Source organism: Diospyros lotus, unplaced genomic scaffold (assembly GCF_014633365.1).
Source record: "Diospyros lotus cultivar Yz01 unplaced genomic scaffold, ASM1463336v1 superscaf2, whole genome shotgun sequence".
In the NCBI taxonomy this organism is placed as follows: Eukaryota; Viridiplantae; Streptophyta; class Magnoliopsida; order Ericales; family Ebenaceae; genus Diospyros; species Diospyros lotus.
Window position 1 is genome coordinate 529,920 of NW_026267105.1, and position 72,089 is coordinate 602,008.

General features: G+C 36.9%; 2 protein-coding genes across 2 annotated transcripts; one reads left to right on the forward strand and one right to left on the reverse strand.

Moving 5' to 3' along the window:
- Positions 1-10,360: 10,360 nt before the first annotated feature.
- LOC127793306 (uncharacterized) lies at positions 10,361-27,545 on the reverse strand. Its single transcript, XM_052324153.1, has 7 exons — positions 26,774-27,545; positions 25,573-25,759; positions 25,016-25,212; positions 24,759-24,958; positions 24,301-24,675; positions 22,998-23,247; positions 10,361-10,455 (listed from the first exon to the last, which is right to left on the reverse strand). Exons 1-7 carry the CDS (start codon positions 27,543-27,545, stop codon positions 10,361-10,363), a joined length of 2,076 nt encoding a protein of 691 aa, XP_052180113.1.
- A 31,012-nt stretch (positions 27,546-58,557) lies between these two features.
- Positions 58,558-61,551, forward strand: LOC127793292 (transcription factor JUNGBRUNNEN 1-like). Its single transcript, XM_052324141.1, has 3 exons — positions 58,558-58,851; positions 59,740-60,050; positions 60,669-61,551. Exons 1-3 carry the CDS (start codon positions 58,614-58,616, stop codon positions 61,062-61,064), a joined length of 945 nt encoding a protein of 314 aa, XP_052180101.1. The 5' UTR covers positions 58,558-58,613; the 3' UTR covers positions 61,065-61,551.
- Positions 61,552-72,089: the final 10,538 nt, after the last annotated feature.

The following is a 72,089-nucleotide window of genomic DNA, read 5'->3' on the forward strand; positions in this document are numbered from 1 at the left end:
TTCCAACATACATACCACATGAAATGGCTGTATGTTTCTTAGTGTCCTCTTGATATAGGAGAAAAAATGGAAGATGAAAATGAAAATATCTAGGAATCTCTTATCATTAATGCTCTAATATATAAAACAAGAAATTAGTCCAAAAATGTAACTAAACTACTTAGATAGGATCTATGAAACATCAAAGATGAACAAGATTGAATGAGTGTCCAATAGAACAATAGAACATGGGTGTGACAAATAGAGAATTCTTGAATTTTTTGATTTGCACTTGGTTAAATGGTTGATATTTATTGTGTGTCTTGAATAGAGAACATGGGTAAGACTATGGAACTAATGTCATGGCCTGATGAGAATGGACATGCTTTTATTGGGATACTTTATGACAATGTGAAAGCAGGAAAATTACAATGCTCTACATTCACGAATGACGATTGGGGCAAGATCAATCAAGACATGATTGGTCTCACAAAAATGATTATGGGATAGATAGATTGAAGGGTAAGTGGAACAGTTTACGTAAAGTGCATTGCTTGTTTACTGAACTAGTAGGGCATATAGGTGTTACATGGGATCCAAATATCAACAAAGTTAATGCTGTAGAGGAAGTTTGGCAACACTTTTTTACGGTATTGTCACCATTTTTTATTTGTGACATTATATTCTTTTGCTATATACAGTATATTAATGTGGCTTATTTTCATGAATGTAGATAAACAAGGTTGAGTACAAAATATTCAAGAAGGAAGGATGTAAGCATTATGCAGTTCTTGGAGAGATATTTGGTGGGACTACAGCCACTGGAGGTTTAGGCAATGATGTGAACCCCACAAAGGAAGGTGAGACCCGACGATCAAAAATGGTTCCTTTGCCAAGGATCATTCTAAACAGATTCGTAATAAACAAAACAAAGGACCTTGACCCGTTATCTATAAAGAGATAAGAACCAAAGGTATAAGAAGGTAGGGTTGACGCCACACTCAAGATAGATGAGAAGAGTTGTGAGTGATAAGTCAAGGATGAACGCCACAAGATAAAATCTTGATAAGTTCAAAGTAGTTCGTTAAAGAACCAAAGAGAAAACTCTCACTAATAATATTGTCCAAAAACTAAATTCCTCTCAGGTTACATTGGCTTATATAGTCAAACATAAATTCTAAATTAGAAGGAAGTAAATCAAATCCTAGGCATAGTAGGAATTGATTACAAGAAGGAATAATCTGATAAAGAAACAAGAATTATCTAAAATAGAAAAGATTTAAAACAAAGTAGGAAATAAGGGAAGTGGTCAAATATTCAACGATTCCTTTTTATGCGTTGGATCTTATCAATCAATCAGCCCCAAATCTTACAATCTTGTCAATCAATCAATCAACCCTAAATCTTGCAATCTTGCAAATCTTCTCAATCAATCAATCATTCCCAATTCTTACAATCTTGTCAATCAATCAACCCCAAATCTTCTCAATCAATCAATCAATCAGCCCAGATTACTTTCAGAGACTTGGATAACATTGATAAAGCATTGACTGTCTTGAATACTAAATTCCGGCATATTAGAATCTTGAACAATGCTTGAATTTGAGATGTGTTCAATTAGCCCATTTAATGCTCCCGTAATTTTCTTGGTTCTTGCCCTTGTCATTGGACCTCCATGAATGCTCAACAGATCTTGTGGGGTTTTAGCAACCTGATTCACATCAGGCAATCCTTCCACTCAGCTTCCTCCAACATCAGAGGAAGAAAGGCAGATAGAAGGTGATTTTCTGAATAGGAGAGTGCATGTACGTGTGCAACAAAATGATGATGAATATGACGAAGTTATAAGTAATCGTCATAAGAAATGATGACACAAGGAATCCAAGACCAGTAAAGGTGAAAAACATGAGGCTTGTATAGCTTAGTGGTCATCTACAATCAGTATGAGAAATGAAGAAATTGAACTTAGGATGCTTTACCTGAAAGAAAAGCTTGCACGTATGTAAGGAAAATTGTCTATTCAATCCAACAATTCTGAAGTCACTAGTCCAGATCTGTATTCAACTAAGGTTTGTTTAGACATCTTAAATAGTATGGAAGGAGTGTCTAATGAATATTATACGAAAGCAATAAAGGCTTTTAAGGATCCAGATTTTAGGATGTCATTTGTGGAGATGCCAAAAATTAGGAGATGACCTATCTTGAATCTTCTTTGATTTGCTTGATATTTTGGTTTGTTGCGTGTTTTCTACTAACTTGGACTACTGTGTTCTTTTAGTACTTTGATGTTATACTTTTAAACAAATGCTTGCTTATTTTATTTTAATCGATGTGTTGGCGTTTTCATAAATAATGTTGTTTGAGCAGTATATTAAGTGATGATTGATGTAGATAATGATGTTAATTAAAAATATATTTGTGCAAAGAGATGTCTACTGAATCAAGTTGGGTTCAAAATTCGACTGATGAAGATTTGAGTGATGATGATTTTTTATTTACAGAAGATGATTTGGATGCGTCTATTGGTGATATACTGATGCTTAGTTATTTTATTGCTAATAAATGAATATTTATCGACATGACACCTTCTAGAGCATCATTGCTTACTGGAAAAATGTACATGCTTCAAATTTTAAATGGACATCTAGACGTGTGTCATCATTTGGATGCAGAAACATGTTTTCATGAATTTTTGTGATACTTTGAAACATAAAGGGCTGTTGATAGATGGGAAAAAAGTTAGCGTCAAGGAAGTTGTTGCTATATTTCTGATGATTATAGGGCACACTACAAGATATAGTATTATTGGCGATAGATTTCAGCATTTCATTAGCACAATCCACAAATGGTTTAAGCACGTTTTACGGGTTATTTGTTCATTGAGCACAGAGATAATCTCCCCTACAAATCAAAATGGACCTCATGAGCGTCTCTTGTGCAAATATTCTTTCTTTAAGGATTGTATAGGTGCAATAAATGGAACGCATGTTACAGCTTGGGTACCTACATCACAAAAAACATCTTTTCATGGAATGAAGACTAATGTAACACAAAATGTGATGTTGGCATGTGATTTTGATATGAAATTTATATTTGTGCATGTTGGATAGGAAGGTACTGCTAATGATTCGCAAGTATTCATTGACGCAATTACAAGACCCTCGAACAACTTTTCAATGCCACGGGGAGGTATATTCTAATACTTCAAATGATGTATTAAATATTTTTATAGTATTACAATCTTAAATCATAGTTTTTTTGCAGATTAGTTTTATCTTGTTGATTCTGGCTATCCAAACATGCCAGGATTTCTTGCCCCTTATCGAGGTGGAAGATATCATCTGCGTGATTATGTTGGACGGGGAGGATCGTGTGGAAAGGAATAGCTGTTCGACTATAGACATTCCTCGTGTCAAAACATCATTGAACGTTGCATTAGAGTGTTGAAGACAAGATTTCTCATTTTGAAATTAATAACTAATTATCCACTTAGTAGGCAAAGACGAATCTCTATTGCATGTTGCACAATACATAAATTTATTCGTCAGCAGGACTTTTTAGATAGGTTATTCACTAAATATTCATTGGATAATATGATATTTGATGATATACCGGAGTCAAGTCAAGATCGGGAAGCTATACATTTTGATACTAGTCAAACAACTCAAATGGGACAAGTCAGGAATCAAATTGCTACACAAATGTGCATTGAGTATCAAAGGTCTCGTTCATGAGTCTGTAATTTTATTTTATTATTTTAATTTTTGAACTGTGTTTATGTCTAGTATTTGTATTAAAACTTGTAATCAGATCCCGCTTGTTATTGAATTGTTTGATGAAATCTTATCATTTATAATTACATTATGCAATACCAGTTGACGTCTTTAATTTTTATTTTAATGCTTCCTATTTATAATCATATTATGATCCCACTTGCTATTTTTTTCCAAGTCAATTTATTTATTTATTTAAATTTAAATAGTTTTAATTTTTTGAATAATTAAATTCATTTAATAAAATATTATTTTTAAATTATTTTCAAATTTTTAAAGAGAACGTGTTTTCTAGTTTTCTATTTTAAGAAATAATTTTTCAAAATGACAAAGAGAACGCATTTTTAATTTTTTGAAAATAGACTAACAAAATAGAAAATTAAAAATGAATTTAAAACTCAAAACTGAAAATTGAAAAGCAAAAAGAACGCAACCTAAAGTTTTACATTCGTATTCATCATCAAAACACATTCAAAATCAAACTCAAACATGTTTGTGTCTGTAATCATTTAGACTCCATGAGATAATATCATTAAGATAAGTCTTATAAAAGATCATTTGTACCCTTGAGACTAACATTCTCTCCCTTTTTTATGATGATAAAATATTTTGAAAATAACATTTTTTATGAAAGAATCAAAGGTACACTTTAATCACATATGGAAATTCAAAGTAATCCAATGACCAAGGTTAAAATTTAACAACCATTCAAAAGTGCACTATCCAAAATAACATCCAATCAAGATGTACCAAATATGTCATACTATATCATCTTCTAAAAAATATATCATCCTTTAACAAAATATATAATCCAATCAAAAAAACAAAAAAAATACAAAGTGTTCCATCTAATCAAATAAAATATGATCATATCACTAAATCACCCTTTTTTGTCAGTAGCCAAAAAGTCAACTAATTCTATGACTATGGAAGGAGTGGCAAGGATGGTAATGAAGAATGTGAAGGCAATGTCTCTTAAAGTACATCGACTTGGAAAGAAAGATTGAATTCAACTCGTTCAAGATCTTTAAAGTTATCAACCTTGTTTGAGATATTCTTGAAGTTAGTGGAAAGGGTTTGAAGGTTTTAACTTAACATTTTGGAGTGAAGGCTCTACTTGAGAAGACGATGAGGCACAACTAGTAGTGTGTGGATGTGAAAGGTAGTAGCCTCAATTGGATGAGGATGAGATAGGCTATGTGTCACTTCATGAGAGCTTAAGGAAGAACAATTGTTTATCCATATCTATTGATTACTCCATTTAACGCTTTTAATCCTTTCGAGAGTGGATTTATTTATTCAGTCAGTGAACTTGAGTTTGGCAAGTTCTTCATGTTAGCTTTGTGTAATCTAATAGCACCTTATGCCCAAGAGGGGGAGGGGGTGACTTCGGTATTTATAAATTTTAAAAATTTATGGAGATTTAAAAGAAAAATATCAAAACGAGAGAATATAAATCAAGATAAACAAAAGATACAAAAGATTTAGAGTGGTGCGCCTCAACTCAACCTACTTTACTACTCTAACTCTATACTAGAGATTTTAAAATTCACTATAACCTTCTACTTAACCAAGTAGACCTTCTAGCAAAATAATTAGGAAATTACAATTTCTTACTTATATCCAAGTAGGCCATCTAACACAACACAATTACAAATAAAATGATTTGAGAGTTTAACACTCTCAATTACAGAAATTTCCCTAAGAATTACAACAAGTCTTAAACTAGATTGTAACATTCCAGTAATTGAGGAAAAGTTAATAATTATTAATTATTGTATTTGAGATGATTATTTGATAAGACTTAATTGTATACATATTTTTATCTATTTTTCATCTTAACCTTGTGCTATTTTGTCTACATAAAATGTGTGTTTATATAGATTTTATATTATTTTAATATTTTTTTTGTAGGAATCTAGTAAAAGATATTATTTTGAAGATTTGGACGTAAAAGGAAAAAAAAATATTATGAAGTTAATTTTAAAAATAATATTATAATATAAATAAAAATAAATAAATATTTTATATAATTAATATTATAATATAATTAAAGTTAATATAATTAATAATATATTAAATATTATATATTATATTATATTATATTATATATTTTAAGTGACGTGAATGTGGATGTAGTGAGATTGTATTTTAAATATAATATTATTATATTATAATTTAAAGAGAGGCTTAGGGTTATACTGTCGATGCGTGAATATATATATATATATATATAGAATATTATTATAAAGGAGAGTGAGGAATTGGAGAGAAGGCTCTGGAGCGCGCACAGTGAAAAATGACTGAAAGGCAAAAAGGGCTATACGCATAGCATATATATACATATTATATGTTAAAGGAGACGCACAGTGAAGGAGGAGATTGGAAGGCATTGCAGTGCTGCGGAATTGAAGAGAAGAATTGGGAGATTGGAAGGAAAACAGGGGCACACAGCCACGTCACGCCCACACACGTTGATACAGATCTGTTTCAGATCTAGGTTGAAAGTTTTTCTTTTTTTCTATTTAATTTTTTATTTTTATTTTAATTTTAATTATGTCTAGCTAAATTATTTTAGTTAGGGTTAGATAGATTTTAATTTTAGAATTATGTGATTATTTGTTTAGTTTGATTCAAAATTTGATTATTATTTGCATTAGAAATTTATATTGTTGTGTTTAATGTTTTAAAAGTTTAGTCATATTTTAATGATTTAATGATTTATGCATGACTTACTAAAGGATTATTATAAATTAGATTCATAAATAATATAAATCACATGCTTGGCTATGATATCGAGAGATGATTAACTCATGTGTGAAAATCAAGAAAGCTTAGTGAGTCAAATGCCCTTTCGAGATTAGAGGTTTCTAAAGAACTTAATACTTATTTATTTTTCTTATATTTGTTCAGAAATTTGACAATGAAATTGAATTAATAAATGATTAATATAACTTGAGAAACCTTATTAATTAATTAAGAGAAATCCACTATCACATGCAAATAATTGTAAAATACTGTAAGTGTATTTTTGCTTTTGAATCGGATTGAATAGATAATTACATAACTCAGATTAAATGAAATCTGAACCCTAGTACATTCATTAATTAGTTTTTCTCATAAAGAACTCAAATTTTCATTTATTCATCCGATTAATTAATTAGTTCAACTTAAGTTAAATTAAAATTGTTTTAGTATTTTGATTTAGTTCTCGTGGGATTGACACTCTTTTCATCACTATATGCATATTTGATTAGGGTATTGTTGTGCCATGAAAAATTGGTAGGAAAAATGAGGGATTTTTTTAAAAAATAAAATAAAATCCTTTTGAAGAAAGTTGACGGCTAGAACTAGCCTCGTTGTAGGCTAGTCGCAAGGGCTAGCTGCGAGGGCCAGCCTCGCAGTAGCCTACTGTGAGCGGCTAAGTGACACCATTCGTTGTAATCAACCTCTCTTCTTTCGTTAAAATTGGCCCTATTTAGAAACTGCCACGTGTTAACACCAGCCAACCTTGAGAGTCATGCCTTATAAATACCCAGCTACAAGACAATGAACAGGACTTCCGATTTTGGTAAAATTTCAACACATTGATTGTATTTTCACTATTTTTGAGAATAGTTATCTACTTCCGGTATTGACTTAGGCATCAGAGGGTTGTTGTGGGCGAGGATTCCTGCAAGCCTTTTAACCCATTTTCTAAGCATCAATAGGGCCAAATCCTTGCGGTGAGATCCTGTGGCGAGACCAAATCCTTGCGGCAAGACCTAGTTGCCCGAATTAATTGTCCATAAATCACACATCATTATTGAATATTTGTATATTTAAGTAGAAATATTAATTTATTTTGTATTAAAGAAATGGATAAGTAATTGTTGAAAAACTTGGAGTATAAGAGTTATTATTAAGTGGGGTGTGTGCGTTAATTTCTGGAAGTTATGGGGTTTAAGTGTAAATTCTAAAAGTGGGCTGGAGGTTCTTTAAAATTAACGTGGTGCGTATATATGTTAAGGAAGGCAACTAGAGCGGATGGCACCTCGCGCAAGTTGGAGGGGCAGGTCGTAAGTTAGAGCTGGAGGTCGAGCGCACACAGGTGAGGAAAATTGATGATTTTTTAGCAAGGCCAGCCCCAAAAGGACTTCATTTTGGGGCAAGGTGGTGGTAGTAGTTGGGCTGCCACGCAACGTACGCTAGGTTGCCTTCTTTAGCCTTTTTAAACCCTCAATTTTAGCATGATTCAGGTTATTTTTTAACAAAAAGTAGTGAGGTAATTAGGGAAGAAGGAAGGCACATAGAAGCTGTAAAATTCAAGAGAAATTCAAGGAAAAACTTAGGTTAATCAAAGTTTAAATAGCTAGGTAAGTAGGAAAAAATGTATTAATAATTCCTTACGGTTAGAATTTAATTTTTAGTGCAATTTTATTAATTTTGGTGGAATTATACTATTTTGTAGCATATATTAATTTAACGATGTGTGGGAAGAAAAATACAAAAACTTCTAATTAAAGGTAATCTCCTAACTCCCTTTGCGAGTTTCCTTCGATTTACCGATTCCACTTCCTTCCTTATTCCAATTTGATTTCGAGTATTATTTAATTAAATTATGGATTCATCGGGTGTAATTTAAATTAAGTAAAATAAGAGACTTCTGAGGTCTAATTTGGTAAGTGCTTATGGGGTATTATACCACCTTACTACCTTGGGAATGATGTCGAACTAGTATGGGACTAGGTTCCTGGAGGGTTGAAGGGATTTGGTTGTGATCATGGTTTCTCATAGGTGTGAGTTATGGTAGAGGAGTGTAGAAGTTGTAGTCCGGTGAGGTGACGTGTTGACCATTTGGTGACACTGGAGTGAACCATTAACCGGGTCGAGGACAACTGTCGACTGGTTATCCCTAATCATGGGTTGTCAACCGGTGCCTGGTCATTGTTGACCGACTCTGCCATTATATGACATATTGCATGGCATTGCAGTGCATGGGATTGGGCTTGCATTCATTAGGGGTCATGCTTGTATGTGTTGAGAGTGTGAGCATTGACATGACACAGTCGATTAGTTCAGTGTTAACTTGTGTATGTTAGGCGAGCATAAGCATTTAGAGCATTCTCTCATGTGAATTCCTATGTGAGCGTAGCATGACCTGGTGATTGGCTTATGGGGGCCTTGCCATCACATTAATGCTGCAAAAGCCATTACATTTATTATTTGTAGCATGACTTGGTGATTGTGATATGGAGTTGACCCTCGATAGCTATTAGTGGAGTTGGGCTCTGGGTAGTTATAACGTGGGAACTCCAGCATGTGGATTATGCTATGAGAGCTTTGGGTTCATGTGGATTATGTTATGGGGGGACTCGGGCTCATGCATCTTATGCTAGCCAGTTTTGGCTATGGTAGGTTTGTATGTTAGGACTTGTGTGCCAGGTTGTGCATTTCTTATGTGGGCCCTAAGAACCATTACGTGCATTGATATATTTATGTTATGCACCGGATATCTTTGTGTATGGTATGGTGTGACATTATAATTTGCAGCATTGCAATGTGTGGGGCATATTCTGGGTGAGAGATTTATTCCCAGTCTTATCTTTATTCTTCTATTATGCTTGCTGACTCGTGTGGCTCACCTTGTCCTTAACATCATTCCAAGTGTGGGAGCTAATGTCACCATTGAATCATTTGGCATGTTGGCCTTTAGTGGCTATGTGTATAAGGCAATCCTGACCAAAAAAATCTTTGGGGTGTGAGTTGTGATCAGGGGCTCAGGCATTGTAATTGTTGTATTTGTTTGATTGATACTTTGTTATGTAAGGAAACGCCCTTGAAACATGTACTTATAATTAATTTGCTTTTGCTATTGTATAATTATGGGGTAAGATCTTAGCCCATGCATTTGAGTTATTAGCTGGTTGTGAATAGAAATTGAGAAAATTCTGGGTTGACACATAGATGATATAAAAAATACATAACCTTGGTGGAGAGAAAAATTGAAAGTATAAGCACTATTAAGAAGAATAAAAACACTTGTAAGCTCTTTTCTCTTGATCAACCTCTTTGGTGCATCCTTGAACTAGTATTGATAGGCTTCTCTCATACTTTGATTTAAAGAGTCATTATAAGAGCCATTGGAGTTATTTAATGACTGCAAAAACTAGCTATTTAAACATGTCAGAGAAAAAACAAATCGATAGTTTACCAAACTGGTTGAAAGTATGCTTCGAGAAATTTGAAACATACTCACAACTTTGGGCAAACATTCAGCAATATATAGAGATCGGTTGACATTTCTTAAAAATCGATCAAGGGTCAACAACATATAGAGATTGGTCGACATTTCCTAAAAAATGATCAATAGTATATAGAGACTAGCTGATAGTTCTTAAAACCTTTGACATGTTATAGTCACGATGGACACTTTTTGAACATATAAAAAATAGTACAAGGTGTAACATGCCAGATATTTCCTCAACCCATATTTAAAACATCGGTAACAAATTAGTTACAAATACATGCCCTGGGGTAATCTTATACACATAGGAATGCCTTAGATAGTCATGTCTAATCATTTACCACATCCGACATCTTGCCAACAACTCACCCCAAGAGATCTTTTAGAACCAACACATCACGAGCCCATTCTCGATGTCAGCTTCCATACCTGGAATAATGTCAAAACAAGGTAAGCCGCAAGGCTCAACAAGTATATCTGAAATAAAATGGCACAATATGAAAACAACACGGAGCAGGATCACACTACCTATCACATGTGAGATGGTTACACTATGACTTACGATCCCCACATACTCATGCTATACTCACCGAAGCCACACAATCAAGTACATCATGTAGAATCATGCTATATCATATCTCACAAATGCTATGATACAACCCTGATAGACACATGAAGGCTCATATCACGTGTAACTATGTGAATTTCCCAAGCCAAATGTCTATATATAAATATATATGTACCATGACATAATCTCGTGTTCACGCCCTACATGTTAAATATACATGGAGATGATAGGACACCATCCTTTTAATCACTTACTCACACAACATGCATCAATGTGCATTCAATATACCATGTTCATACATAATGATACCAGGTCAACAGAGTGGACCAACGTCCACACTCATCCTGGCTTCACCCAGGTGAGTCTGACGAGCCTTAGCTCCCTTGATTGCCCATCGAGTACCCCTTATCCCGTCTCCCACCCAGGTGAATCTAGTGAGTCGTAGCTCTCTCGATTATCCACCGAGTTTACCAAAAGTTGGATATCCCCATCTTGTGGTCACGCCACTGCACAACAATAATAATATAACATGCATGAGCCACATATATGTGACTACATTGTGGTATATTGGTTAGAGTTTTGATTTAGGCAAGATTTTTGGTATATCTTGCTATATTTGTGGTTCTTCCCTCGTTCACCTTCCAGGCCTTTGTTGGTCGACCATTTTCCTTAGTCGATTGACCCTTTCTACAAAAAGCCTCTATTGGTCGACAGATGCTTCCCCATCAGTTGATCATTTTTAGTTTGTGGCAGCCTGCGCATGCTCTACTATTTTGAGCATAACTTTTAGTAGAAATATCCGATTCAAGATCCGTTTATTGAGTTGTAAACTAAATTCAATAAGATTCAATTTGATTTATAATTTGAATTATTTGGCCAGGTTTTGAGTGGTTTCTTCTTGGTCCCAAAATATGTTTAGATGTTTTTAGAAATAATTATGTACTCATTGGTGAGATATTATGTGAGTTGGGATTCATGAGAGGCTTATATTTGAGAGGCTAAGTTTGGGGTGATTTATTCATGATCCCTAAGAATGTTTAGATGCTTTTGGGGGACTTCTTGGGCATTCTTGGGTATGGTTTGGTGCACAATTTGGGGTTACACGAGTTTGGTAATTTGGTGGAATATAATAAGCTTGTTTACATATATTAATTTCGGTATGCTATATGGGGGAGCCAAGGCATTGAGTGGAGCTGATTGGCCTTTAGGATTATGTGAGTATGGGAGCATGCCTCTAGGTGTTGAGCTATTTGGCCTTAATGACCTCGTGGCATAAGTGGTGCGCAAACCTTGGGTGGAGTTAGCTAACCTCAGGAGTTAACCTAGAGTTGAGTTGTCTGGCCCCAAGTGTCATTTGATATGTGTATAGACCTTGGGTGGAGCTGATTGGCCTTAGGCATCGCCTTAGCAGTAGAGTTGTCAGGCTCGAGTGTCCGATATTATTTGAGTATATAATGCCAGGATATGGATGTGTGCATGTATCATCCTTTGTTCTTGGGTTTGTGTGCATGGTATGGCTGGGCTAGTGTTTCACCTTCTGGTAGGTGTACCTTATATGGGGCATTATGGCTTACTCGTATTGGGTTTTATTTCTTTGGGGGATTAGACGTGTACAGAGCTCACCTAAAGACTAGGTCTTGGGATTCTTTTGTTTGTGTGTCCTGTTCTAGTTAGACTCTTGTATTTTGGGACTTGCATATATTTTGTGATCATGGCTTGATATTTTGTAATTAGTGGGAGCCTAACTCCTGTGTATCTTTTGTCTTGAATGGTTGTATATGTTGACAACAGAAATGGGGAATTATGTTGTTTGTTGAGTTGTGTTATCCCTATATGTGATCTTGTGACTCAAGGTTGGTTATCCTTGTTCAAGATGCTTCAGCGCCATTAATTATGATGACCTTTTCACGGATCCTCTATGCTAGTGGGGGCTCCTGGAGGTAGGTCATCACAATTTGGTATCAGAGCAATGGTTGAAGGATTAGGATGAGTCTCTATACATGTAGGTATGTCGGGTATGGTCTGATGTGAGCTTGAATGATGATATGTTTTATGGTTAGATACGGGTTTATAACGTGGATTTAAGTTTTAAATGTACTAGTTGTGTAGGAAGGATGAGTGCACGCCGAAAGAGGCCACCTACCCATGGTTGAGGTCATAGCCAATCACATTTGCACGCTCAACAACATTGAAATTATCAGGGGGAGTTTGGAGGAGATTGGCACTAGGAGATGGCAGAAGTATGGGGGACATCGGTAGGGATTATGAAATGAGTTGAAAGGCTTGGTGCTAAGAAGATGAGGTTGTAGCGAACTTGAGGAATGTCATTGTTGATCCTATTCCTCATCCGGTGGTCTAGGGCATAGATAGTGGTACAGGTGGTCAATTCCTTAAGGACTTTATGGTGTTTCGACCTCCTAAGTTCTATCGTGGTGTGGATGTTTTGGCGGTAGCTAAAAATTGGATGCTATCTATGGAAAAACATCTATGTTCAATGGGTTGTGATAATGGACAAAAGTTATGGTTGGCTTCTTTCTTTTTGAGGGGTGACATAGAGCAGTGGTGGGAAACTGTTAGGTAGTGGTATATTGGCAGGAAACCCACATGAGCGGAATTATAAGAGGTCTTTAATGGTAATTTCTTTCCTGAGATTTTAGAACATAAGGTTTATGAATTTATTAAATTGATGCAAGGTAACAAGATGGTGGCACACGAGTTGTGCAGGGCATTACCTGTGGTGTCGTGTAGTTTTATAAATGTGTTGAGTATGCTCGTCTATGAAGGACAAGGAAATTAAATATATTTTTAATTATGTTGAGTACTAGATTGAAAGGATCGAAGGGTGCTTGAGGTTATGAATGTCTCGGATGGTGTTATGTCATGGAAATAGATGTTCTTTTGGGATATTATTTTATGTGGCGAACTAGGTTCGGGGGACACTTTTAAATGCACCAAATTACATTGGGAAAGAATCACCACATACACTAGACATCACTAGGCAAGCATCTTGGTCTATTTTATGTGGCGAACTATATTATTTCCCAGTGTAATCTGGTGTATGTGAGATGTCAGCCCATGATGCCTGCCTAGAGAATTCTAATGCATGTGGAGCTATAACACATGATATTTTCCTAGTAGAAGCTAGGGCAAGGGGAGCTTCGACTTTAGATGCTTGCCAAGTGAGAATTCAAGGCATGGTGGGATATTTGTCCCTATGCTAATATGGCCTTGATGTTTAGATATATATATATATATATATGTATATATGTATAAGTATTTTGAGGGAGGTCATGGGTCCTCATGATGACATGAGGAAGGGATTTTGTAGGATATGGTAAGAAGTTATGTAAATGTTTTGGGTAGTTCTTATTTGTTACGTTTTCTTTATTTAATTTGCTTTTATGTTTTCTAATGCTCGCCTAGCTTAATGTAATGCCCCACTTTTCAAATATATAATGATGCTAAATACAAGCTATTCAAGTTATTTACAATACACAAGCGTTATTGTAAATTCTTTATTAACGGAAGTAAGGATCGAACCTGAGTATGCTAAATAGCTAAGATTTCCATGAGTTTAATAAAAATATGTCACGCACCAACATATCAGAAAAATATAATAGCCTCATGAATACATGAATTTACGATACAGTAGTAAAACCGCACACAAACACCATACATCCTTAAGTACCTTAGCTACTATTTACAATAAAATATTGGGAGTACAAGTACTATGCTTGGTTTACAAATATAAACGACGATTTCGTAAACTAAAAATCCAAAATTTAAAAGCTAGTCCAGCACCACCTCCTTGCCTTTACCCGAATTAGAACTTGGGATACTTGTCATATTTGACCTACCTGGAACGTCCAATGTTCCAGGGGTATGAAACATCCGAGTTAGGTTGTTACATTTAAGTGAGTGGTATAAGAAAGGAAATAATGCATGCAAGAGCAATATATAGTTATGACACGAAATATTCCCAACGGTAGCCATGCTAGGGTGTTGCCATGAACCTCATGGCCCCCTAACACGGGCACAAGATAAACATGTTAGAACGTAGCCATGGTCAACCCACTCGGCCCTCGTACACAAGCACGAGATAGTCTCCCATGATAGCAGATGCCAGGGTGTTGCCATGTCCGAACCTCTCGGCCCTCTTACACAAGCACGAGATAACCCCATTACACGGGCCTATGTGGTTAGCCTTCTTACACGGGTTTTCGTGGTAGTTCACATATGACAAACCACCAATAAGCCATAGTCATCAAACAACATGATGTAAGACAAAGCAGAAGGAATATGCATAAACCAAGGGAAAAATGATATGCATTCCACGACCCAATCTTATTGCACGAACACGATTTTCCACAATAACCCATCAACAGCCACTACCACAAACTCCGTGATGTGTGCAAAAATAGGAAAGATATGCTTGAAACAAAGGAAACATGAGATTTAAGCCACAAACCATCCACAAATGAAATCAAGGATGATCAAGAGGAAGCAAAAAGTATGTAGGAACCACTCACCTTGATTGTTTACTCTTCGGGTGTACTATTTGCACTTGTCGGGTTAGGTTTTCTACAGAAATCACGCATTTCAATGAACCAAACATCAAATGTTTTTATATAGGGTTGAAGAGCATTAAAAAAGGGTCAAAGCTATGAAATTACAGGTAAAAATAAGGTTTCGCACGCCCTAAGAAGCTAGCCCACGCATCTTCACGCACCACCCTTATATTTTGTGACAACTTTGCATAGTTTTCATATTTCGGTCATAACTCCCTCATTTTAACTCTGATTCAACCCTTGCTTGAACCTACGGGTACCTCTCTTCCCCCTCTATAGGAATATTAAATTAGATCAGACTTACCTCACAGTTTTTCTTACTTCTTGGAATGAATTTTGAGGTAGGCCTGAAAACTCCGACGAAGTTCGTTCTCCCTCGATTCTCCATCGATTTTTTTCCTTCTTTTTGTAGAACTCTCCCCTCTTTCTCAAGAACAAGACCCTTCCCTTTTCTTCCCTTAATTTGGCAGAGATACTCTTTAGAAATGTTTGAAATGATTTGTAAACAAACCCATGGCTTTATTTATAGACTTCTTGGGCCAATCACACGTCGCCACCTTGTGAGGTCATCATGAAGCTTCAAATCCTATCTCCAAGTGGCCATTGAATGCTTGTCACATGTCCTTAAGGATAAGGTTTGGAAACTTTAGCAAACTTGGAGGCTAAGTAAGCTTTTCTGGCCAATCACGCGATGCCACCTCAGGGGTTCATTATGAACCATCATATGACCTTATCTTATCTTCCAAGTGACCAATGATTGCTTTCCATGTGTCCTTCAGGATAAGGTTTGGAGACTTTGGAGGCTAAGTCTTGGATTTCAAAATGATCCAAAGGTGGATTTAAATGTTGTTTGAAATCCAAAGCTAAATTGAAATGTAAACTCACGTACACACCTTCTCAGCTATTCACGCCTTTGCCCCTGCCACCTTATGCTTTGATTTGTGTGCCTCATCATGACTTCTAATGGTTAGTTGGCCCAGTTCATTACTCCAATGATCTAGCTACAAGTTTCAAGAACTACACCTTGGCCCAAACTTTTCAGATAATTTGCACTTAGCCCCTTGCAACTTGGTCCTCGAGTCATTTTTAATTGTGCTTTTTGGCACCTAAAAAATAGATAAATTATGCTAATACCCCAAGGTTTTAGGTAAATTACATTTTTACCTGAACTTCAATATTCACGATTTTGCCATTGGCTCAAAAACTGAACCTTTGTCTCAAGCCTTCTATAATCCCTTGAAAAGACCTACTTCCTCAAGTATTAGAACCTAATAATCTCAGGTATTACATCATATTTGAGTTTGAAAATCTGGGATATTACACTTAATACTAGAGCGTAGGTGATTTAGTGGTATTTGATATTAAAAATCTTGACTTGATCTAGTCCTCAGTATGGATTGTCTGTCCCACTATTATGCTATGGTTAACTGTCGAAGGAAGGCAACTTATTTTTGTTGTATCATATTTTTTTTGGTATAGGAGAAAATGTGTTTGATGCAAAATCTATTCTTGTGAAAATCATATTTCGAAATAAGCTTTCATATTTCGAAACAATGCATAAAAAGTTTTAGGCGCGAATGCTTAAATGTTTGAAAAAATCAAAATGCATGTATGATTTTTCAAAACCAAGTGTTTATGTTTCAAAACACTGTTCTTATATGTTTCTCTAGATGTTTCGAAATGGTCTTGGTTTATGTTTAAATGTTTGCTAAATCTGCATATCATATTTCAAAACCTATCTTGAATTTAAGAAGTATGTTTCGAAACCTACCATATCATGTTTCAAAACCTATGTCTCTGTCTGTAGAGCATTCAAATGTTTTTGAGTTGCATATGTTTTGAAGAAGTTTTTTTTGAAGTATGTTTCAAAACCTCCTATCTATGTTTCGAAACCTTTAACACTCTGTCAGCAGAATATTTTCAAAACTAAGAAGCATGGGAGCTGAATATTTGTTTAATCTAAAAAGCTTTCAAAATCATTTTAAAAATGATTTCTCCATGCCCTACAAACTCATTTATTAAATGGTTGAGTGGAGACCTATTTTATATCCTAATGGCCATGAGATTCCTTAAGGATGTTGTCTCCCACTTGTCTGTGTCTCTAAGTGCTTTGTCCAGCTGGAAGCCTGGATGTTTCGAAACCTGATGTTCATGTTTCGAAACACAGTATGCATGTTTCGAAACCTATTTTTCTGATCTTATCTCTAACGATTATTTTTAGCCATATACTTGTTTCTTGATATATATAGCAGGTCTTTAAAGATAAAAAGACATACACAACACACAAGAATAAGAGAGAGCAAGCACTTACTCATATACGCTCTCAAGAGACACAAGTCACACTCACAAACACATGTGAAAGAAAACAGTTGACAAGCATCTAACGAAAATCCTTTGCATCTATCTTCAAGTGTGCTGTGTGGAGTGAAAAAGGAGAAGCAAGCTAAAGCATTCTTTCATCTAAGCTCTCATATTCTCAAACCAAGAAGGTTTGTACAACCATATTGGCAAGAAGGTTTCCTTACATTAAATCTACCGGGCTGTAAGAGATAAACTTTATTTATCTTGTTTAAATTGTAAGGTTCGAGTTTATCCCGAAAAAGCTCATTGTGGTAAATGTTTGAATTAAGTCATAAAAACTCACCGTGTAAGGTTTTAGGGTGAACCATGGTAAAACCCTTAGTGTGTTTGATCACTAGTGAAAATGATTGTGGTTGAAAATCCTTCAAATGGGTAAGTTTGAAGGTAGTGGAGTAAGCGGGTGCCGAACCACTATAAATCTTTTGTGCACTCATTTTAATTATTCTCTTTGTTTATTATTGTTGCCCATGCATTCAAAAGAAACATTTTTCAAAAGCTAAAGTAGTTTCGAAATAAGCAAACCAGAGAGCAAGGTTTCGAAACATACCTTCTAGTAATTTAGATTTTGAAACATACTCATTAGTGTTTCGAAACATACTTAACAGAGAGGTTAGTTTCAAAACATACTCCTTTAGGTTTCGAAACCTAGTATCCTGCAAGTTAAAGTTTTTCAAGTTATTGAAAATCTACCCGATTCCCAATTCACCCTCCTCTTGGGATATATTTTCCATTATATAAAACTAACAATTTTGAGTTTGCACAACAACTTGTGATGTTGGAAATCATGGGTTTGAGTCCTACTGCATTCTATATGTGCTCTTTAGCGCTGTTGTGGTGTTGATGAATGTGGTTCTAGTTTTATGAAAATGTGCATTCTATTTTGAGTACTGTTTTTATGAGAAAGTAGGATGGGGAACATATTGGGCAATGGCATGACATAGAGATATTATATTGAATGATATGTTGCCGATGTGCAAAATTGTTGCCTATAGATATGTGGCATATTTATACTCGTTTGTGGATTCACTAAGTATCTTGATGACATTTTGGTCCACTCCATGAGTAAAGAAGAACATGAGATGCATTTGAGGACTGTATTGCAGAGACTCAGAGAAGAATAGTTATATGTTAAACTTAGTAAGAGTGATTCTAACAGTCACAGATGGGGTCTATAGGCGTGTGGTCGCAGGGGATGGTATTTCTATTGACCCTGAGAGGATTAAAAAAGTGGTTGATTGGCCTAGACCCACGACAGTAAATGAGATTCACAGTTTCCTTGAGTTGGCAGGATACTACAAACGTTTATTAAGGGGTTTGCTCGTCTGTGTTCTCCATTGATGAAATTGACTTGGAAAGGGGTTGAAATTTTAATAGAACGAGACTTGTGAGAAATGTTTCCAGGAATTAAAGTTGAAACTAACTACCATTCTAGTGTTAGCTATTCCTAGAAGTGGAGAGAAATTTACTATGTATAGTGATGCATCTTATTCAGAGTTAGGTTGTGTTCTAATGCAGGATGGTTGTGTAATTGCTTATGCTTCTCGGTAATTGAAGAAACATGAATTGAATTATTCGACACATGATTTAAAGTTGGTAGTCGTGGTGTTTGCATTAAAGGTTTGGAGACATTATCTATATAGCGAGAATGTGGAAGTTTATATAGATCATAAGAATTTAAAGTATCGTTTCTCCCATAAATATTTGAGCGTATGACATCGTCGATGGATTGAGTTGTTTAAGGACTACATCTGTGGCATCTTGCATCAATCTAGAAAGGTTAATGTAATAGTTAATGCCTTGAGTCAGTGGGGGGTGTCCATTACAATCATGATCGCATAGGAGTGGTTATTGTTGAAGCAACTGAATGATTTATCTGTCTCTTCACTCAGAAGGAGACCTATTGTGTTATGTGGTTAGATAAGGAAACAGTTAGATTTGATTGACTGAATTTGGGTGTCCTAGCCTACTAATAAGAAATTAGCTATAATTTTATCTAATATGGAGAAATTTGGTGCCTTGGGATTCAATTAAAGGGACAACGAATTTTTATTATACTAGGACCGAATTTGTGTATTGAAGAATGAAGGAATAAGAGAAAAAATTGATAGAAGCTCATAAGACTCACTATACTATCCACCCAAACACGACTAAAATGTACTAGAATTTGTGGCGCCAGTTTTGGTGGATCGGACTAAAAAGAGGTGTGGTTAAATTTGTGTCCCAATATGTAATGTGTTAGCAAATAAAAGCAGAACATCAGAAGCCCGTTGGATTCTTACAATCATTATAGATCCCAAAGTGGAAAAGAGATCATATCTCCATGAATTTTGTTATGGGCTTGCCTAGGACTTATAGGTGATACAATGCAATGTAGGTAATAGGGGATTGATTAACGAAATCAACTCATTTCTTACTAGTAAGAAAAATTTCCCCTTGAGTCAATTGGCTAAGTTATATATTGAGGAAATTGTGATGCTACATGGGATCCCCATCAGTATTGTGTCAAATAGAGACAGTAGATTTACGTCTCATTTTTGGGAAACTTTGCATAAGGTATTGGGTACCCAGTTGAGATTTAATACTGCGTTCCACCCATAGACATATAGTTAGCCTGAGCGGTTGTATAGGTCCTAAATGACATATTGAGAGCTTGTGTACTTGATTTTTGTGGGAGTTGGGATAACCATTTACCTTTTTTGGAGTTCGCCTACAACAACAGTTTCCACTCTAGCATTGGGACGTCACTGGTGTGCTGTGGCAAGAAACCAAAAATAAAACCTATACTCCTAAAAATATATGTAATAGTGCTAGTAAGGATCGTTCTCATGGAGAGTATCTAGCCTAACTTTATGCTATGTGAACAAAGATAGGGGGTGGGGGGTTGAGTGTAAGTGTAACGAAAACAATTTTAAGAATAACAACTAATCAATTAAATTAAACTATCGAAATCAATTAAAAGAACAAACTTTGGTCTAAGTCAACATCGACCATCGGAATCTTACAATTGATAATCGATACAAATATATATCAATTCATACTCTGAATATTCACCGTTAGAACTATTTTTCTATATCTTCTTAAGCATAGTTAATTAGAAAACAAGCGATCTAATCAACCCTAACTACTAAATAACTCAAGACAAGCGCTGAAGGTTTAATCTAGTAGCAACCTTACGAGTTAGAGAGATCAATGAAACTAAACAACACAAGTACAAATAATTTAGTTGAGCGTTCTTCCTAAAATCTAATAATTTTTGACGCAGTAAATCATTAAATCTTAATTGCTTCACAAATTAAAGGGATCAAACAATTACTAATTTGAGATCTAACTTAGTAATAAATTACAATGAATGATAAACTAATAGGCCTCGTAGTAATTAAACGAAACAATCATGAAGATAGGTGCATAAGAACATCCGATATTCAAAACATAAATTAGATCTCACAATTTTATTGATTCTGAGACTTTCGTTTTCTTAAACTAAGTATAAAAAATTAGGCATGTGGAGTCATGATAAAAATACAAAAAAGAATTATGAAAAGAAAAGAAAAAAGAGAAGTCCCAAGCCGCTGCTTCGTTCTTCTTCCTCCGTGCGCCTCCCTTGCTGTTCATTCCATCTCATATATTATATATATAGTATAAGGCAGCGCATGGCAAGCCCTCCAATTTCCATGGGCCCTCAATTGGACTTCCAATATCTAATTGTATTATGCGCGTGGGCTTTTAATTCCAACCTTCAATTGCTTGCTGCCTTGCCTAGCTCCAATTTAATGAGGACCCCACTCCAATTGCAATTTGGACTTTACGCAGCTTCCTTTTGAGCTTTCAATTTGTTGCTTCCAATTAGCCTTTTTACTTTATAATATAATATATAAATGGACCCCCAATTTCTCCATGACATCTCTAGCTGCTTCTTGGACGTTCTCACGGATGCTTTCCAATTGGGCTTCATAATTAATATATAAAGCATGTGGATGGCCCATTATTCACGGATTTCTTTCTTAATTGCGCAATTATAGTAACTTCAAGCCCGATTTCTCTCTTTATAAAGATAGAATCTATAACAAAAGGGATGTGAAGAATGCAAAATGAGAGGCACGACAAGTTTTATAGGAATTCAACACGCAAAGATCATCTTTCTTACATTTCCCAGACAAACAAGTAGCATGACAATTTTACTTGGCAAGACGAGTCAAAATAAGCAAACCCTCATAGAATAAGAATATGCTCTCAAGTTCCTCAAATGCTATGCCTCACTCCACTCAATCACAATTCCACTACAAGATATGCTCATCTTCTAAATCTCCACTCTCAATACTTTTTGCATGCAAATCAAAAGGACTTTTATTCATGACTCTGAAAAGGATAGGAAGATAACAATGAAAAGTAAAGTAAACCTTAGGAAGAAAACTTTCAAGACAATCCAAGATTAATGAAGAACTATTAAGCAAGCAGAAAATAGAACTTTTTTTTTTTTTTTTGAATGGTGGGTGCGTTTTACGCTCCATCCCAACCTTTGTGAGTGCGTTTTACACTCCATCTCACCCTAGCGAGTGCGTTTTACGCTCCATCTCACCTTAGCCTTTGGCCTTTTTATCTATTTTTCTTTTGATTCCAAAGGACTTGCTTAATATGTTGCCATGATCAAGGGATGCAATGAATGTTCTTCAACCTAAAGAAGGGGAAAGATTCTTTTTTTTTTTAAAAAAAAAAAATTGCGAGTAAAATGAAAAAATGCCTTAATCATCTTTTCACATGCATGAGCATTGATAGCTTCAATAAAGATTCAAAATAAGCTCTGGAGTGATACCCATAATTAGCGAATGCACGCATATCATAAGAAAGAACATGCACGAGCACAAATATCCTCACAAAGACTACCTCAATCAACCCACCAAGCCAAACTCATTTCCAATTTACTTGAAAGCCCCCAAAAAAATAAGATCGACTTTCTAAACATGCCAAATTCTTTCAAACTCAATTTGCCTCATTTTGCATTTTTTTTAATTTATTTTTTTATTTTTTTTTCTATTCTAAAACTCCCCCCCCCCACACTCAAACATTACATTGTCCTCAATGTACGTATGCAATTTCAATCAAGAATAGGACAAGTAAATGTAAAAGATTAGGGAGAGAGAAACAGCCTGGTTTTGTCAATTGTAGGCGGCGTTGAGGAGATGCAGCTCCTCCACAGTATGCTCCTGAAAGCTCTCGTAGAATGGCTTAAGCCGCCTGCCCGTTCACTGTGAATTGCTTTGCATTGGACTCGTCCTTGATTGCAACTGCACCAAAGGGAAAAATATGAGTAACTATGAAAGGACCAGTCCAATGGGAACGTAACTTACCGGGCATCAACTTGAGACGGGAATTGTATAGCAGAACTTTCTGGCCAACTTCGAATGTCTTCCTCACAATAAGCTTATCATGCACAGCCTTGGTCTTCTCCTTGTAGATGCGTGAGTTCTCATATGCGTCCATCCTAATCTCCTCAAGCTCTTGAAGTTGGAGCTTTCTTTGGGCACCTGTGTGAGCCAGATCCATGTTGCAGTTCTTCACCTTCCAATATGCTTTATGCTCTATCTCCACTGGCAGGTGGCATGCTTTGCCAAAAACAAGCCGGTATGGGGACATGCCAATGGGAGTCTTGAATGCGGTACGGTAAGCCCATAATGCATCCTCCAATCTCTTGGACCAATCTTTCCTGTTGGGATGGACTGTCTTCTCCAAGATGTGCTTGATCTCTCTGTTGGACATTTCAGCCTGCCCATTGGTCTGTGGATGATATGCTGTCGCCACTTTGTGTATTACCCCATACTTGCGAAGTAGGGTGTCCATCTTTTTATTGCAAAAGTGGGATCCTTGGTCGCTGATGATGGCTCTGGGAATGCCAAACCTGCAAAATATGTGAGAACGAACAAAATCTGCAACCACATAAGCATCATCAGTCCTGGTGGCTTTAGCTTCCACCCACTTAGAAACATAATCCACAGCTAACAAAATGTACACATAACCAAATGACACAGGAAATGGACCCATGAAGTCAATGCCCCAAATATCAAAGATTTCACAAAACAATAAGGGTTGTTGAGGCATTTCATTCCTACGTGATATAGTTTCTGTGTGTTGGCAACGTGTACAATTCTTACAAAACTCATATGAATCCTTAAAGAGTGAAGGCCAATATAATCCAGAATCTAGGACTTTCCTAGCTGTACGTTGGGGACCAAAGTGACCACCATATGCAAGTGTGTGACAAAAATTAAGGACAGATGCAAACTCATGGTCAGGGACACATCTCCTGATGACCTGGTCACTACACATGCGCCACAGATAGGGATCATCCCACACATAGTACCGAGCTTGACTCTTAAATTTATTTAGTTGCTCTTTCTTAAGATATGCAGGTAATTCAGAAGCGACTAAATAATTTACCAAATCTGCGTACCAGGGCTCAATACCATGAATGTGGTAGAGGAACTCATCTGGAAAATCATCTCGGATAGGCTGTGAGCCCATGATTGTGGAATCTGAAGAAGGAGGGACCCTGCTCAAATGATCAGCTACTAGGTTCTCGGCCCCACTCTTATCTTTTATCTCAACATTGAAATCCTGAAGTAGGAGCATCCACCGTATCAACCTGGGCTTAGCATCGGGCTTCTTCAATAGGTATTTCAAGGCTGCATGGTCAGAAAACACGATAACATTAGAACCCAGAAGATAGGAGCGAAATTTATCTAAAGCAAACACAATAGCTAAAAGCTCATTCTCTGTCGTGGTGTAGTTTGCTTGAGCATCATCCAAGGTGCGCGAGGCATAGGCAATGACATATGACTTCTTCTCCACTCGTTGTGAAAGAACGGCACCAACTGCATAATTGGAAGCATCACACATGAGCTCGAATGGAAAGTCCCAATTGGGTGGCTGTATGATAGGTGGGGAAGTCAGGCGTCTCTTCAACTCCTCAAATGCCTGCTTGCAATGTTCGTCGAACTGGAAATCCACATCCTTTTGGAGTAGGTTGGATAAGGGACGGGCAATCTTGCTGAAATCCTGGATAAACTTCTTGTAGAATCTTGCATGTCCAAGAAAAGAACGAATCTCCCGCACAGAGATGGGGTAAGGCAGAGAAGAAATGATATCGACCTTAGACTTATCAACCTCTATACCCCTCTTGGACACTACATGCCCCAAGACAATCCCCTGCTCACCATGAAGTGACATTTTTCATAATTCAGCACAAGATTCTTTTCAATGCACCTCTCCAACACTCGACCCAAACTAACTATGCAGTCATCAAAGGAGGTCCCATACACAGAGAAATCGTCCACGAACACCTCCATGCAATGCTCAAGAAGGTCGGAGAAGATACTTACCATGCACCTCTGAAATGTACCTGGAGTGTTGCAAAGACCAAATGGCATCCTCCTATAGGCAAATGTGCCGAAGGGGCAGGTGAAGGTGGCCTTTTCCTGATCCTCCGGTGCTATGCAAATCTGAAAATATCCAGAGAAGCCATCAAGAAAATAATAGTGTGACTTACCTGCCAGCCGCTCTAACATTTGGTCAATAAATGGGAGAGGGAAGTGATCCTTCTTTGTGGCGAGGTTGAGTCTCCTGTAATCAATGCACACTCTCCAACTATTTTGTACTCGCATCGGAACAAGCTCATTCCTCTCATTAGGCACCATTGTGATGCCCGTCTTCTTGGGAACTACCTGCACTGGACTCACCCACTGGCTATCAGAGATAGGATAAATGATACCAACTGAGAGTAGTTTACTTACCTCTTTCTTTACCACATCCAGGATGGTGGGGTTGAGTCTCCTCTGGGGCTGTCTCACCGGTTTAGCTCATTCCTCTAGATGAATCCTATGCATGCATATAGAAGGGCTAATCCCAGGTATGTCTGCCAATGTCTAGCCGATGGCTCTCTTATGTTGTTTCAAAAGAGCCAATAACTTCTGTTCTTGGTGAGGCTGCAAATTATTTGCAATGATGACCGGCAACTTCTCGCCATCCTCCAAGTAGGCATACTTGAGATGCTCGGGTAGGGGCTTGCGCTCAAGTGTAGGTGGCTGCTGTAATGAAGGGACTAACCTGTTTGGCTCTAACTCAATGGCAGCAAGGTTAGTAGAAACAATATCCTCTATGGGGGAGCCATGAAGATCAGAATATGCATGCTCATTTTCAACTTCAGAATCATGATTATCTAGAAATGCAGCAATCTCAGAACATGCATCACATGGATCACTCTCATTACTACAATCAGGACAGATGAAGGAATCTGGAAGGTCATGAATAGTGGGGAATGCATCAATCAAATCACAAGACTTAGTGCATGCTTCATCAACCAACAATTGAATCAAGTGAACTTGCAAAATGGAATGATCTTCAGGGGGACATTTCATGGCATCAAGTATGTTAAAATGAATGGTGCTACCAGCAAATTCCATGAAAAGTGTACCCTCATGCACATTGATGATAGTCCTTGCAGTTTTCAAAAATGGCCTACCTAATATAAGAGGTGCATGCTCATGCAAATTGTCATCTTCCATATTTAAAACATAAAAATCAACAGGAAAGATGCAATCCTTAACCTTAACCAAGACATCCTCCAAGACTCCAGAGGGGTAGGCTGTGCTTCTATTAGCTAGCTGGACAACCACTCCTGTTGGCTTCAAAGCACCACACTGCAATGAAGCATAGATAGAGTTAGGCATAACATTAATGGATGCACCTAAATCTAGTAAAGCATTGCTAAATTGCATGTCTCCTATAGTACAAGGAATGAAAAATGTCCCTGGATCTTTGCACTTCCTTGGCATGGCAGGTTGTATGAGAGCTGAAACATTCCTCCCAAGGTTGACCTTCTCATTCCCCTTAAGCTTCCTCTTGTGAGTACACAATTCCTTGAGAAAATTTGCATACTTAGGAATCTGCCTAATGGCTTCAAGGAGAGGGATGTTGACTTCAACTTTCTAGAATGTTTCCATAATTTCTTTATCTAATTCGGCCTCTGCTCTTTTCTTGTTTTGTGTTGCTCGATGTGGGAATGGAAGGGGCTGGTTGTTGGAAGACTCTCATTGTTCTTGATAGCTGGAGTTGGGCTACTTGGCTTCTTGGATTGAGGAGGGTTGCTGCTCATTGCTACCCTCTACATGCTGCTTCTCTACATGCTGCTTCATATTTGATGATGGTGGAGGGGTTGGGATGATCACTTCTTTCCCACTTCGAAGCATGATGGCACTAACATTACCCCTCGGATTGGCAACTGGTTGTGAAGAAAGCTGCCCCGAACCTTGACTCCTTAACTCATTTATGTTGGAAGCTAGCTGCCCAATTTGTGTCTCCAAATTCTGAATGGTAGTCTCTGTTCTCTGTTGGAATTGGAGTGTGTTGGCTGCTAGTTGCTTGACAATATCATCCAAGCTAGGTTCCGATTTGGGTGGTGGTTGTGCAGGCTGCATAGTTTGATTTGGCCTGGGTGGGGCATGGTTGGTGGAACTTGGACCTTGAGGATGATTGAATCTTTGTGGCTGCTGAAATTGTTGCTGCTGCAAGTTGTGATTCTGGTATGGATGCTGCTGGAATGACTGGTTTGAAGACCCTCCATATCTGAAATTTGGGTGATCCCTCCATCCAGGATTATAGGTGGCTGAGTAGGGATCATACTTGTGTTGTGGCTGCTGCTGGAAAGGTTGATTGTGCTGCTGGAATGGTCTACCAGGGAAGATGCCAGCAACAGATTCAGTGTTCTCTTGTAGTTGGGGACATTGGTCTGTGGGGTGAGAGGGTAGGAAACATATTCCACACAACTGCTGTTGTGGCTGTTTCCTCTCCAATGCCAATTGTCTAACCATGGAAGCCAACTCCTCCAACTTGTTCTCTATTCTTTGCTGGTCCATAGTGGCAGTTACACTAACTTCATTGGTGGCCTTTTCAGGGGTGTTCATCCGAGTGCCGAACTGTTGCACATTTTGGGCCATCTTTGATATGAGCTCTTTGGCAGCAGCTGGGGTCTTTTCTGCCAGGGCTCCTCCACTTGCAGCATCTACCAAGTACCTGTCCATTGGGAGTAAGCCTTCATACAAATATTGAACAAGGAGTTGGTCACTTATCTGGTGGTGTGGACAGCTTGAGAAGAGCTTCTTGAATCTCTCCCAGTACTCATGTAGAGTCTCACCACTCATTTGCCTTATACCACAAATTTCCTTCCTTATTGATGCTATTTTGGAGGCTGGGAAGAATTTTTCTAGGAAGATCTGTTTCAATCCATCCCAGCTGGTAATGGCAGCTGGTGGCAGGTAATACAACCAGTCCTTGGCTGATCCATTAAGTGAGAATGGGAAGGCTCTCAGCTTGATTGCTCTTCATCTACTCCTTGTGGTCACATGGTTGAGCAAACAACATGGAACTCTTTCAGGTGTTTATGTGGATCTTCTCCTGCAAGACCATGGAACTTAGGCAACAAATGTATTAGTCCAGACTTAAGTTCGAAGTTGGCATCTAGCTGGGGGTATTGAATGCATAAAGGCTGGTAACGCACATGAGGTGCAACCAGCTCTCTAATGGTTCTACCATCTAAATGACCACGGTTTCCATTGTTGCCATTATTTCCATTAAGCCCATTATGACCATTACCAATTCCATTTCCATTGTTTACATTATCAGCCATGTTGATATGTTCTAGAATTGGCTCAGATGGTATATGACAGTCAACAATAGTAGTAGAAGCCTTGAATCTAAGTTCTGCCCTTTGCTTTCTAAGGGTTAATTCAATCTCAGGATCCAAATCAATTAATTTTCCCTTAGAGGACCTGGTCATGCACTAAAGATCAGCACAAAAATAGCACACAAAATGGCCTATGCACACCAAAAACTCAAAAACACAAAACACAAAAATTAGCCACTGAAAAACACAAAATGGACCAAAAAGTGGTCTAAACGTTGGAATTTGGCCAAAAAATGCCATCCTCACTGCAAAGCCATGACTATTTCTCCTCACACCCCCATTCCTTTGGACACCAAAAATCAGGGCATTCCGAGATAGTCACTTTGGGTGCTGGTAGTGTGCAAACGAATTAGGGAATGCTACTATTTTGATGCAAAAACCACTCAAAAGGCAAGGAAAACAAAAAGGAAACACACACAAATAAAAAAAAAAGAAAAGAAAAGTGAAAGAAAGAACCAATTTTCCTTAGGTGAGTAGGTTGATTTTGGAAGTTTCCTCTTGAAGGCAGATTTAGGTTTTGCAAACCGTCTCTATTGTGTTGCACAACTGATCACCTAAAAAGAAACCAGAAAAAGAAAAGAAAAAAAAAATGAAAGTTAGTAATATTAGAAGAAAATCAGTGAAGGAAAAAGGAAAAGGGTTAGAAATTAGTATCCTGTTATGACAGAAACAGTTTTGATGGTTCCCCGGCAACGACGCCAAAATCTGGTCGGGCTGTCGAACACCGATAGATTAGATGAATAATGATTCGGATTTGCAATAAGGGTGCAACCCAAAGTCGTCTCCCAACGAACCTCAAACGGATTTGTCAAAACAAGACTAAACGAGGGGGTTTTTTTTTGATGAAAAACAGAAAACAAAATAAATAAGAACACAGTAAACCGAGATGCAACCAGTTGCAACCTTTCCTCCCTACCCGGGTATCATCATCCACCATAGAAAGAACCTATTTATCTTTAATCCCCAGATCTAAAAAAAATGCTTGACAATTGCCGAAGACTAAATCGAAACAAATATAAAAATCACAGAAGATCTTCTTAATCAATATACAAGTTTCAATTTTTTTAGCACACAGATCTGAAACCGACATGAACAATCGCCCACTAAGTTTATGTTGTTTCTTGCAAACCAATACCCCAATCGAGCTTATTAGTTAAATCTGCCCAAGCATCATGCATGTATTCATATGATTGTATAAAATACATACACACTTGAGAAGAAGCAAATAAACAAAACCATAAGATTAAAGATGAAAACAGATATACAAAAACGTCCAAAGATTCAAACCGGATAAGGAGTATGGCATGCAACCGGTTACAAAATCCTTAGCCTTCCATCTTGACAAGAACAATGGAGAAAATTGGCTACTGTTCACGTTAGAAAAAAATTCCAGCCCTAATAGCCTCTTAATGTGCTTAAATAGAGCTTAGGGAGGAAACCCTAGGTTACCGAAACTTCATAGCTGATTTCTAATAGTATAACGTGCGTTTTGGGCTTCGGCCCCTCATAAATATTGTAGATCAGGAAGAGTAGATGAATTTTGACTTTTTAATCACTTGATTTGGATATCGGGCGCCCAAGTTATGGCCTTTTAAAGATTCAACGTCTGTGCAGCTTTCCTAATTTAACCCAGCTATCTGGTCTCAACTTTGAAGCGATGTTTGGAGGCCCAAATGAACTCGGATTTGGACAAACAATACCACTCCAGAAATCCTAAGAAGTCCTCTACAATATCTCTGAAGACATCATTCACGTTCTGGGATTATAACTTGGCCAAACATTTGAAAGAATCACAGAAGATCAAATCTGTCAGCACACTTTTTGCTTCTTTGTCTCCAATCTCCTTGTTTCCCTTCTTGCCATCAAAATTCCTTATGACCCAGGAAGCCCTAATCTGTCCAAAATAAAATAAAATAGTGTGAAGCCCAATTCCTATAAAATAAAATAAAATAAAATCAAGATGAATAAAATGACACAACTAACGTGCAAAAAGATTAAATATGAGGGCTAAATAATATGAAAATATGCGCTCTATCAACATTCTACATCAAACGATAAGAAGGATTGGAACAACTTATTTTGACGGGCTTACGTGAACTTTTCAGGGGGTCACCCATCCTCGAGCTTTCTCAGCTCAAGCACGCTATTAACCCGGGAGTTCTTTGCCTATATTCAACCCAAAATGTATCCAGCTGGTATTATTTTCTTCTTTATTTATTCTCGATATATACTACCATTCTCTAGACTCTTAGGGTATTGCATTCTCTCTCCTTGAGCACATGACGTACTCGTCATGTGACCTTACAATTGGTTCCAGATCTTCTCTCTTTTGGAGGCTGTTATCCTAAAAAAGCCTACCAAAAGTCGCTCCTTATACAGGTCCTTGAGCCCCGACGCCATTCCCCGTCGTCATCGGATCGCCTTCACCAAGGGTCGGCTCTGATACCACCTGTAACATCCAGTATTGAGTGATAAGAAGGACCAGAACAACTTACCCTGATGGGCCTACGCGAACTTCCTAGGGGGTCACCCATCCTTGAACTTTCCCAACTCAAGCATGCTTAATTCTGGAGTTCTTTGCCTATATTTAGCCCAAAAGGTATCTAATTGGTGTTGTTTCTTTCCTTACTTATCCTCGATATATACTACCCTTCTCTGGGCTCTTAAGGTATTACAGAATCTCTCAAAATGCAAAACATTAAAATTGTATATCTTTTTCTTGGCGTTCCACAACATCTTGAATCATTTCAATCAGAGTTCGGACGAGAGAGTTATGGGAAGATTACGGAGCAATGTCGAAATTGTCCATAATAGCGTAATTACATCTATTTTTCATTTAATGCCTCATTTTTCTTCCTAAATCAAAATATAAGAATAATGAGTGTATTTAGGCACCAAATAAATATAAAAGACTAAACATTAAGGAAGAAAAATATGACATTTTGCATTCTCATCGAATTCCCCAACACTTAACTTTTACTCGTCCTCGGGCAAAACTCAAATTCACTTCCCAAAAACACCAAGGTTGCAACCATCAGCAAAGAACAACTAAGCTTTTCAAAACTCATAACATATCATGAACAATCATTCTTAAACAACTTACAATCACTGTAATACCCGGTATTACATGGTGTTGAAAATAAATAATTTTTGATTATTTTGAAGGAATCTCGGGTGGTTCGGGAAACCCAAGAGTCGGTTTCGAGTAATTAATTATTAAGAATTTTCGAATTGACGGTTGGGAGTGCCTCGGGACTTGGTGTCCAGGGAAGAGGACAAGAGATTGGTGAGCGTCTCGAGATGAGATTAAGGAGGCTGATAGCGGTCCGACCGGGAATAATTTTCGGAATAAATTTTGCATAAGCCCGAGTGGGTGTCAATACCGAATAGTCGGAGGGAACCTCTTGGAAGCTGAGGGGACCCTAGGGGTGGTTCGGTTTTCTGAGTAAGACAACCCTTAAGTGTTTTCGGGTCGAATAAAGGTCCCGTGCAGGCACAGGGACGAGGTCGGTATTCCCGGGAAGCGGTCGGTCATTAATTTCGAATAAATCGAGATTTGGGGTGGCTTAAGAGTAATTAATTAAAGTATTGGAGGGTCCAGATGCTATTATTAAAATCCCAAGTGAAATTAAATTTCCTTAATTGTAATTATGGAAAATTAGAGGGATTTATAAGTAAATTTGTGTGTTTATATATATATATGTATATATGAGGGAGCGTGAGTTGCTGGGAAAGATTTCAAATTTTGAAATCAAAACAGAGAGGGAGATTGAGAGAGTAGGGCCGAGAGAGAGCTCATGAGAGAGCTGCAGCCGAGCTTGATGGAGATCGGGAAGAGAAGCGAGGCCGAACGAAAGAGAAAGCTGGCCGCTCGTGGGCGGCTTGAAGCAAGCAGCCTCGGCCATGGCTACGGCTTGAAGCAGCTGCGATGGTGGCCATGGCCGAGTGGAGCAGCAACTCGAGCAGGGGTCGCGTCCAGCAAGGCAACCGCGGGAGCTCGTGAAGGTGCTCGGAAGCAATGGGGAGGCCGGCTGGGCAACCTGCGCCAGCAGCGACACCGAGCAGCGGCCATGGCTGCTCGGCGAAGGAGGTCGGGTAGTGACGGAGAAGCAGCGGCGGGCGGAGCTACAATGGCCGACGACGGCTCTGTGCGGGGTTGCGTGAGGCGGCCTCTGGTGGCCGCGACAACCAGCGTCGATGGGGTATGGCCAGCAATGGCGGCCATGGCAGTAGCCGCGTGCAAGCTGCGAGCGTGCGAGAGGGAACCAGCTGCGTCGAAGATGGCCTGTGGCAGCGGTGTGCGGCGGTCAGGGGCCGACGGAGGCCAGGCCAGTGGTGCCGGTGGTGCTGGTTCGCACGGGCAGCTCACGCAGAAGATGAAGAAGAAGCTGGAGAGGAAAAGGCGCTGGAGGTTGAAGAAGAAGTCGCGCGCGGGAAGAAAGGAAAAGAATAAAAAGAAAAGAAAAAAATAAAAAGAAAAAGAAAATAAAAAAAATGTAAAAAATCTGGAAAAATAGGGAAAATTCCAAAAAAATTGAGAAAAGTTCTGAAAATTAAATCGAGGCTTGAGGAGCGTGTCAGAAGCTCAAAAACGAGATTTTAGGTGCAAGTGGCAGCTCGAGAGCCAACGCCGGTGTAGGCGTCTGATCTGTTTTCTTCTCCAAATTAATCAAGGTAATTAATTTAATTCTTTTCAAAATATTTTCATTATGTGAGATAATGAAATGTGATCAGTTGATTGGTTTATGCCTTGGTTGGGGTTGTTTTTGTTGAGTTGTTGTCGGGGGGTTTAGCGGTATATGGTGTAGTTGAGGGCATTGGTTGAGTGCTGGATGTTAATAGAGTTGGGTTTGTGTGCATTTGCATCTAGGTTCGACCAGGGAGGCGGTGATCCTAGAAGAGCTCGGAGTTCGGGCTGGAGTTCGTGCCGAGGCAGAGTTGAGGCTTCGAGCCAGGTAAGGGACGGCCCCATGTGGAGGTGGCCTTACAAGTTGGTAAATGTGTTTGATAATGTTTTTATGTTGCATTGGCATGTAGTGTTTATATCTTGTGTGATGCAAGCTCTAGTGGACCTGTGGCCATAAGGAGGACTAGTGGTGGGGGCTGATAGGTTGATGCCTCAAACCTTGGAGGGTTGTGAGGATGTGTGAGTCTAGCCTCATTTGCATGCATTTGGCATACATAAACATGATTATATTCATATTTACATGCATTGCACCCTTACTGAGTCTTTATGACTCATGAGGTTTTTACCTCATGTGTAGATGATGCAAGTCCGGATGCAAGCAGGGATGGCGCCGGGAGGCCGTTGAGGCAACTAGCTGAGTTGCCGAGTTATGTATTTTTAATATTGCTTGTATGTAGCCAGGGGGCGTCGTGTATGTATACCCTTGTGAGGAAATGTCCGTGTTATTGAGCTTAAATGTATTTAATTGTTGTAATCATCATAGTGTGATTGATGATTGTGAGATTGCTTGTTGAATGTGGCATAGTCGGTAAAGCCAAGTTTCGGACCGAGTCAGGATCAGCAAGGTATGTTCTCATAAATCCCCAATACTCAGCGAAGTGTCTGTATGCTAGCTTTGTGCCTGGGTCACCTCTGGCTTGCTATGGGGTGAGCTGAAGAGAGGTGAAGCTCACTCGGGTTTCGGGTCTTAGTCCGTTGGATTTTTCTTATTTGAGTTGGGACCGATTCCAGAGTGGAGCGAAGGGAAGGACGAAGCCTAGTTCCCACCTAGGACGTTTCCTGTTGAAATATAGTCCAACCCTTCAGTTGTGGTTTGTCGGGTGAGTAATCCGGTTGATTATTTACCGGTGGCGCCCGTAAGTGGGAGCGGGTCGTTACAATCACTTAGTAAGCATTTTCACTCGAAGATGAAGTAAACTAAATATGTAGACTCTCACGGAAATAAACACTCAACTCTCATGTGTTTGAAGGATGTGTTTCGCTCAAATTCATTCCAATAGAAGTGATCTACCATAGGCTTGCATATCTTCTCATTCTCCATCACTGGGATAACATGCATAACACAAATCATAAGGACTTTTTATAAGGGTTGTAATGGGGTTTAGGACCAAGGTGGGAAATATTTGTGAATTTGGGTGTCCTAGCCTACTGATAAGAAATTAGTTGTAATTTTATCTGATATAGAGAAATTTGGTGCCTTGGGATTCAATCAAAGGGACGACGAATTATTATTATACCAAGACCAGATTTGTGTACCTAAGAATGAAAGAATAAGAGAAAAAATTGATAGAAGCTCATAAGACTCGCTATACTATCCACCCAAGCACGACTAAAATGTACTAAATTTGAGGCACCAATTTGAGTGGGTAGGACTGAAAAGAGACGTGGTAAAATTTGTGTCCTAATATGTAGTGTGTTAGCAAATAAAAGCAGAACATCAGAAGCCCGTTAGATTCTTACAATCATTACAGATCCCAGAGTGGAAAAGAGATCATATCTCCATGAATTTTGTTACAGGCTTGCCTATAGGACTTAGAGGGGATACGATGCAATGTGGGTAATAGGGGATCGACTGATGAAATCAACTCATTTCTTACCAGTAAGAAGACTTTCCCCTTGAGTCAATTGGATAAGTTATATATTGAGGAGATTGTGATGCTATATAGGATCCCTATCAGTATTGTGTCAGATAGAGATAGTAGATTTATGTCTCATTTTTAGGGAACTTTGCATGAGGTATTGGGGACCTAGTTGAGATTTAGTACTGCGTTCCACCCATAGACAGATAGACTGAGCAAGCTATATAGGTCCTAAAGGACATATTGAGAGCTTGTGTACTTGATTTTCGTGAGAGTTGGGATGACCATTTACCTTTAGTGGAGTTTGCCTACAACAACAGTTTCCACTCCAACATTGGGATGTCGCCTTATGAGGACGTGTATGGTAGGCTATCCAAGGTGCCTATTTGTTGGGAGGAGGATGGAGATAGAGTTGTGTTGGGGCCTGAGGTGATTGAACAAACCACATAAAAGATTTGTCTTATTAGGGCTCAGTTGAGAGTAACCCAAGACCATCATGGCTTAATATGTTAGGGACTTGCATATATTTTGTGATCATGGCTTGATGTGTTGTAATTAGTGGGAGCCCAACTCTTGTGTATCTTTTGTCTTGAATGGTTGTACATGTTGGCAATGGAAACGAGGAATTATATGGTTTGTTGAGTTGTGTTGTCCCCATATGTGATCTTGTGACTCGTGGTTGGTTGCCTTTGTTTAGGATGCTTTTGTACCATTAGTTATGATGACTTTCTCACGGATCCTCTATGCTAACGGGGACTCTGGGAGGTAGGTAGTCACAGAAGAAGACTTCTTGTAGCAAAAAAATTCACATTAACTAGATCAAGCATCCCTTATTGCGTATCATAGGTAAGGTTCTTCTATAGTTGCTTTTCAAATCTCTCTCTTTCTCTTTCTCTCTCTCTCTGTATATATATATATATATCTTCTTGCATAATGGACATCCTCAATAGTGATGGGTACTAGCAATTGATCTACGCAAAAGACCTTTTTCTTCACTTTGGTGCAATGATAAATGGTTGTTTCCCTTTAGAGGGGGTTCAGTCTAGGAACCCTAACAAAATTATTATTATCCTTATCATCATCATCAACTAGGTTAGTTTGCATCAACAAACTCTCTTTCCTTTATGGAAATTCCACATTTTTTGCACTAGTTAGAGCAAAAATTCAAGCTAAAATGACCCTTACTTTTTTGGAAACACAGGGAGAGAAAGATAAAAAACGAGAAAGAGATGGAAGCATTAAGCAATGGACTTTTACTTTGTTGTTCTATAAGCTGCAAAGATAAAGTGATTTATTGGGTTATGAACAAAAACCCTGAGGAATAAGCTTGTAGACTTCTAATTGGTAGGAAATGCATAATTGTTTTGGGGTTGAGAGGGATAAATCAAAGGAGAGAGATATAATGGGTAAAAAGGTTATTTAATCCCTCTTATTACTGATAAAGAAAATTGTTGTTGTCCCCACGGGCGTAGCCTAACGGGACCGTACATTCGTTGGTCCCAATGAGCCCTGGATTTAGCTGCTATATAGCCGGTGCAGGTCTCGTGTTCAAATCTCGTTACTAGATTTCGTGATTTAACCCTTTTGTAGAAATCTTGGAATTGAGCTGTGGGGGCTTCCTTGGTGAGAGATTTCACCTTTTGATCAAAAAAAAAAAAAAAATCATTGGTATTTGAACAAATTGATTGTACATCATCTGAACTTTGGTTATTTGTAAGGGAAATCATTGTTATTTGGCTAATTGACTGTACACCTCTAAACTTCAATACTTTGACCTAAATACCCCTTAAACTCTAAAAATTTATTTATAGAAAAAAAAAAAACTCTAAAAATTTGCCCAATCAATTCTCAAACTTTTCAAAATTAGTCATGCAATCCCTTTATTAAAATTAACGACATTAACTAAATTAGTCATGTACTCCCTGAACTATGAACCTTTGGCTCCAACACTCCTTGAATTTTTTATTTGGCCAAATTGTCTGCCAAACTTTCCCAAAATGGCTATAACAACCCCTCCATAAGAAATAAAGTTAACTAATCTAATTTAGGTTATAATTATCCCTAAAATCTATAATAAAGTTAATTTAGATTATACTTAACACCTCCATTAACTAAAAGAATGTTGTTGTTATCATTATTATTCGTGGGAAAAATTAATGTGATAATGATGGGTTTAGTCAAATAGAAGATTGGGTATAAAAGTTGATGGTTTGGACGCATGAGTGGAGACCTAGAAAACCCTAAAATGGGATGCTGCCTCTCATAAGATACACATATATATATATATAGAGGTCAATATGACTTTGCTTGCATATATATATATATATATACATTTATTTCTCCCTAACTTCTCTGAAGCTCTAGAAGCAATCACAGTCCATGCATTTAATTAAAGATTCACATTATTAGGGAACATACTCGTTCGTTCATATCATTATTATTGTAATTCTGATGATATTTTCATTCTTGCGTGAGGAAAGGTTTAGTTTGGACACTCAAATTATGATATTTTTTGTATTCACATGAGGTGACGTGACCTGGTGGCTCCATATATATCGTTGTTCTTTATTGAAGAATTAGAATATATATATATATATCTTGTGTTGGAATGGAAGCAGTGGTGGTCCAATTTCTGAGTCTTGCCTGCGACCAAAGCTTTATTTATTTATTTATTTTTTTGGTTTGTTTGGCAGCTTCACATTTCCATGTGCTGCAGTTGAAAACAAGTACAGTGTGTTTGAATGTTTTGTTTAGGGAAATTATTCTCATGGATAACTTAATTACCAGCTAACCACCAAGACTTTGATCTTTCTCTTTTGTTGACTCTACCGTCCACTACAAATAGTCCCCCCACTAAATTCTTGGCTAATTTTATTTTCTTTTTTTGGGAAAACTTTTTGTTATATACTTTAAATTATTGATTTTTTAGTTATAAAATAATATCTACTTTTATCATTTTTAATTTATTTATTAGTAATTTTTTAATTTATCTTTATTAAATAAAATTTAGATTGTATGTATATATATGTAAGACTCTTGAGTTAATTCCACCTCAATCTCTGGAGGGCGATTAACCCAACATTTTGGCACCTTCATAGCTCAACATAAACATTGTTATAAAAATAAATTAAGCTTTAGTGTAAAAGCATCATAAGGCGATCGACCCTTTAACTAAAATTATATACGACGAGGTGAGGGAGTATGTGAGACTCAAAAAATAAGATTGACCACGACTCGATCATCAACTATTTTTTTTTTATTTACGATCAACACACTTTTATTTTTAACTTAATTGAGTTACCACCTCACATTAATTAAATATTAGTGTTGGTGAATGGATGATAAATTTGTATTTTCTTCTTGTTATTTTTGAACCAGCAAGCAAGGTCAATATGGATCCCAAATAATTAAGGCGGGGAAATTAACGGACATCTATGGTGGATTAGTCGATGATGGAATGGTTGAAAAAGCTTGGGGTTGGATTGATTTCTCATTTTCTAGAAGGTGGGGGGCAGCCATATTATATTTCCATGGCCAATTAATGGGTCAAGGCGGGAATGAGAATTGGGAAATGGGAATTGGGACCACCTTATTTGACTGATGCTGGTCCATTCTTGTGTACCCTTGACTTTGAACTTAACGCCTCGATTTCCACGCACGACCCCACATCTTCTTTGCACACTACCCAAAGTGAGAGTAATTCATTGCTTAGGTGGGAAACGAACCAAATTAATGAAGTTACTTGTTTGGGAAGTTCTCAAAAGCTTTAAATATATATAAATTTTAAGAATTATTATTTTAAATTTTGTTATTCAAAATAAGAAAAAGTTTCAGTTACAATTTAGTAAATTTTACGTTTTTTTTTTAATTTTAACATTTAGTAGTTAATGTTTAATATTCAATATTTACTAATTATTAAATATTTTGAAATTTAGTAATGTTGTAGGGTGCTCTACCAAAATTATAGTCAAAAATCTAAAAAATTCAAAAAATATTCAAGAAAATTAAAGACTTAGATGACTATGAAGAGTCTCATAGGCAAAAATCTTCCAAACACTCCAAGAGTCTTTGGGGAAGTCCAACCCCTAAGATTCTAAGCCTAATGACTCGCTTCGAAGAGTTTTTTGGGCCTAAGTCTCCTGATTACTTCGAAGAGTTTTCGAGTAGATCCACTCGAATGATGCTCTTCAGGGCACTCCATTCTCAAAGGTATCTTTAGTCTCTCTGACTTCATCGACAACCTTTTCCCCCCAAAGAGTCGAGTCATACATGCATGCCACGTGTCTTGTGGCCCTCACCGTCAGAACCTATAAATACCCCTAGATATGCATTAAAAAAGGAAATTGATGGAACCCAAATCTAGGACCCAAAGACTCAAACCCAAGTCCAACGCCTAGATTATACGGAAACGGAAATGGAAAACGTTTCCGCTAGAAAACAAAAACGTGAAAACGGCATTTTCCTAAAAAAGTAGGAAACGAAAACGTGGGGTAAACTGTAAATTTAAAAAATATAGGGAGTTTTTTGCAAATATAATTTTTAATGTAAAAAATAAAAAATACTCAAATATAAACAATAAATATAAATTCTATAATGTATTCAAATAAACATAAATATAAAGTTCACAATACATTCAAACAACCATGAATAATATTTAAAAAGTTGTATTATAATAATTAAAAACAAATAATTATATATACTATCAACAATATATGAACTAATATAAACTAATAATATGAACTAACATATATATTTTTGTATATATATAACTGTTAACTTATATATACTATTAACTTATATATATTTTTACATATATATATTGATACGCATACTGTTAAGTGTTTAATTGTTAACATATATATATTTTCGCATATATATACATAAATATGCAAACTGTTAAGTGTTAAACATATATATTTTCACACACATATATATATAACTGTTAACTTATATATATTATCAAACTGTTAAGTGTTAACCATATATATTTTCATATATATATATATAACTGTTAACTTATATATATTATTAACTTATATATATATGTATATATATAGAGAGAGAGAGAGAAATGGAAGTGAGTTACTTATAGATACAGGAAGGCAAGAACAATAGTGGCAGCGGGAGAGTCGGGAAAGAACGATCGGCGGCTGGAAAAACTTGAAGGACGATGGAGCACCAAAGCAGTTGGCTGGGCAATCGCTGAAACACGTTTCTGGGTTGGAAACGCGTTTCAGGTGAGTTCTTAAAATTTTGAAACGGCCCGAACATTTTCAAAAATTACACAAACGGCTCGAAAAACGTTTCGGGCCGTTTTTCCAGTTTCCCAAACGGGAAACGGTTTGAAAACACCGAAATGGCGTTGCCGAGCCGTTTTCGTGCTTCACAGTCCAACGCTCCAGACCCAAACCTATCTGAAGACTCTCATCCAAAGCTTCATACAACACATATTATAACACCCCGCTTTTTCAGAGCGTGTCACTATGCTGGGATTCAATATATAAATACATATTCTCTTTTTTTGATACCTCTCTTAACACCTTAAGTATCGTATTTCAAAGAAAATCCCCAACATATCATCACATATGCAGAAGCAAGATTGAAACTTGATATGGTACGTAACTAAATTCACTTTAATCATAACATAAGAAACCGTACCATTTGTTTAACACGACATTTTTCCATAAACATACATAGAGACTCATTTCTCAGTGATAACAATTAAATACTACCAACATACTCAAAAGATACCTCCAAATGACATTGAACCATAAGTACATTACATGATCGTTTTTCAAATATCAATTGTAATACATAACGTTCTTTTATTCTATGAGATTGTTCACTAATAGAACATAAGTTTCTCAATATGACTAAAAGATATCCGAAACTTCATAAAGAAGCAAAATATCGGAATAACTTACCAAATCCATCGGACATGTCACCTCGTGTCGTTACATCTCAACCACTTCCTTGCCTTAGTTGCAAGTCCCAAATGAAACGTTTGAATGTTCTAGGGGCATAACCTATGTTAGATGCTAAATCATCTAAGTGAAGTTTAAAAAACAGTTACATGAATGCATGATGCACATACATGAACAAACATACGCCGTAGTGTAATTTTCGGCAAGCACACAAGGTAATGGGATACTCTTATACATTATTCCGACAATACCCTTGGGGAATTACGACTACACTATCAGTGCAACATTCCATCCCATTCACAAGTATGATATGACAACAATATCATATCAAATGAAAAATCACGACTATCAATGCAACAATACATGTAAAGGTATGTCAAGATGCACATAAACTACATATAACTTAGCAACTTTTGTGAATATCATGATCAACATAGACAAAACATAACACATATAAGTTTGTGGAGAAAACCACTCACCTTTGTATAACGATAACCTCGAAATACGTATCGACCTTGATTTGCGTGCCAATCCTCAATAATCGAACAATTACTCAATCTTGAGCTTCAACATACCCTAGACATCATATTCATTCAAAAGAATATCAATATCTATTTTTTCATAATTTTTCTCCATTTTCTCCCTATGTTTTCTTTAATAATTCCAAAATAATTATCTTCTCAAGGTTTTTTTCAAATTTTTCTCCACCATAATTCATAAAATAATTTCAAAAAAATATTAAAAAAATTCAGAAATTACCCAAAGGCCACACACCCTCATGCGCCAGGTGCGTGTGCTGCTCGTGATGACCAGCGTGTGTACCACATGCACCGGTCATCTTCTTCTGCGCCGGCCACCTGTGTTTGCTGACTCTTCCTCCCATGATGATCTACACCTCAATTCGATCACCTTGGCATGCTTTTTGGCCCGAAACCACCACCGGAAACACCCCAAATTGGCCAAAAATAGCCCAACTCTGGCCACCTTTGAAACCTCCTTAGACTATCACGAAAATTCTCCAAAATTTTCAAAAATGATCCTCAAGACCTTTAGAGCAGTAGCCCTCTATCAAATCTCTCAAAAACACTCTCCAATGCTCGGATTTGATACTTCAAATTTGGGTGAAACCCTCGTCTATTTATGGGCAAAATCCGGCCTCTCTTCAGCCAATCAATGACCATAGCTTTTCCCACACGCTTCCTAGGCCCATGCTTGGCCATACCCTGGCAAGATCGGCCATGCTGCTACCAGTTTCAAAATTTACACTTTTATCCTCTAACAAATTCCTTTTGCATTTTGGGCCTCATTTCAAGTCCTTAGACTTTGATATTTTACAACATGAACGGCTAAGTCTCACGCTTCACAATTGACCCAACAAATTTGGAAAAATAACGTTTTCCACTTCTTTTCAACTAGAATTGAAAATTACACTTAGGCCCCAAATGCGTGTTTCGATTGCAAACCCTTTTATTTCATCCTGAAACCATTTAAGGGGTGTTCTATTTAAAAAAATTAAACCTTTCTCAAGGTTTTGTGGATTTTTCGAAAGTCCCTTACCATTATTTAGTTTTTCAGATTACAACTTAATTGTCCAAAAAATCGTCTCTGATTTGATTTCTTTCACAGTCATAAATCTCGTCTCGAGACACTCACGATTTCATACCTTTTTACTTAGGTATCTAAGCTCTAGAGTACTCCCTGAAGCTAATTTAGTCATTTGTTGCCCTTTCAAGCCAATTTTTTAGTATTTCAAACTCATCTTAATTACGTGGCAACCTCATGAAAACATGGGGTATTACAAACTCACCTTAATTAGTCGGAAGGGCAAGGTCTGCTCGAAAAAGGTCATTCGAAGGGATCTTGTGGAAAGATAGCTCTAAAAGGGTCTTCAGGTATTTGAAGTTGCAGAAGGATTTCTTGTGGGAGCTACAGTAAGGTCCTCTGAAGGAGTCTTCGGGAGAGCTTCGGGCTTTCCAATCTTCCAATCTGTAAGGCAAAAGATAGTTAAAAGGCACACGAGGATCTCTCCCATGTGGGTCCTTCGATGCCTAAGTTAGACACAATCATGGTGTGAAAGAGGTTATGCAGATGTAATGCCATGTGGATGGTGACTTTGAAAGAGTATGGACTCTTTGGAAGAGGTGTGCACGAAAGAGTCAAAAAGGGGTCTTTAGATTTGGGGGAAGGACCAGAAGGTGAAAGGTCTGGCGGTATTTATACCCCCCTAGGGGCATGTGACATTACCCTTCAGGTGAAGGGGTTTGGCTGTTGCTGGGTTAGGCTTCAAGAAGACCAAGCCTTTGGGGGATTTATCCCTCGAAGGATCTTTAGAAGATTAGTTAGGCCTTCAAGGAAGCAGTCCCTAAAGGATCTTCGAAAGTTACCTAAGCCTTCGAAGAAGTTAGTCCTTGAAGGGTCTTTGAAAAGGCACTTGGGTTTTCAGGGAACAAGGCCCCCGAAGACCCTTCTAAGAAATGGCATTCTCTTGGGGTCAAATTGACCTTTCTTAGGGAAATCCCTCGGAGGCCCTCTAGAGGAAAGCTTGCGGAGTGTATATTACAATAATGGTTTCTCGCTTTTCCTTTTGACTGCCAAATTATCTTTGTCGTAATACAACAATTGAAACTTGTTCATCTCATGGAAGCTTAACAAAAAGTTGATAGGGTCAGAAGGAAGGGTAAAACATATTTGAAAGAACTCATCCAAAGGCATCATGCAGAATGGTGGCTCTAGAAGGGTCTTCGAGTATCTAAAGCAGTAGAAGGGTCTTTCGTGGAAGCTATAGAAGGGTTCTCCAAAGGGGTCTTCGGGAGAGCTTCAGGCCTTTTGGTTTTCCAATCTACATGACTGAAGACAACCAGAAGGCATACGGGGATCTCTCTCATATGGGCCATTCGATGCCTAAAGTCAGTCATAGTGTGGAAGAGGTTATGCGGATGCAGTGCAATGTGGATGGTGCCTTTGGAAGAGTATGGACTCTTCGAAAGGGGTGCGCGGAAGAGTCAGAAATGGGTGTTTGAATCTGGGGGAAATATCCAGAAGGTAAAGGGTCCGGAGGTATTTATACCCCTTAGAGGATTGGGATGTGTGGCAAGCCAGGACACGTGGCACACATGTACAGAGGTATTTGGCATGACCTTTTGGGTGGGGGTGTACAGTTGTCACTGGGTTAGGCTTTGTGAGGACCAAGCCTTCGGGGGAGCTACCCTCTAAAGGGTCTTTGGAAGACTACCTAATTCTTCGGGGAAGGTAGTCCCCGATGGGTCTTCTGAAGGGCACTTGAGTCTTCAGGGAACAAGACCCTTGAAGACTCTTCTGGGAGAGGGCATTCTCTCAAGCCTGAATTGAGTTTTTTGGGAGAACTCCCTTGGAGGCCCTCAGGAGGAAACCTCATAGAGGGTATGTTACAACATATTATAAAGAGATATTTTCACCATTATCTAAGAAAGATTTTCTTATAATCATTATGGTTTCAATGGCTCATTATGATTTAGATTTACATTAAATGGATGTTAAAACTATATTTCTTAATAAAAATTTGGAGGAAAAGGTTTGTATGGATCAATTTGAAGGATTTTCAATTAAGGGAAAGGAACCATGGTGTGTAAATTAAAGAAATCAATATATAGACTTAAACAAGGCTCCTGACATTGGTATATAAAGTTTAATAATATCGTCATTTCTTTTGGTTTTCAAGTAAACACTCTTAATCAATGTATATATAAGGTTAACGGGAGAAAATTTATATTTCTGGTTTTGTATGTTGATGACATATTGCTAGCTACCAATGACTTTGGTTTATTACATGAAACCAATAAATCTCTTTAAGAATTTTAAAATTAAAGATATGGAAGATGCAATTTATGTGATAAGAATAAAAATATTCTATGATAGATCACAAGAATTGTTAACGATGTCTCAAAAAGTTACAAAGAAAGTTCTCAGATACTTGAAAGGAACGAAAGATCATATGCTCGCTTCGTCTTGAGGTGATTGGATATTCAGATTTAGATTTTTTCGGATGTGCTGATACAAGAAAATCTACATTTGGCTACCTGTTCGTATTAGCTAAAGGAATAGTTTTATGGAAAAGTGTGAAGCAATATGTCATTGTTACATACATTATGGAGGCTAAGTTTGTGGCATGCTTTGAGGCCATTATTCATGGATTATGGTTGCAAAACTTTATTTTAGGACTTAGGGTTGTCGATAGTATTGCTAAGTTATCGAAAATTTATTGTGATAATTCTGCAACAATATTCTTCTCTAAAAATGACAACTATTCTAAGGGTGCTAAGCATATGAAAATAAAATACTTGATCATTAAAGAAAAAGTTCAAAAACAAAGAGTGTCAATTGAATACATTAGCACTAATCTTATGATTGCAAATCCTTTAACAAAATGACTACCACCCAAAACATTTAATGAACATATTGAAAGGATGGGTATTTTTGGATGTTATTAGTTATATTGTATTATGATTTCATTAAGTTTATACATTTGACACATTGAGCTCATTTTTTGTGTTTTTGATATTTCATGTTTTCTATTTGTATACATAATTGTTTTAGAATGATATTGACAAGAATAGTTATAAGAAAGACATTAAAGTTTGATCGTTATCATTATCTCCATTAAAGGTCGTGTTAGGTTGAAAGTTAGTGTTGTGGTACATTATCGAGAAAATGACATACGACTGCTATAATTCGCATTAATATTTCAACTTAATAATGATATAACGTTATAGCCAATGTACGTAAGCTAAATTTTAGTATGATATTTTGTGCACATTACGTTTTTCTTATTAAATCATGAAAGCAATATCATATAAGCCAAGCGAGAGAATGTAGAATTATTTTAACTCACACGATATTTAAGTTAATTTTATCATATATGATTGTATTTATTTGATAAAATAATTAAATACTTAAATCCTATTAGTTTTGAAGAGGCATGACTCTTGATAGGCCTTGATGAAAGACTACAACTAGAACATATAAATAGGAGTTTGGTCCTCCCTATACTCATGTCGAGAGGAAAATCAAACTAACTTTTAAGTTATGCTCCATCATCAAGATTAAAGGGTTAAGTAAAAGAAATCAATATCCTTTTAATTCTCTTCATCAATTAGCAACGTCTTATACATCTTGAAGATTTAATGGATCAATGTACGCATTTTTTCTTCAAATTATGTGAAAACATGAAGTTTTAAGGTTCATATAGGTATGATGATTTCACGTTTAATTGTTTTCTTCACAAGCAAGATTATAATTTACAAGGGTAATTGGACTTGAAGAAAATAAGCAATTTGATATGAGCTTGAGTAAGGCCCCTTCTGATTAAAAAGTAAAATGAATCTGCCAGTATGAGGTTTAACTATATATAAAGATATTTTGGAATGTGGTTTCTTTTGCTAACTAACATTACTCATCTGTTTCCCATGGTAACTTGCCACCTATAAATCTAAGCATAGAAGTAGGGTGGCAATAGTTTCTAGCTAGGAGGGAGAAATAAATGATCTGTTGAGCTGAAAATTGGGGATTTAAAAATAAATGATCTGTTGAGCTGAAAATTGGGGATTTAACAGTGTAAGGGATACTGCTAGATAGGGTAATTAACTTGATTATCTATGTGAGTGAATCATATTAATTACATTCTATGTTAAGGGAAGTATTTAGCTAAACTAGCTAGTGGGTGAGGGGTTTAGAGAATAATGAGTAAATTCTGGTGTTAAAATCAGGAAAAGATGTCCTTCTTAGAGAGAACAGTTGATAACTAGCTAGCTAGTGCTTGCCTTGCCATCTGGAGAAGCTCTCCAAGTGTTATTATTTGTACTGCTTAATTAGTTCAGTGAAACCTTTTAATTAATTAGCACTTTCTTTACCCATAAATTAACTTCAATTTTCTATTCTCTCTCTCTCTCTCTCTCTGTGGACCCTCTATTTGCATTGCAGGTCTCGTGTTCAACTCTCTCTCTTATTAGAGAGACTCTCAAATTGAGTTTCATTCTCACCACCAATCTTCAAGTTTAGGACAAGTCTCTTTCCTTCCTTCCTTCCTTCCTTCGTCTTCGTCTTCCTCTTCGTCTTTGACCTTTCTCAACTGTTCCGTCAAAGCTCGATTCAGTCTTAAGAGCAAGCGATGAGCTCTCCTTCAACAGTCATTCTTTATCTTCATGTACCCTACCCTACCCCACACACAGACCGAGATATTATTTTCTTTTATTTTTTCTCTTATATATATATATATACACACACACCCATCTTCAATTCAAGTTTAGGACAAAATCCATTGCACCTAGCTAGCTAGCTAGCTAGATAGCTTTCGAATTTAGTGGCATGAATTGCCATCTCTAATTTCATTTCATTATTTATTTGGAAAGAAATTAAATCTTAGGTACTATTTTTTTTTTTAAAAATTTTTTGCCTCAAAATTTACTGTAGTTTAGTTTTTACAACTTAATTAGTGATGGAATAATTTCCTAACAAATTATTAGATATCAGAAATTAAAATATAGTGTTTTTTTCTTGATAAAAGTTTTGGTAGCCAATTAGGCTAATATTACTGTGACTAAACATTCCTCCCAACATATATATATATATTGATGTAATTAAGAATATTTTTAGTTTTAATTTTATATTTTCCACATTTTATACATGGAAAAATCCATCTATAAGTATTTTTTTTAAAGAATTAATTTTTTATTAGTTTAAATGAAAAATGAATTTTTTTAATAATTTTTTAAAAAATTATTTTTTTGTTAGTTTAAACGTTCCCCAACCTATCCACAGTTGGGGAACGTTTGGTTACTGTGGATAGGTTGAAATTGCTAGACCTAACTAATGCGTATTGTGTTATTCCCATGTTTGAGCCACAATTCCATTTTTGGAAAAAAAATGCTATTAGTATATTATTATGTATTTCTTGAATTACATAATAATATATTAATATCTAAAATACTCTTGTCCAAGGTGGTAAGACACAGTGAAATGATGAGTATTTATGTCATTTATGTACCTTGTGTAGTCCAAAATATACATAAATGATGTACAAATAACATGACCATTTGTGAAATATTTCTATGTACAATCTATTTTTTCTATCTTGTGTGGTAGCAAGCTGGATATTACTTCTACCCTAGATTGTATGAAAATAAAAACGAGAAATGTTTTTGATACGAAATGGAGACAAATAAATGATATTTTTTTAAAACAAGTAAAAAAAATGCGAGTTAAAGTGCAAATAAAAAAATATATGAATTTTTTATAAATATAATTTTTAATATAAACAAATAATTATTCAATCTAAAAGTAGAGGTAAATTCTTTCCATAATGCATTCAAGCAAAACGTAAATATAAAATTTCATAATGCATTACATTAAAAAAAATAAACATAAAATTCATAATACATTCAAACAAATATAAATATAACTTTCATAATATGCATTCAAACAAATATAAACATAAAATCCATAATCCATAATACATTCAAACAAATATAAATATAACTTTCATAATATGCATTCAAACAAATATAAACATAAAATCCATACTCCATAATACATTCAAACAACCAAATCTACAGTGACAAGAGGGAGCAACTGAGCACCAATTATCGAACAACCAAATCAACAACGAGCACCAAGCAATTGACGGTAAGAGGGAATGACGTTAAGACAAAGGGATGAAGTGCCTACATGAGAACGAAAAAAGGATTGAGGCTCAAATCGATGGCGGCACAAGCATTAAGCAATCAGCGACGAGAGACAACAATGTTGGCGACAGATGGCATGATTGCACGAGAATTGAGAGATGACCGAGGCTCGAATCGACAACGACATGAGCATTGAGCAATCGTCGAAAATCGATGATGATAATCAACACATGGGCGTGAGAATGAGAACAATGACGAAAGGTTTGAGGCGATCTTCATATTAAAATTTCTGACCTCAAAGTTCAGATGAAATTAGGGCTAAAGGCAATGAGTGAGTTAGTGAAGAGAATGAGAAGATATATATATATATATTGATTATAGATGGAATTGCTTTTGTCTCTAACCAGATTTTGTCGTTGGAAATGCGTTTCCAATTGGAAAGGTGTTTTTGATAGTTTTCATTAATTTCAAAATTCCCCTGAAACGGTTTTGAAATTACATAAATCGAAAAACATTTCTAGCCATTTTTTAATGTTTCCAAAATCGGAAATGTCTCTGAAACAGTGCCTCCAAGCCATTTCTGTGCATCAAAGCTTCTACTTACTTTAATGATATTAAACCAAGAAAATGGGGGACATCTAATGATACCTAAGAATTAATCCATTAACTAGGCATCACTCGACCTCAACCCACTAACTAGGCCTTAATCTATTAGGTACGCATTACTCGACCTTAGTCCACGAGTTAGGGGTAGCTCAACCTTAGTCTATTAATCAGGACTCATTCAACCTCAGTTCATTAGCCAGGCCTTGCTTGGCCCCAGTACTCTAGGAGGGCCTTGTTCAACTCGAATCCTAACCAAGAATTTAGAAGTCTAGCTTAATCCAAATAAACTTAGAATAATTCCTTTTTGAACCTTAGGGAGATAATTTGCAAGAGTAATCCTATTCCCTCTGAAATAATCTTAAGGACTATATGTAATACCCAAGAAAATTGGATTATTTGAAAATAAGCGTTTTATTATAAAAACGAAATTTTAGGGAAGATTTGTATCTAAATAGCCCAAAAAATTGACCGAATCGACTGCATGGAATGCCCTGGAGCCGAGATGCCAAAGGAAAATGATATGGCCGTGATGAGTATTTCGAGGCATGATTTATAGTATCGAAAAAAATAAGATCGGGAACAGTTTTCGGTACAGCTAAAATGCAGCTACCAATTAGGCTGCAATATCGAATTGTTATAGACGACTTTCAGGAAGTCAACGGAAGCTTAAGGGGGTTTCATTTTTTCATAAGCAATAACCCTTTAGTGGTTTCAAGAAAAAATGAAGAGGTTTAGGGTCAAAACGAAGATTCAGGCCTAACTGCAATTTTTGAAAATTGTCAAAGGAAGGTCTAAATGATGTTTTTTCGAAATCTTCTGGGGTCAAATGAACGTTTTAGGACTTGAGGGACTTATAGGAAATTATCAAAAGTCGAGGGGCTTGGTGAAAGAGGGCCAAAATGAGAAAACCAAAATCAGTGGGGTAAAAGTGCAAAAAACTCAAAAATGGTAGCATGGGCAAATTTGACCAACACATGGCCAGTCGGCCATGGCCGATTTCGGCCACAGGATTGCATGAGGGATGGTCGGGGGAGCATCTTTTGTAAAGGGCTTGGCCGACAACGGCCAATGAGTTAGCTAGAAAAGCAAAAAGAAAGCAGCCGAAAGTGGTTGGATTTTCGCATGCCTGCAACTTGGATTTTTGGTCAGCTAGGGTCGTTTAAGGGTCAATCCAGGGGAGGTTTAAGCTCCTAAGGGGTCGGGTAAGGCAGGCAAGGGCATTTGGTTGCTTGAAAATGCCTATAAATAGGCGTTCTTGGTGGCTGAAAGTTAAAAGAAATGGAGCTTCAAATCGGCCACGAAATTGAACAAATTTAGAGTCCATTTTATGGGGCTTTTGTTTCGCGTGGGCAGTCCGAAAATTTTGGAAAAAATTCCTAAAAATCTAGAAAAATGTTTTGCGGGGGTTCGTGCAAAAAGATTTGGGTTTGGGCTTTCCGATGTCTCGATTTTCGCATCAAAGAGTCTCGTTTTGCATGAAACCGCACCATCCAGGTAAGTCTAGTATTTTTTCCTTGAAGTTCATAGCCTATTATGAATTGTTGTGGGATTAGATTTAAGAAAAAAGGCTTGATGGTATTTATTGGGATATTTAGAAAGAAAAATGAGATAAAATGAAAGAAAAAATTAAATAAATAGAATATTGAGATATTTAGTGATTAAATATCATTTTTATGATTAAGGGGATCGAGATAATGTGATTAGTGCAACTTTTGAGAGTTGGCACGAGAATCGAGGTCAGACACGTATATCGAGGTGATGCATGCTTTTCGAGATGTCTTGATCTTTGGGTAAAAGTAAGTAATTTTATCCTAAATATGCTTTTGTGAGTGATTTTCTCACAAGAACTTATATTCATGATATGTTTGTTATATATGCATGTTGTTATGAATGTAATATTCATTTTGTCATATTGCATGGAAGTCGTGATAATTGCATGGCACGATGTTATTGTCATATTAATATTTTTGCATGGGAATGGGAAGTCGCCCCAAAGTGTAGTCATAATTCCCCTAGGGCAATGATGAAATGACATTAGACTTATCCTGCAGAGGTTCGAGATTTGCTTAGGATTCCGTGCTAGGCTGGTAGGCTTGAGAAGTTACATTAAGGGCACATGTTGATCATGTTATGCATCATGCATTTGTATATATATATATATTTTTGGACCCTTACTAGTGTTAGAACGAGAGGTGTTATGGCACACACCAAGAGGGGGGTGAATTAGATATTTTAAAAATCTAGATAGAACTTGAAAACTTTTTGACCCAATTGAGGTTTTAGTGATTTAAAACATAGAATATATGAAATGACAAATGTAAAGTAAGAAGAATAAATGACACAAAGAATTTATAAGGATTTTGAACCAATTCATTAAAACCTCCTACTTACACAAGTAGGCTCTCTAGTTACATAAGCTAGGAAATACAACATCTACTTAAACCAAGTAGGCCCTCTAGTTACACAAGCTAGGAATTACAAGAAGTGTACAATTGGAGAGAATCTAAGAGATGAATCTCTTAGTTACAATGTCTCTCAAAAATGATACAAGACTTGAAATAAATAATTACAAGTGAAGATCAAAGCCTTGAAGAGAGAAAATTAAAGCACAAACGATTTTAAATACAAATGAGAATAACAATGAGTTCAAATAATTTCATTCACATCCATTAGGCTTCTCTTGATCATCCTTGAGTTGTATTTATAAGCTTCTCAAAAGATTGAAGAGAAATGTAGCCGTTTGTGACCGTTGGAGTTTGAAAAACTAGCCATTGAAACTTTCTGCAAAAGATATAGTCGACAGAAGAAAATGCATAGTTGACTATTTTTACAAGTAAAACAAGACATAGTCGACAGACAAGAAGGCATAATCGACTATCTTATAACATAAATTTTTCATAGTCGACAGACACATAAACATAGTCGACAAATGTAAAAATATGAAGAGCATTTTGAATTTTATAAACAAAAATAGTCGATAGATGAAAAACCATAGTCGCCTATCTTTACATGATAATCGACAGATCCAAAAATAGTCGACAGATATAAGATATAGTCGACAGATCAAATCAGTATAGTCGACTATCCTTATGCATAGTCGACTATCCTTAACAGCATAGTCGACTACTTTCAGGCATAGTCAACAAAATGAACCACATAGTCGACTATCCATTTGAAAAGATTTAAAACTTAACAACTCCTCATTTTGATTATTTTGAAAGCAAGTTGAGTTTATCAAAAATATATTTATTTTGAATCTAAACACACTCAACCACACTTCAACATTTCTCCTATATAAATTTTCATAACTTTGTTTCAAGGAGATTTAAAGATTTATTTTCTCATATATAATCCATATAGTAGAGATTGATTTTCATATAGTCATTATCAAAACTATTTTATTACCAAGAATAAAATATCAACTAGAAGTTCCATCTTCTAATGGGTTATGCCCCTAAGACATTCAACGTTCCAGTTTAGACTTGCAGCTTAGGCAAGGAGCAGGTTGAGATGAGACGGCACGTGATGGCGTGACCGATGGATTCAACAAGCTGATTCGGATATGTTTTAACTTATGCTTTACTGATGATTGGTTTTGTTAGAATGTTTATGGAATCTCCATGCATTTTATATTTGAGAATATGATGTAATATATAATACGGATTCTTTATGATATAAAATAAGATAAATTCAGGTATGTATCATATCAAATTTCGATTATCGCTTTTGCATTGTGAATAATTTGCTGGGGGTTTTGTTTGGAATTCGATATTAAGGTATGTACCGAGAAAAAAAGAAAAAAATAATTTATGTATATTTTTGGGCCCAACATAGTGACACGCTCAGTAAGAGAAAAATGAGGTGTTATACTATATCTGCATGACTATAATAAAGGAGGATATCTCTTCCGAGGTAAACAATCATTCTCGATATTAATCTTAAGTTACCATGAGCTTTCTAGTCTCCTCTTTATTATTCTACATCTAGCTTAAGAATTGGTTTGGCCAATTTATAAAGTAGATTCATCTCTTTCTCTTTTTGTAATTTTCTATCTCATGTGATCCAAAAGTGAAGTTTCTAATCATCTAATATGTTTCCACCTGTTTGAAAGTATATTGGTGATTCAATGTAAGCATCAACATTTTGATTTAAAAATACTTATCTCACGCATGAACCATGTGACTGGACGGCTAATAAGGAAAACCATAAGATTTGTCACAATAATTAATGACTCCCTTGTGCGTGCCACTCGGCTTGACAAAAAATAAATAAATAATGGAATTTTAATTTAATAATCAGTATACTAGACAGACGAATTATATTTAAGTAGCGTCAAATACCAGCATTATTCTTAGCCCAGAAAGAAAAAAAAAAGAAAAAGAAGAAGAAGAAATTCTAACCTTATTGTTTGTTAAATATCACGTTCCTGTGCCAAAAATAAATATAAAAATAATTGAAAATTAGTATTATTATATAAATCACCCCATATATGGAAATACTATTTGCACACTCGACGTGAAATTGTTTTATTAAAATATTATATTATATAATATAATAATATAAAAATATTAATGATTAAATGTATATTTTAATCTCTATACTTACAATTTTTTTTTTTATTTATACACTCAATTTTTTTGTTATTTCAAATACACCATTGAACTATGCAATTTTGAATCAATTGCACCTCCGAACTTTTGTTGTTTCAATTATACTCCTGAATGTTATTCAATTAATTCAAAATTGTATAGTTTAGGGATATAATTGAAACAATAAAAAAGTTTAAAAGTGCAATTGAGTCGAAATTACAAGTTCAAGAATGTGTTTGAAATAACAAAAAAATTAAGATTGCGTTCTCTTTGTTGTTTTCAGCCCGTTTTGAGTTTTGAGTTTTTCAAAACACTGAAAATGCGTTTACTTTACTATTTTCAAAAATTGATTTTGAAAAATAAGAAAAAAATTTATAAAGAAAACCCAAAACAAGTTGTTTTGGATGTTTTTAGCCAAAACACGCTGAAAACACCAAAATGCGGAAAACACTCCCACCCTAATTCTCGCACATAGCAACATCTCTCGTCTCTCTCCTATCTTCCCTTCCTTCTCAAGGCTCGGCCGTCGATTGCGCCCGCCACCGCCATCACCGTTGCGAGCCATCGTCGACCACCCCCGTTGTTTGATCGCTCACTGATTTTGTCTCATCTCTCATATTTTCTCTTCCTTCTCTTGCAACTTTTTGGATATGTTGGTCGATGGGGATAAGGGTGTCGGGTGGTTGGATCTGATCGCCGAAAACCATCAGCCACGATGTCCGAGGGCTATTGCCAGTGTGTTTACGCAGATGTGGGTTTGGCCGAAAGTTTAAGCTTAGATCTATGAAGATTCAGTCGTTGGATGTTGTTGGTTTTTTAGTATGTTGATTGATGGGGATGAGGGTGTTAGGTGGTTGACTTTAATTGCCGGAAACCACCGCCCACTGTGGCTGATGGTGACAGACAATGCGTTTTTCAATTTTGCCCGAAAATTAAAAGTCATATCTATGAAAATTCAACTGTTAAGTCTGATTCATTTTATGTATGTTAACCCCATTGACTTGGCGTTTCTAATGGTAGGTTCTAATTGTGTGAATCTCCGACTGGCGGTGGTCGCTAGTGATGGAGAAGATGCAGGGCGCCAGAGAGAATAGAAGAAGAAGAAAAAAAAAAAAAAAAAAAAATTATTCTTAAATTTTAAAAATATAATATATCTATATTATAATTAAAAATATAGGATAACATATAATACATTATTAAGTGATTTATACATATTATATATAAATTATTGCTCAGATGTATTATTTTATTAATCAAATTTATTATTTTATTTAATAGTAAAATTTTATTAAAAAGAGTTAATTTTATTATTTAATAATCAAATTTATTAAATAAATTATCCTAAAATAATTTTTCTTTCAAAATTCTAAAATAAACCCATTTTTTTTGTTTTCTATTTTATAAAATAATTTTTTAAAATAATAAAAAGAATGCATTTTTAAAAAATTTAAAATAAACATTCAAAATATAAAATTAAAAATAAATTTAAAACTAAAAAATTAAAAATTAAAACAGGAAAAAAATACAACTTAAATGTTTAAATGAAAAAAAAGATACCATTACAGTTATTAAAATAAATAAATATTTTACCAACAAAGCTCGAGGGGCACGTGTTTGTTTATCATAATTCTGGATAAATTCAGTGGATGAGGATGGTGGGCGATGGAGGGGCATCCACCTTAGTCAACTTTTTCCGCCCAATTTTGACCGGGAGATACACTGCTCGAATGATGATAAGTTTGGTGAATTCAATTTTAATTTGATTAATATATAAAAATTCGAAAAATTACAAAATATACCCTCAAGTTTAGACCTTGTATATATCAACTAATTAATACTCTTTTATTTCATCTTTTTCCTACATGCATCTTTCTCTCCCCTTCTTTATATCTCCTTTATAGGTACAAAAGTCTTCACACTTTTTCAACATTCACTTACGTTGGTTCCTTAGGCCACTCAAAGGAAGAAGTGTGAATTGAGTGATTAAAAATTTATTGAATCGATTTTTTATTTTTAAAATTTTTGAAATTTTCTTATACACAAAATACACTTATTATAAATACATATATTATTTGGAAATGATAGCGATATAAATACACAAACAACCACAATATAAACACAAGATATATAATGGTTCGGTGTCTCCAACACCTACTTTACTCTCTCAAGGTCAAACCGGCACTTGAGGTTCTACTAAAACCACTATTAGATTTTCACACAATAACACCTAACAAACTTATACACCTTGAGGTTTTCCCTTTAGCTCACCTCAAAAACTAATACAACAACAACACCTAGATTACAATACGCTCTAGGATGCCACATCACAATCCAATACAAATAAATCAATCCTATGTCCAACACACTTGAACTAAAATGGATATCAATACAAGAACAATATACAAGGCAAATGAAATAATACAAGTTACCAACAAGAAGAAAACTTCTTCTTTGCTTTGAAGCTCTAATGGATAGATCTTTGAAACTCCTTGGGCCTTGGATTGTTTTGATTGAGTGCTTGAGAGTTTGGGTGTGCTTTAGGAATATAGGAAATGGTAGAGCATTACCCTCATCCAAAAATCTCTTCAATATATATATATAGTGGAGCTCCCAAACGACTTGCAACGATAATAAATTTTTGACCGTTGGAGTCTGGCAGTCGACTGTTCTAACCGACAGTAGACTCCGCGACACCCATAGTCGGCTCTCGTTCAATCCACAGTTGACTTCTCACAGACAGTCGACTCTTAATTGCCTACAATCGACTGGCCAAAACCTATTCTTAGCTATCTCGACTCTGCATAAACAATGCTCGGCTATGTCGACTGATGCATATCCATAGTTGACTACCATTTGACTTACAGTCGACTGTCCCTCATCGAAAGTCGACTCTCAGTCCAGATTTTTAAAAAATAAAAATTTGTTTGATAATAAAATACATAACATGAATTCATTACAAGATATTTACATTTCTTTAGTTTAAATAAATGTCCACATTTTCCTTAATTTATATTTTATCTTTCATTTACTTTAATACATAAATGTAAATAAGAAAATATCCCTCATTTGGATTCAATAAAAATATCTAAAAATTAAAATCCAAATCAATAAGAAAGTAGATTTTTAGTTTTAGAACAAATTCTGGATTTGGTGATTTTAGCATTTCCAAAATACATACTTTCCATTTCTTGAAAAATTCATTAAAAATTATTTTAATAATAATGAATATTAGTTGTCAAAATACAGGAAGTTAGTTTTTCAAAAAGAAAATATTTTCTTATTAGTCATTTTAAAATGTACTAATATTCCACTTAGAACAAATAACATTCCTTGGTTTAAATTCGATACACTAAATATTATAATATTTAAAATATACTTTCCAACATAAGACATATCAAAATTTCATTAGAGGATTTAAATATACCAAAAATAGTTTTACTAAAATTATATTTTATCAAATATCAAAACACACAATAAGTTGATTGAAACAACTTGAGTCAACAACTTAGTGATTGTGCTAGCATGACTTTGTTCTTTTTCTCTTGTCTTTCCTCTTTCCATTTCTCTATTATCTTCTTTCAAGCATGGGTTAATTTTGACAACTTAGATCATCGTCACATTTCTTGATTTTTGGATCAATTTTGAAGAACCGAAATAATTGAGTTTTTTAATGATTTATAGTGACTTTCAATTGATTGTTACTCGAAAATTTTTTGCCATTAACGTGGGCAGCGATAGTAAGATAGGTAATCTAGCTGCTATTGGTGATAGGAAGAAGTTTTATTGTCGCCATCGTTGAGTTAAACTCTTTTTGGCTCTTCAAAAATATAAAAAACATAAAGAAATGGTTATTTGACTTCAAAACAATCAGCAACTTAGGCTGTGTTCTCTTTATTTTTCAATTTTAATTTTAAGTTTTGAATTCATTTTCAGTTTTCTGTTTTGATAGTCTATTTTTAGAAAATTAAAAAATGCATTCTCTTTGTCATTTTGAAAAACTATTTTTCAAAACAGAAAATTAGAAAACGCGTTCTCTTTGAAATTTTGAAAATATTTTTTTATTGATATTTTATTCAATAAATTTGTTTATTAAGTAAATTATAAATATTTAATATTAATATATTATTAAAAAATATATACATTTTAAAGTTAATGAATTTTGTAATATTTTTTTCCATTACAATAATAAAACATGAATAAATAAATAAATAAATATGTTTTGAGTTTTGAGTTTGTTTTGGATGAAAACACTCAAAAATAACTTTTTGTTATTTTGAGTTTTTTTTACAATTTTTTTTTTGTTTTCAAAAATATATTTTTAAAAATAGCAAAGAGAACGCGTTTTTATTATTTTAAAAAATTAAAAATTAAAAATGACTTAAAAATAGTAAAGAGAACGCAATTTAAGATTTTTTGATTTAAAAATCCAACAATTAATGATATTCTATTTCAATATGACATCTCTTTGATTCTATTTTCTCGCTCTCATTTCTTATCTCTCTTTCTCCGTCTTTGTCTTTGTCCTTATCCTTTTCGTCTCTATTTTTTCTTCTATTGCTATAATTGAACCCTAATTTTGCCTGATTCTACCAATTTTAAAATGAATTTCAACCATTCCTAAAGTCTAATCTTTAGTGAGACGACTTGTATTAATAGTTAATTTTTTTCTTTACTAAAATAATGGAGAAACGAGAGAGAGGATGAAAGAGAATTATAAGGGTAAAAAAGTTATTTTTCTTAATTTTTAACTCCAAAAGAGATTATCATAATTTTCCAAACAATAAAAGAACCTATAATTATGTCAAACTTTGAAGGAAGATGGATCAAATTTAGCCAATAAAACGCGAAGACTCCTTCTCGCAGCACTGTTTGAACTTCCAGTAGGGCCCCCAAACCTTTCAGAGTCAAAGCGCATGACTTGACCCAGTTGAGCTTCCGTTCTCTCAATCGTCAACATTTGCACCTCTCACATTGTTCCACATTCACTCCATATAACACATATAATATCTATATCTATATAAATATATATATGCAGCGCTGAGAGAGGAAAAAGTGGGAGGGAGAGAGGAGAGAGACAGAGGGGGAGATGGAGGTGGAGAAGATGAGAACAACAATGGAGTGTTCCAAGGATGATCGTGATCGTGACGGCTGCGGCGGCGGAGGCGGAGGCGACGACGATGTTCCGCTCCCCGGGTTCCGATTCCATCCGACGGACGAGGAGCTGGTTGGGTTCTATCTTCGCCGGAGGGTTGAGAAGAAACCCATCAGTATTGAGCTTATCAAACATGTCGATATCTACAAATACGACCCTTGGGATCTTCCAAGTATGCCTTCTCTTAATTAATCTGTTGCGTCACAGCGTCTGTATATATTTATGTATGGATGTATGTATATGTGTATATATCCACATCTACTCTGGAATTTTCTTTTCCATTTGAGGGCTCGATTTGGTGCGCAGAAGCTGAGAAAGACTTGCATCTTTTCCATGAAATTTCATGGTTTTTCTTGTATAGATCATATCTCATGATCTGATATGTATATATACATCTATGTATGTATATACGTACGGATAGCAATATTAGGCAGGAATAGGATACAGTGGATATGAACGAAGTGGCCCCAAGAAAAGAAAGAAAAGAATATGAATCAGGTGTGAATGAAACCTGAACTTCAGTGTTTAGTTTACTCTATGGGCATTAATTAATAGGGTGACTTTGTTTTGGTTGAACTATTGTTGAGGAAATATATATTATATATATGTCTTTTATATATATACACACACATCACAAAGACTACTATATATATATATATAGAGCATGAGATTGCCATCTATCATATCCGGGTTTTGTGATGGATAAAATTAATTAGTAGAATTCGTATGAATTAATATATACTTATTTGTGGGTATAGCTAAGATCACTTTTGACTTATAGCATAGATGAAAAACAAGAACAAAACTCTTCATTTTTGCTGCAACCCAATTAAGATACACCCTGAAGGGAAATACTATTCTACTACAACATGTATGTATGTATACAATCATCCTCAAAAGTGATCATGAATTTTTTTTTTTTTTTATTTGAACTGGTTTAGTTCCAAATTTTTAAATCTTGGGTGATTATTTTCTTTTTTTTTTTTTAGTTGGGTAGTATTACCATTAGGTTTATGAACTATCTAATAATGGTGCTCAATCTGTTTTGGTGGATAAACAGAGGGTAGCAATGTGGGAGACAATGAATGGTACTTCTTCTGCAAAAGAGGAAGAAAATACAGGAACAGCGTAAGGCCCAATAGAGTCACAGGGTCCGGGTTTTGGAAGGCTACTGGCATCGACAGGCCTATTTATTCTTCTGGTGGAACATGTGGATGCATTGGGCTCAAGAAATCTTTGGTATACTATCGCGGTAGCGCCGGGAAAGGCACAAAAACTGATTGGATGATGCACGAGTTTCGCCTCCCGGCTGATCATGACACCAAAAGCACCAAACACATCGATGTCAAGAACATCACGACCCAAGAAGCTGTGAGAATTAATTCAGTCTGCTTGTTAGGATGGATATTTGGAGAATATTATCAGAATATTATGAGAAAGGAATAAATTTTAAGTAGCTAGATAGTCCGTACGAGTCATGCTATTTGTACAGGGGGTTTACATGTGGATATTCTCGCAATAAATTGAAGGATTTATCGTGATGAATTTGCCATATTCTCTCCTTTCCTCTCTCTCCCCTTCTCTCTCCAACAACCGCTCTTCTCTCTCTCATTTTCCGTCCAGCACCGCCTCTCACAGCCTTCCTTCAGCCGCTGTCTCGCCCTTGCTGTCCACTTGTCGGCCACCTTACCTCTCGTGGCGGCGGTCGTCCAAGCGAGGATACAGCGGGCGGCAAGGGTTAGACAGGCGACGAGCAGCGAGAGAAAGGTTGTGAGAGGTGGTGCTGGAGGAGGGGGACGGGGAGAGAGAGGAGAGATAGGGGTAAAATAGTTATTGTGAGGAGAGAAGAAGGGGTAAAATAGTCACTTAAATCCCTGTAAACCGAGCTGTAAAAAACTTATCTGGACAAATATCATTATTCTGGTCTGTATTCGTATATCGGGGCACATAGATTGCATTCTGATGTCTTTTACTTCGTGCGGTTCGCAGGAGGTTTGGACACTATGCAGGATTTTCAAGAGAAATGTATCGTCATACAGGAGGTGTACATCAGATTGGAGATCAGAAGCTACTGTTAGAAGGGGGGCCGTTGAAGCAAGCTCCAAGACCTGCAGTGTGGAGTCTGATGATCAGAGCAATGAAAGTTACATCGATTTTCGAACGCCGGCGATTCGACAGAACGAGAAGAAGCATTTGGTTGGCCATGGTTATGAAGCCGACCAGCAGATGGTTGCAGGCCAGTTGAACTCAATATCTGCGGCTCCATCCATGGCATCATCGTATTCCAGTCTTAATTATGGTCAAGAAATGAATGAATTCAAGTATGGGGATTGGGATGAGCTCAGATCGGTTGTGGAGTATGCTGTTGATCCGCTTCTAACATAATAATCACACCCTCACCCACACACGCACACATATATAAATATATACATGGATAATGATTTTATTTATATGGATAATAATTTCGCTATCCTAAATACACGACCACAGAATGGGCGGAAGGGACATTTTTCTACCTCGGCATGCGAATTTCACTCTCCAATTCCGAAGTCAGTATCACTGTCCCATAAAGATATGTATGTATATACAGGCTTGTAGGGTAAGTTCTTTGCTTTGAACTTGAGAGTATATCTATCTTCTTCATCATCATCAGCTGGTGATGGGTATGTTTTGAGTTTTTTTCAAAACTGGGCTGCGCTTTGCCTGTCTTGACCGACCAAGTAGTATTATTAATTCCCTGTCTCCATGTTTCACTTATATTTGCATCATAAAGAGATAACGTATTATTCTACTTTGGAATTATCGTCCTTGCACGGTCACTGCCGCTCTATTCTACCTTGTATTATAATAAAGTGGCTTTTGTTTGTTTGTTTGTCTGTTTTCCTTTTCTGTCCAACTAATTAAAATTTCACCTCAGTTAGTTTCAATGATGTATGCATCATTACCCAGACCATTGAGTTGGACTTATTGGTATAAAAATTGTTTAATTATGTATGCCAATGTTTGCGAATGAATTTTGTTATACCAATAAACTATTCGCTCTTTTAAATTGGGGGGTTTTCAGAAGACAACATCACAACAACAAAAGATGCATTTTGGTGAATGTGTATATATGGAGGTAGAGAAAGGAAGAAACCATAAAGTGGCACGTGCTCGGGAGGTTATTTTTTATTTTGAAAAAAATTATACATGCATGGTATCTTTGAGCTTTAAAATAACTGTAAGAATTATTTTTGACGTTTGAGAAAATATAACGAATATTCTTCAACTTTAATGCTATGATACAATTTTTCATAAGTTAACTCAAGTTAAACATTATAGAAACCTCTCCCTCTGTGATTTATCTCAATCCCTTTTCCCTTTTCTTACTGTCTTTACCAATTTTTCCAATTAGAATCTGACAGTCGATTCTTGAAGCTTTTTGATTCTGTTCTATTGAATTCTACATTCACAAAGCTTTGGGGGGACTTTTGGTACCCATTTTCTTGTTGGGTCCCTGGGGTTTGTATGATGATCATTAGAGACTTCAATGCCCTTAAAAACTCATATTATCTTGGGTCCACAAAAAGTTTTTCCTTCTAAAAAACAGTTAAATGTAATGTTAGCTAATTTTCCAACAGTAATGACATGTCTTATAAAAGGAATTTTTAACATTGTGTTTTCAAGAAATGTCCCTTTTTGTTTTTGTTCCCTTTTGATTTTCACAAGATTTTTGTAATATCTCAAAATTTTTAAAATAAATAATAATTATTAATTTTGATATTTGAGATTAGACCGTCCAGGCTCAATTTTGGCCTATCCCTCGGCTCTATCTCTTGGCCCAAACCCATCCCTCAGTCCCCTTTCTTGGCCCGATCTCAGTCCCATCCTGGCCCCTCGCTAGCCTATCGCATTATCATTGTAGCCTCTACTGGATATCTGCGCGGCCACCTCAGATCCCATTATCATTAATGGCATATCTCATCCACATTAATGAGGGTCCTGTCGCCACCATGCTGCCACGTGGAAACCTTTACCGGCGCCAGATACTCAGTCCCATCACCTGTAGACAGACGACGCATGCATACATGAGGACGTCTCCTCCTCCTATATCAGCCAATTTTTTTCAGAGGCAAGGTATGTTCTGCCCTTTGACCTACTGATACACTGCCTTTTCCTTACTTTCTTACTCACTCAAGCGTCGGAGTGCTTGTAGGTGCCAGACGCCCCCTGGACGGACCCGTCGCCAGAGCCCACGCCTTGCTGTTGCGATCTCACCTCCGATCGCTCATTTTGGTTAGGAAAGAACATCTGGCACTCATCGTGGGGCCTGGTAAAACTTATCTACCCCATAATTTCACTAGAGCCTTTCAAACCAATCCCATCGCTGTACCATGGTACGAACCAGAAGCGCTCCGCCTAGGAACCAAACGACGCTGACTGTCTCTCGCAAAATCCAGATGTCATAGAAGTCCTTCTCAAGACGGTCCAGCAACTCCAGAACCAAGTTATTGAGTTGACCCGAAACCAACAGCGTGACCAACCCAATGAGTGGGTTGATTGCGACACAGAAGGTAGTTGTCACCAACACCATCAAGCCACCCACACCTCTATTCCCCTACCTTTCGTGTCTTTATACTCCCATAATCACCCTTTCTCAAAGTTTATCATGGTTGTCCCTTTACTTGACGGCTTTTGCCTTCCCAACACTTTGAAGCCTTATGACGGCACCATCGACCCTCAAGACCATCTCACTATATTTAGCACCGCCATGCTACTAAGTGGAAGCTCATACCCGATCATGTACCGATCATTTCCTAGCACCCTGAGAAAGTCAATCATGTTGTGGTTCTCGTCCCTAGAGCCGAACTCCATCCACGACTTCCCTAAGCTAGCCACTCACTTCCTCACTCATTTCTCCACCAGTTGAGCTCATTATAAGACATCATCCAGTCTTATCAACTTAAAGCATGGCGAACATGAGCTACTGCGGGCATTCATGAATAGGTTCTTTTAGGAGACCCTTCAAATCAAGGATCTCCACCTAGCAGTCTCCTTACACGCCATCATGGCCGGATTAAGAGCAGGCCCATTCGCTGACTCACTGGCCCGAAAGCCTCCCGTCGTCTTGGACGATCTCAGGACACGCGTAGTGGGATACATCAACATGGAAGAAGCCTCGGCCGCTGATAGCATGCATATTTATGCTATATTTTGGCATTTCACCTTAGTCTTATTACGCCATTTGAAGTAATTTTTGCTGATCTTTCATTATTTCTATTTTATTATACTTCAAATCGTCCTTACACTATTTTCTATCTTACTTCTATGGATCCAAGTTTGCTTAGCTTTAGGGAATATTGGATGGGCTAGAGAAGCAGCTGGAAAAGACTTGAAGTGGCTCATTTCGGACTTCATGAGGGTAGGCCGGCCTTGGGCAATTGTGGGACTCATCTAAAGGAGCTTGGGCTCACTTTCAAGGAGCAGATTTGGGCTGCTCGATTTTGCTATTTTGGGCTCACTTATCTCTCTTCTGTTTCTTTTCTTTTCTGTTGGACTAGGCCCAACCCTAGCCTTCCTAGCTCTTCCTTTCTTAGCCATGTATTTAAGGTCTCTTAGCACTTATTTCCAGATGGATAGGGAGAGGAGGAAAAAAGAGGAGATTCTGGCCGTTTTTCTTGTTGTTAGCATTTTTCTATTTTCTCCATTTTGTCTTCTTTGCTGTAATGAAAGGCTAGAGCTATTGTAACTGGTTGTGTATCTTGAACCTGTGTGGAATCTGAGTCCCGGATGAGCTGCAAAAACTTGGTTTGTTTGTTTTAATCTTATTCATTTCCATTTGGTTTAGTTTGAGTAGATTTTCGAATGCATGGAGTTCATGGCAGGTTTGTGTGAATTTGCATGGATTCATTTTCTGTTAAATGCTTAAGAGAACAGAGTGTTGTAGCCGGTTGGTATAACATCTCAGAAATGAATATAATGTGCTTGAATAGTTGTTCTTGCATAGCTCCGGATGGGTTGAATAGAGAGTGAATGGTTGCATTTTGTTTATAAGAGATTTCTGTATTCATTTTGTTGTTCCAATCATTCTAATCCTTGGACGGTTGTTGGGGATGCTTTAAGTTTGATATCCGGAGATTAAAACATCTAACAAGCCAAGATTTATAGGTTGGACGAGGAAGATTTCACAGAGGGGACAAATACACAGCTGGTTGCATTTCATTTACTGATTTTCATCTATCATTGTCTTTCTGTTTTGTTACTTAGTTTTCTGTCAAACCCCCCCTAAACAAACTGTTGTTTATATTGGTTCTCCTTGTTGGTAGAAGAAAGTGAGGCTCCTTGTGAGAGACGACCTAGGGTGCACTTTGCTGCAAACTAGAGAAGAGATACATAGATATCTAATATGGAGTGGTTCGACAGCCGCCTAACGTAACGGAGCCGAGCTATAAGCACGGTCGCAACCAGTGATATTTTACTCTTAGTAATAAAATGGTTTTAATAATGTCTATATGAAAATCAATCTCTACTATATGGATTATATGAATGAGAAAATAAATTTGTGATATATGAATTTTGAAGCAAGGTATGAAAACCTATAGAAGAAATATTGAGTATGGTTGAGTGAGGTTTGTTTCAAAATATACTTTTGATAATCTCAACTTGCTTTCAAAAAGATCAAAATGAGGATTTGTTAAGTTTTCAATGTTTTCAAAAGGATAGTCGACTATGTGGTTTAATGCTATTGACTATGCCTAAAAATAGTCGACTATGTTATAAGGATAGACGACTATGCATAAGGATAGTCGACTATGTTGGTTTGATCTGTCGACTATTTAACGCATCTGTCGATTATTTTTGCATCTGTCGACTATCAAGTAAGGATAGTCGACTATGGCTTTTCATCTGTTGACTATTTTTGTTCTTAAAATTCAAAATCCTCTTCATATTTTTACATTTGTCGACTATGAAAAAATTGTGTTTGAGATAGTCGATTATACCTTTCTGTCTGTCGATTATGACTAATTTTATTTGATAAAATAGTCGATTAACCTATTCTCTCTGTCGACTATGTGTTTCACAGAAACTTATAACGGCTAGTTTTTGGCGCATTAAATGCTCTCCCAACCACCCATAACGGTCCAAATTTTGAACTTGCCCACCATCAACTATAAATAGGTGGTTGAAGACGCATTGAAGGCTGCTGAAAAATATTGAATATCTTGAACGACCGTGCCTTCATTGTTATATCGAGCTTTTAACTTTTTCTCTCTGTATTTTCATTAAGAGGCTTTGATATCTTACTGTTCTATTACTTTTAAGCCTCGTTCCTTCATTTAAAGAGAGAGCTTGTAACTAAGAGTTGTACTATTAGAATCTCTACTTCATTTTCTGTATTTTTCCTAGCAGTAGCTAGAGGGCCCATTAAATTGGGAGGTTGTACACTGCCTAGTCAATGACTAGAGGACCTGCTCATATTGAGTAGGGGGTTTGATAGTGAAATTGGTTTTAAAATCTTTATTGGATAGCTAAGGTAGTGGACTAAGCTTGGAAGGCTGAACCTTTGTGTCTTCACTACTCTTCATCTTTTCTCTTTTATGTTTGCATCCTTGCTCTATTGACTTTGCTTATTCATTGATAAGATTTCATTTTTTATTCTTCACCATACAAAAGTATTTTTACTTCTCAAAAGAATATTTTTAATTATACCAATTCACCCCCCTCTTGGTGTGTGCCATATTAGTTCAATTCTATCAACCGGTTCCCCAATCGGGACCTCCCACCAGGCATCAGCATAACCCTGAGAGGGACTCTTACCAAAAATAAGAAAATCGAGATCACAACAAAGGGCGGAGAGAACCACCCCGGGCCCTTGAACCACCTCGGCTACACTACAACGCATATACCCCCCTCACAACCAGGCGAGATCGGATTTTTTGGGAGGTCTACAACAGTTGGGTCATCCCCTTCCCGGATATCAACGAGCAACGGCCTCCTTATGGCAATACTGACACTAGCAAGCAATGTGATTACCGCCGTATATTTGGGCATACGACCAAAGAATGTGCCACCCTAAAGAACCAAATTGAGCGCCTAGTTAGGGAAGGTTATCTCTGCCAATATGTTTATAGACTGGACTGAAGGTGGTCCCCATAGGGAAACTCGGACAGGAAAAGGAGCCGCAGCCCCCAAAGATAGCCCCAAGTAGGCAACAGACAAAACACTGGGCCACCCCTGGGGAATCCAATAGCCGGAGTCATCGACACCATCTCTGGAGGTTTTGCAGGCGGGGGAGAATTGAGCTCAGCAAGAAAATGACACCTCCGGGCGGTAATGTCGATAGATAGCACGGAGAGGAAGCTGAAGAAGATGGCCTAACACCCTGTAATCTCCTTCATTCATGAGGACTTCAAAGGCATTGATAAAAACCTCGATGATCCCATGGTAATCTCGGTCGTCGCCGCAAACTTCTTTGTAAAGAAAGTCCTCGTGGATCAGGGCAGCTCGGCTGACCTGTTATACCCGTTGACCCTAAAGAAAATGGGTATCCCCGAAAGGGAGCTAAGACCATTCCACGGGAACCTGATTGGTTTTTCTGGAGAATAGGTAGGCATTAGGGGTTACGTTAACTTACTGACTTCATTCAGAACGGCTTCCCTCCCATCAAAACAATCTGCATCCGGTATCTAGTCATTGACTGTCAGACACCGTACAACGCACTTCTCGGTCGCACCTCTCTTAATAACATGGGCACGATAGTATCCACTCCTCATCTGGCCATGAAATTCCTAGTGTTAGACACCAAGGTCGGAACTGTTCACACCGATCAGAAAGAGGCTCGATAATGCTACAACGATAGCCTCAGAGTTCAGGGCCCCAAGCTCTACAAGGATGATAAAGGAAACATAGTAGCATTGAAGCAGCAGGAACAAATGTCCAGGCCCCGCACCCTAGCGTGCACATGGCAGAGTTAGATCATTAAAGCCAACCATCAAATAAGCGTCGCCAACCAGTAAAAGAACTCCACCCCGAAGGCTTGGGCCTTTGCCCGGAGCAGATCTTCCATGGAAAACCTACCTCAGCATATCACTAATAGCATCGGCAACGGAGTTCGCCACCTAGCCGAACCCACAAGGAAACCTCCGCCGAGACCATAGAACGTGGCCGATGCGCAGACTTACCATAGCTAAGCAACCATATTTTTAGGGACTCACTGTTATGATACACTTTACTAAATCAAAGATAGTTGCTTCCACTTATTACTTTTCATGTCTTCACACAGGTACAAACCCAAGCTCTTTTTTACGGCAGTCCCCAGGAACCCTCGGTATATCCCCGTCTTCCCATCACCTTAGTATCTACTCAACTTGGATCACCCCGACCCCACTTGTCCAACTCAATAAAAGACCAAATTATCCGCAATCTCGGCTCACCTAGTACTGATGCCAACAAAGACAGATATTCAAACGAACCACTGGAAAAATCGACAGAGTAACGGGGTATTCCGAGGTATTCCCAAAATCCCATATTTTACTAAGAAATTCAAATACAAGTATGGTGATCGGTGCTGTCGAACACTGATAGATTAGATGAATAATGATTCGGATTTGAAATAAGGGTGCAACCCAAAGTCGTCTCCCAACGAACCTCAAATGGATCTGTTAAAACAAGATTAAACGAGGAGGGTTGTGATGAAAACTGAAATATAAATGTTCAAGAATGAAACAACGATGAAGTAAAACGTAACCCGCTACAAACCCTACCTCCTTACCACGGTAATCCTTGTCTCATTTATGAAAACAATCTGTTTTGGTTTGATTTTCTTTTGATTTGAAAAACTCTTCTACAACCGTAAAAGATTAAATCCAATCGAGCAATCGCTCATACAAATATACCGTTTCTTTCTAATCAAAGCCTCAACCGAGTACGTCAATTAAAATCATCCAAAGATCATGCATGCATTCAGACAATCGCATAAAAGAAACATACATAAACTTAGAGAAGGAAAAGAAACAGAATCATCAATTAAAACATGAAAATTGAGTTCCAAATCGGATTCAACAATATGACCGAGACTCAAACCGAGAAAGAGGTACGAGAATGTAGCGAATCACAAGTGAATTAGCCTTCCATCTTCTTGGTTGAAATTGTGAGAATTCTCCCAAAATCGGCCACCCACCAAAATCGGCCACTTAATGTGCTTAAATAGAGCTTAGGGAGGAAACCCTAAGTTACCGCAACTTCACAGCCAATTTCGAATAGGATAAAGTGCGTTATGGGCTTCGGCCCCTTCATAAAAATTGTATATCAGGAAGAGTATATGAATTTGGGCTTTTAAATCGCTTGATTTGGATATAGGACGCCCAAGTTATGGCCTTTTAAAGATTCAGCATCTGTGCAGCTTTCCTAATTTGACCCAACTTTCTGGTCCCGACTTTGAAGCGATGTTTGGAGGCCCAAATGAACTTGGATTTGGACAAACCATACCATTCCAGAAATCCCAAGAAGTCGTCTACAATATCTCTGAAGACATCATTCACGTTCTGAGATTGTAACTTGGCCAAAAACTTGAAAGAAGCATAGAAGGTCAAATCTGTCAGCACATTGGTTGCTTCTTTGTCTCCAATCTCCTTGTTTCCCTTCTTGCCATCAAAATTTCTCATGACCCAGGAAGCCTTAATCTGTCCAAAATAAGATAAAATAGTGTGAATCCCAATTCCTATAAAATAAAATAAAACAAAATCAAGATGAATAAAATGATACAACTAACGTGCAAAAAGACTAAATATGAGGGCTAAATAATATGAAAATATGCACTCTATCATATGGGCAGGCACACCTTGTAGCAAAGTTGCACCTTATAGCAAATAGGCATGCCAGATTTCGAATCTGACCTCAGGCACAACCTCGCCATTGCTCTAGGGGCCTCAAGCCTGCCTCGGCCCTATCGAGCCACTCCTTGTATCAGATAGGTGTATAAGACCTTGATCTAGACTCGATCATCCTTTAAATCGTGCTCAGGACCAAGACTGACATGGTCAGTTCTCTCCACGCTGACCTCGGGCATAACCTCGCCATTGTTCTAGTCGCCTCGAGCCTGCCTTGGCCCTATCGAGCAATGCCTTGTATCAGACAAGCGCACAAGACCTCAAACTAGACTCGGTCCTCCTTTAAACTGTACTCGGGACCTAGACTGACATGGTCCGTCCACCCGGGCGGACCTCGAGCACAGCCCTGCCATTGCTCTAGGGGCCTCTAGCTTGCCTCGGCCTTATCGAGCCACTCCTTATATCGACAGGGGCACAGGACTTCGAGCCAGACTCGGTCCTTCTTTAAACCGTGCTCGGGACAAATATCGACATGGTAGTCCACCCCGCGCGGACCTCGGGCACAGCCCCGCCATTTCTCTAGGCGCCTCGAGCCTACCTCGACTATATCGAGCCACGCCTTGTATCAGACAGGCACATAGGACCTCGAGCTAGACTCAGTCCTCCTTTAAACCGTGCTTGGGACCCAGACTGACATGGTCAGTTGCCCCTCGAGCCAACCTAAAATCGTGCCTTATAGCAAACAAGCACATTGGACCTCGAGTCTACCTCGGTCTAATCCCAAAGTACTTTATATCAGACACGATTAGAAAGGATAGGAGATGCTATCGCCCCACAGGCCCCAAAGTACCTTATATTTGATTACAAGCTCTGTAATAATTTTATGCTACACTCACTTATCACATTACAATAGCTATAAGACACAAACGTCTAAAAACACACCCGAAGTAAAAGCAAGGCCAAGCAGCAGTAGCTGTAGGACACGCTTCCCATATAATCGCCAATAATAGCTCCCCCCACAGGCTGCTTGGTAAGGGCCGAAGCTCTTTTGTACCGCTTGACATCTTGTCCCCAAAGGGGTCGGATTCTGCCAGAACGACAGGTGCTCCTGAAGAAAGTCCAAGAAAACCTAGCACCTAGGTGATGTCGAGATTTTTCGTTGATTAGCGATCAATTTTGTAAAAATTTTGTTATAATTTCACCCTTATTTTGATCTTAAAATGGTTTAAATTGAATACTATTATGCAGTTTGTGATTGCGTGTAGGTTTAAAAATATTAAAATAAAAAAATATACAAAATATATAAAATAAAAAAATAAATATAATATATATAATATATGGATTATAAGCCCAAAATAAAGAAGGCCCAAGCCCAAAACAAAGAAGGCCTAAGCCCAAAATAAGGAAGGCCCAAGCCCAAAACAAGAAAAAGCCCAAGTCCCACAAGTTGCTTACATCATTGCATACATCATCGCTTGCATCATCGCTTACATCATTGCTTACATCATCGCTTACATCACGGGTTGGAATGACGTCATCGCTTACATCAAGTCATGAAGTTTCAAGAACTACACTTTAGCCCGAACTTTTTAAGTAAATAGATATTTTATTTATCTTTGTATTTTTAAATTAGATATTTTGTTTTTCTTTAGATATTTTATATTATTAAATTATATAATTGAGTTGTCTCCATTGCATGTTGTGGCCTATAAATAGAGCATTTGGGGTGTATTTGTAACCATTCAATTTTCCTATAATGAAAGTATAGTTGTGTTCTTAGGATTTATCTCTCAAATTTTTCACTTTAGTTTCTATATAGTTTTGTTCTTAGAATTTGTCTTTCGAATCTTCAACTTTTGTTTCCATATAGTTGCGTTATGTTATTCTTATTGTCTTTTAATTATACACCACCTATATGGTTGGTTAAATATTGTCTTTTAATTATTATCTTTTAATTATACACCACCTAAATGGTCGGTTAAAAATTGTCTTTCAATTATACACCGCCTATATGGTCGATTAAAAATTATCTTTCAATTATTGTCTCTTAATTATACATCGCCTAGATAGTCGGTTAAATACTGTCTTTTAATTCCTGTCATTTAAATTCTTGCCAATTTATTTTCAAATGAAGATGAGTAGCTAAATCCAATCTTGGGTTAAGGCAAGGACAACGTCCAACGCCAATGATTCCCAAAGAAAGCTACGCTTCAAATGTGTAATATTAATCTGATTCAATTTAAGCAGTGTGCATATGGTGTATCTTTGATTTTGGATTGGAGCATAAGCCTAACATAGAATTTTCATGCCACGTATGGAGATTGCTAAACCTAGAAATGTTTTCATACCCAAGCCTAAATGATTAATGAATATCTATAAATTCTATCTATGGGATATAGTTCAATTTATGGTAATTGCCTAACTTAGAATTTTCATGCCATGTATGGATATTGCTTAAACAAGAATTATCATTATCTTGAACTAAAATCACTGACAGATCTACAAAACTTAATTCAGATAAATATTACTGATCTTTTCTATTAAATCGAGAATTAATTGGTTTCGGCACTAAAATTGTCTTGACCCAAGTTGTTTAAATTCA

What these genes read in the sequence shown, in the direction of transcription:
- LOC127793292 (XM_052324141.1), top strand. Translation starts at nt 58,614, where the DNA reads ATGGAGGTGGAGAAGATGAGAACAACAATGGAGTGTTCCAAGGATGAT. An exon ending in CGACCCTTGGGATCTTCCAA is followed by an intron (nt 58,852 to 59,739) that starts GTATGCCTTCTC and finishes GTGGATAAACAG; the next exon opens with AGGGTAGCAATGTGGGAGAC. An exon ending in ACATCACGACCCAAGAAGCT is followed by an intron (nt 60,051 to 60,668) that starts GTGAGAATTAAT and finishes TGCGGTTCGCAG; the next exon opens with GAGGTTTGGACACTATGCAG.
- LOC127793306 (XM_052324153.1), bottom strand. Translation starts at nt 27,545, where the DNA reads ATGGACAGGTACTTGGTAGATGCTGCAAGTGGAGGAGCCCTGGCAGAA. An exon ending in AAATGAGTTAAGGAGTCAAG is followed by an intron (nt 25,760 to 26,773) that starts GTTCGGGGCAGC and finishes ATGACCTTCCAG; the next exon opens with ATTCCTTCATCTGTCCTGAT. An exon ending in GAGTGGAGAAGAAGTCATAT is followed by an intron (nt 23,248 to 24,300) that starts GTCATTGCCTAT and finishes TATCATCCACAG; the next exon opens with ACCAATGGGCAGGCTGAAAT.